Source organism: Ammodytes marinus, assembly GCF_949987685.1.
Source record: "Ammodytes marinus genome assembly, chromosome: 19".
Classification (NCBI taxonomy): Eukaryota; Metazoa; Chordata; class Actinopteri; order Uranoscopiformes; family Ammodytidae; genus Ammodytes; species Ammodytes marinus.
In genome coordinates, this window is record NC_137223.1 from 8,797,284 (window position 1) to 8,853,153 (window position 55,870).

At 40.5% G+C, this 55,870-nt stretch overlaps 3 protein-coding genes across 5 annotated transcripts; 2 read left to right on the forward strand and 1 right to left on the reverse strand.

The window, feature by feature from the left end:
• Window positions 1-5,194: 5,194 nt before the first annotated feature.
• Window positions 5,195-19,938, forward strand: LOC307265810 (apolipoprotein B-100-like; the record flags this gene model as incomplete). The annotated part of the gene is made up of 26 exons (XM_080047619.1): window positions 5,195-5,249; window positions 5,691-5,735; window positions 6,014-6,126; window positions 6,223-6,368; window positions 6,547-6,694; window positions 7,136-7,288; window positions 7,499-7,623; window positions 7,779-7,864; window positions 7,981-8,431; window positions 8,547-8,661; window positions 8,764-8,910; window positions 9,019-9,230; window positions 9,361-9,580; window positions 9,792-9,950; window positions 10,045-10,248; window positions 10,366-10,533; window positions 10,794-10,996; window positions 11,228-11,398; window positions 11,976-12,103; window positions 12,344-12,545; window positions 12,698-12,870; window positions 12,976-13,148; window positions 13,245-13,360; window positions 13,520-13,893; window positions 14,013-18,697; window positions 18,820-19,938. The coding sequence occupies 26 exons, from the start codon at window positions 5,195-5,197 to the stop codon at window positions 19,936-19,938; spliced, it is 9,891 nt and encodes a 3,296-aa protein (XP_079903745.1).
• Window positions 19,939-22,117: 2,179 nt separating this feature from the next.
• On the reverse strand, window positions 22,118-25,133 carry LOC307266170 (rho-related GTP-binding protein RhoB-like). Its single transcript, XM_080048116.1, has one exon. The coding sequence runs from the start codon at window positions 24,995-24,997 to the stop codon at window positions 24,407-24,409; it is 591 nt and encodes a 196-aa protein (XP_079904242.1). The 5' UTR covers window positions 24,998-25,133; the 3' UTR covers window positions 22,118-24,406.
• Window positions 25,134-26,040: 907 nt separating this feature from the next.
• pum2 (pumilio RNA-binding family member 2) lies at window positions 26,041-53,847 on the forward strand. Of its 3 annotated transcripts, none has more exons than XM_080048294.1 (23): window positions 26,041-26,160; window positions 30,946-31,306; window positions 36,496-36,564; window positions 38,121-38,226; window positions 38,422-38,609; window positions 38,726-38,898; window positions 40,285-40,696; window positions 40,796-40,886; window positions 44,747-44,854; window positions 44,996-45,141; window positions 45,698-45,818; window positions 47,659-47,799; window positions 47,940-48,257; window positions 48,355-48,582; window positions 48,729-48,996; window positions 49,160-49,289; window positions 49,410-49,544; window positions 49,688-49,825; window positions 50,003-50,128; window positions 50,411-50,482; window positions 51,227-51,348; window positions 52,016-52,208; window positions 52,598-53,847. In XM_080048294.1, the coding sequence occupies exons 2-23, from the start codon at window positions 30,959-30,961 to the stop codon at window positions 52,727-52,729; spliced, it is 3,765 nt and encodes a 1,254-aa protein (XP_079904420.1). In that variant the 5' UTR covers window positions 26,041-26,160; window positions 30,946-30,958; the 3' UTR covers window positions 52,730-53,847. The 3 variants fall into 3 exon arrangements, with proteins under 3 accessions (XP_079904420.1, XP_079904422.1, XP_079904421.1); XM_080048296.1 differs by having other exon boundaries at window positions 49,410-49,538; XM_080048295.1 differs by having other exon boundaries at window positions 26,131-26,244.
• Window positions 53,848-55,870: the final 2,023 nt, after the last annotated feature.

Sequence of the window (55,870 nt, forward strand, 5' to 3'; positions counted from 1 at the left end):
CTGATAATATAAATGTATTATGAAGTGTGTGATTAATATCTAAGATCCTGCTGTTTGCCAACAGAGAGAGACATGCTTGAGGCAGATGTCTACGATTATAGATTAGCTAACAGCAACAACAAATATGATAACTCAAAATTTCTACCTGGTTCTACTTTGCACACACTGATTCCATGTTGGAGGAACTGCCATCAGTACTACCACATTCTCCTAAACTTAAAACTGCTGCGGCTGCTGCCTTAGGGTGGTAGGGACTCATACTTGAAGTCTTCCTACTTATGACAACATGCAAGCAACAATACCCGTCACTCATTAATCATATACTTTAGACTGCTCATATGCACATTTCTTTAATATTTAAGTTGTGCCTTTATACCTTGAGGAACTCACTTACACCCATAACAACCGGGGAACTCCCTCTATATACACACTGTCACAACAGTGTGCTCAACAACAGTCTTGCATTACCTATGCAGTTCTGAGAATGCAAAGTACAGGTGAGAGGCACACAGGACAAAGCATTAGATATTGGTTCTGTTGTGAAGCACTGCCCTGACTGGGACATACTGTACTGAGGTGGTTGTTTAATGGCTCGTAGGCCCTCTTCATGAAAGACAATGTCACATGATGTCAGACATGTCATAGCAGGAATAGAAACACCCTAATTACAGTAATAACGTTAATAATGGTTGCTTATTGTTGCTTACCACTTCTTTATATATCTTGTAAGGTAACCAAAAGGGTCACCTGACCACATCTTAGGGTGACAACAACAAAACATACACCCTGCCAACATTAAAACTAATTTTGCGGTGAAATTTGAGACACTCCTTTAGGACGAGCTTGCCTGTCTCCTAGACACTACTTTTCCTTGGCATGCCTTTTTTCCCCTCCTCTGAGTTAATCCAAATGGCACACCTTAAAAAGCAGCTGCTTAGCTAACTATAAAAATATCTGCCTTCTTTTAACTGCATCAATTTACATTGTAATGTGTCCATTACTGCTGCGAAAATTTGAATACTTAAATTCATTTTGACGTAAAAATGTAAAGGAGCCTTCTGTTGACATCGTTCTTGTTTTATTTGTTTAGTATTTTCCATAATTTAGGAAGATTGTCACATTACTGGCTGGAATTTGGCTGTATGCCTTCTTTTAGTTTAGTAAAGGTGATGGGGTAAATAAATATAAGAAAAATCAAAAAAGGAAATGTTTTTTTCAAGCTAGGCATTCAAGCTAGGCATTGTGTAGGTGTCCTGCCTTAGTGAAATTCCTCATACAACACTTTATCTAAGTTTATATAAAGCAAGACATTACAATTAGCACAGGAAGTAATCTGGCATTTTTTAAAGCAGGCTTTAGTTTTCACCTTCTTCATAACAGAAATAGTTGACCACGCCGGTTGGAGTCTGACCTTATGGCTCCATGGACACACGACAGCCTATATATCCACTTAATAACAAGTTTCACATAAGACTTAAATTGTGGTTGGTCACAATCAAGACATTAGCATTAATTTACTCTCACTGTCGGCATTAATAGAAAATAAAAAAGAACTCATCAGTAAGACACATGAAAGACACTGTGGTTTAGCTTAGTTTAGCTAACACGACACAATCCAGGAGCAGTATTAGCCTATTGTTTTGTTCACATGGAGTAACTTCTTAATGAACCTGAAATGCACGAAAACACAGAGAAACTATCAGTACAAGTAGCCTAGTGTAACTTAACCTGTTGATATCTTAAGGTGAACACCTCTGACTCCAGCTGTGCAGCTTCTGAAGAACACCAGACAAAGAGATAGAGTTGTCAAATGAGTGGCAGCAAAGTCCAAGATAATTACATAAATACTGAACACAACAATCCCACTGGGTGATATTAGCGGAATTTCCTAATTAACAGCCCTACATCGTAAATTATTTGAATGTCTCTATTTGCCTGGTGTTAAATAAAATAAATATAAAATAAAAAATATTTAAAAAAAATTCTGTTCAGTAGCCTACATACAGTTGTTCTTTCAACCGCCCAAGGGCATGCAAGAGGGGATAAGGGGATAAGGTGATAATCAGAAGTGATTATCCCCTAAGTTTTTTATTAAAAATATAAAGTGAAAACCTAAATTGCTTTAATAAAATAACTTAAAATTCAATGTTTTACTTCTGTTTTTCACAATTGTTATGTTATCTGAATTTATATAAAGTTATGTTTTGTGTTGTAGTCCAAACTCTTGGTTCCTTCTATAGTTGTGTGAAAAGACACGTTGAAAAAAAAGAGGGGTGGTAATTTTTCCATATAATATTTCTCAAGGATCATGACCTCACAAACTACAATCAATCAGTTGCCATTTATTAGGTACACCTAGCTAAAAGTAATCAAGTCTAAACAACAACAACAACCCAGCAATAAACCAACGTGAAGGTCGTAGTGCTCAGCTGAGTGTTGTTGTATTACACTATTGCATTTAACTGAGATTTGCTTCTAATATTTGGCCACCACAAGGACATTATATAAAACTATAATATGAAAATAAAAATTCAACGTAAACGTAAAACTTTAACCTTCAAGAATGGTTGGTTTAACCTCTTCTCCTAACAATTTCTCTGTATTTAAATTTACAACAAATCTTATCTCTAATTTGAACCAAGTCCAGCCGTTAAAGTCTCCCTCGACCTCAACAAAACTGTATTACCACCGTTATCTAGCTGAGCTGATTGTGCCGAGCAGTTTAAAAGCATGCCATGGGTCTGGCTATGTCTTTAAGGGTCCGAAAAAGTGCAAACCCAGATTACAAGCAAGATGCAAATGTGCCCTATTGATTTTGGGTAGCATTGCACATTAAGCAAATCAGGTTTACCTTTCACCCCCTAAACTCTGAGCTTATTTCTGATTTTTTTTTCATTTTGCAAACTACTTTTTGATAAAAGTTATCTTTTGTCTTTTAAATGTCCTTCCTCTACCCTTTCATCTATCCATTCTTTGTATATCTGGTCCAGATGTATAAGTCACACGCATTACATTCACATTGGTTTTGAGGACTGATGTGCCATACATTGACAACACGTCATAAACATTGAGCCATATTGATCTGTTCTCTGTTCTTACTTCTGTCACACAATTGATTGATCAAAGAGCTTGAAGCACAGCAGATGATCTTTGACCGAGACTCAGAGATCATTCAGGCACAGGGTGCGGCAGAAATTAAGTTTTGGATTGATCCATATGTGTGGTTGATATGACAGAAAGGGTCAAATGCAATCAACCTTTCTCTTTGAGAACACACACACACACACACACACACACACACACACACATCACTAGTTAATCACTAGTTAATTTATTGTTACTGGCTTATTTTATATATGATGTATATGTTGTGACTATATTCCTTTATCATCACTAAAGCACACATTTGCAATTACTTTTTAAATGTTCCCACTTTTTTTTATATTAATAGAACTTTTATGTATAGCTATTTGCTCCAGGCCCCAAAGGAATGTATCCTGCATACTGTTATCACACTGCTGAGTGTTTTTGTGAATCTTATGTAATGTCAGACTGTCTTCTTTTGTCTGATTAACTTATCTTGAGTTCACTTCTGTTGTAATCCTGATCAAACAGCTTTACGGGCTTCTCTCAGTAGCTTAAAGGTTATCCAAGTATGTTATGTAATGTATGTATGTTTGTATGTATGACATTGTCCGTTTGTTTTTTTATCAATAAGGGAACTGTTTGTGTTTTTTCAACACATTTTCTAAAAACAACCAATATAAGTTATAAGTTCCCTCTAGTTAACCCTTCCAGTAGAAGAAAACTAAATACTTACATACTAGAAAAAAATTGAAAGTTCTGTGCACTGGTGCCCCCAAGCATGCAGCTGGTGCTGTTTCAAAAATGTTCCACCCCTGCCCCTTACAGCCTGAGTCTGCCACTGTCCATTGTGTTGAATTGGCTTACTGTACTCCCTGTAAATAAAATAAAAAAACTATGAAGACATTTGTGTAGCTTCAGTCAAATAAGATTCAGCCCTGAAGAATACTAGACAAATGTTGAATGGTGTTTAAGTCGTACACATTGTCTTAGACTGTGATTGGGCTTACATTGTCCAAGAGAGAAATATATTATTTGTTGGTTCTAATAATCCTAATAATAATATATATAATTTTAAACTTTAAATGTGTACTTAAGTACAGTACTTGACTAAGTTTCCTTCCACATTCTACCACTGGTCACAGTTGCTGTAATAGGCCTTGGGTCCATTGTTCATAGGAGACATTTTAAATGATTGTAGAAGTTGCCCATGCCGGTTAGACACCCTGCACTAAACCAGGGCTCAGGAACTGGCACACCTAAATGGAACGCAGACATTGTAATGTTATCTGTGACACCCATGCTTAGAACGCTATGAAAAAAAAGACATGCTCTAATATTAGAACACACAACAAGAACTGTAATAAAAGGTGACTTGGGTTTCGCTTCTGAGTCATTATGATTCATATTGTTCAACGGTAATGGAGCAAAGGTTTTTCTCAGCTTTCTGTACGAGGCCTTCATGTACCTTTTTATGCTTAAAGAGACAGTATTGAGTAACCTTTGTGCTACATCACTTCATTGCTTACTTTTTAATTGGTTGAATGGTGTCTATTCTTTTTTTTTCACATGAAATGATAACTCTGAAACAGTCAAATCTACTACTGACACTGATTAGTTTAATAGTGCACTGCCCTTTGAGCACTTGAAAGAAGCAATCAAAGTTAGTTATTCAGGATATATAAATTATTATAGCCTATGACATTGATCTGATTAGAATTTAATTTATTTTTCCTTAAGATAAATGCTATTATGTTATGATTAACATATGTTCATTCCTCCAGTATACTCCTCCAGTATGATCTCGGGAATCAGCCTTTTATTTCAAGAAAACAACCCCAAATAACAGAGAGGTAATTTACCACAATAGCACAGGCCACCCCCACCCAGTGCTGACAGTCTTAGTTTGTAAAACATTAGAACCTTTGGCCTGCCACAAGGACTGCTCAGACTTTGGAACGAGGGCAACACATTTGCAAGTCCTGGTAATCACCTAGTGTAAGACTGTAGAACTATAAAAGCCCATAGACCAGAGCACAGTAATTAGTTCTCACAGAAAGAGGAGAACTCTCCCTCTCTTAAGGTTTCCAAGAGCTTTACTAAGCCCATCATGGGGGGTACCAAGCTCTGCCTTTTGCTGCTGCTGGGCACGTACGCACTAGCCCGTAAGTACTTCATTTTTACTTTGAAGCTAATAGAATTCAAGGACATATTTTGATATATTAAGTGTAACAACATTTGAGGCACAAGCATTTGGACGTTTGTTGCTTGGTATTTAAAACAGCTGATAATTTACTTTAAAATGTTGCTGTTTTGTTTGTGACAAGTGAATAAATGCAGTAATATTTTTTTTAAAGCATTTTCTGTGTTTGAGCATTAATTGTGTGATACTATACTTGTAATGCTATGTAAATCATTTGTAAATAACTGATTAGCTAAATACATCTTGAGCGCAACAAAATTATTCACACTGAATAATGGTCTGATTATACTCTTAAATACTGATATTATAAAATGTTAGAAATTAAAAGTGTTCAGTCTGGAGTTTCAGAGCAGCTTGTGGCTTTTTAAAATGTCAATCAAACAATTGTTTTCATCCTATACAGAGCAAGATGTGGGAAATGTTGAAGAACAATCTTCAGGCTGCCTGTGTGAGTTGCTTTTTGTGATTTTAAGATTGTTTTATAAATAACATAAGTATGAGATTTAACTTTATAAATATGCAACAAAGAAAGTTATTTCCTCCTTTGAATCTTCCCCTTTGATCAAATAAACTAAATTGTTATCCTCTTCCTTAGTATTAAACCATCCATTTGAAGTATTTTAAGGTTCATGAAGTTGGTGTACTTGTTATAAGTGTAAAAAACACAGTGTATTGTATTTGACGTTAACTTTGCAGTGCTCTAAATGAGGTTTAAATCATTTTTAGTGGCCAAACGATTCAAGAACTTCAGGCGGTTTGTGTATGACTACGAAGCTGAGACCTTTAACGGCATTAATGGAGCTACCGACAAGAAGAGCGGCCCCAAAGTCTCCTGCAAAGTATGTCTCACAGCCCTGGCCATTCCTGAAAATACAGCGCGGTGACCCTGAATAGATAACAGTAGAGCTAAACAAACTGTTTAATCTGCTTCACAGGTTGAGGTTGATGTGCCCCAGACCTGTAGCTTCATCCTCCGCACAACAGAGTGCTCCCTGAGTGAGATCTTTGATGTGGATGAACAGGGGAACCCAATGTATCGTCCAGCTGCAGGAGCTGAGGCTTTCAGCGCTGCCATGGCCATGTAAGTTGAATTCTTATGTTTCCAGCAAAGATTTAGCTTTTAGATTTAAATTTAATCATGTTTGTGTTCATCTGGTTACTGTTATTTTTTTTCTTATTAAGTAAATTAAATTCAATTAATCGAAAGCAACAAGGCATAAAATGGCAGGTTGTTAATGATGATGTGCCCTTGTCAACAGGAACCCCTTGAAGATCACAGTTGAAAAACAGAGTGACGTCAAACTCTTCCCCAAGGAAGATGAGCATGTCAACATCCTGAACATCAAGAGGGGAATCGTCTCTGCACTCATGGTGCCCGTAATGGAAGAGGAGAAGAACAAACAGATGGTAGCTCTCCTGTTTTTACATTTCTTTTAGTGTGTTATTTTTGTTGTTGTCAGTATTTATTAGTTACCAATCAGTTCAGAGTCCCCTAAGTAGAGCTTGCTCCTGTTTGTGATGTAGCCTCATGCAATGATAAACAAGTTGCACAATGGGTAGATAAGCTGCCCCAGTAACAGGTGATAAATACACTCTTGTAACATCATGTTCTCACTCATGTTCTGACAAGCTTCAGGGCAAAGTCCTAGATAAGTTTATCTTTGCTAATGTCATCACCTGCTCTTATGATGGGCGGTAATCTTTCAGATCATTATCTATTGATAATCTAATTCAGGGAGATTTCTAAAGCACAAAAAAAGCATGTTTACCACACCAGCTCTTGCGAAATTGTTTCGTTGAATTGCTTCCAACATCCTCAGTATTGATGATGCCTCTCATCACTTTCAGCCCACCGTGCACGGAGTGTGCGCCACCGACTTGACCGTCAACGCCAGAGAGGACATTGCCACTGATGTGACCGTCACCAGGGATCTTTCCAACTGTGACTCGTTCTTTGCCCGCAGGCAGCACACCAGTCCCCTGGCCCTCATCTCTGGCATGGTAAGAGATTTAAGCATCAACCTTGTTCTGTCAAAAATTAAAGCCAGGAGTTGTTTGATTGCGGTCAGAATTTGGAGATCCAAACGTGTACCACTCTCATTAAATAAGAGATACGCATTAGATACAGTTTTTTCACACTTTTCCTGTTGTTTGCTCTTCCTCATACTGTAACACATCAATGACTTATTCTTGTTCTTTTGCTTCAATCAGAACTACCCAATCTCCAAGATGATTAGCAGCACCCAGACTTGCAACTACAAGTTTGACAACCAGAAGAAGCACATGACCAGTGGAACTTGCACAGAGAAACACATCTTCTTGCCCTTCTCTCACCAGTAAGTTTAAAAAAAATTACTAAATAATAGAGTATCCCATTTAGCAATTCTTATAGACTTTTAAAGTGATTTAACCATTTGTAGAGTGGGCAGAGGGTGATGGTTCCGAAAACTTGAGACAATTTTACCTATTGTCTAATGTCTTCTGCAAACAGGAATGAGTATGGAATTTCTGCTCTGGTGAAGCAGACTGTGACTCTCAGAGAGACAGCCAAGATCAACGACAGAATCTTTGAGCTCAGTGAGTGCTTCAGTTTCTTTTTTAAATACTGTGTACAATATCAAAATATGCTCAGTATGTGAAAAGTGTAAAATTATTGTGCATTTTCTTACCATTTGTGCTGTTATTCTGTACAGATGAGGAACAAGTCAAGTTCTTGCCCATGGATGTTTCTGACGACAAGTCCCCCGTGCAGACCAAGGATGCTGTCATGGCCACAATGCAGCAGCTGAACACCCTGTCCCAGACCACTCAGGGAGAGGAGCGTGCCACCCTTTTCTTCAACCTGGTGTCTGAGCTGCGTAGCCTGAAGGTTGACATCCTGGGGTCTGCTGCTGTTGAGATGATGGACATGTCCACCTCTCTGACACTACAAGCTCTTACTCAGTGCGGAACCCCAGAGTGCACCAGCGCCATGCTGAAGGTTCTCAGGACTTTTGACGAAGGTGCTCATGAGGTCGACGCTGCTGTGTACGCACTGGCACTGCTGCCCAACCCCTCTGCTCTCATGGTGAAGGACATGCTGGCAATGGCCCAGTACAAGCAGAGCAAACCCATCATGTATGCCCTGAGCAACGTAGTCAGGAAGTAAGTAAACCTACATCATGTTTTTGAAAGAAGTAAGCCCTCATCAATGCCATAGCAGTGAGTGGTGGTTCCTGGTTTACATGACCTAATCACTAATGTCTACTTTTGTCCTCAGACTGTACCAGGCTGAGGGTCTCACCCCTGAAATCACTGCTGTCTCTGAGTTCATCGCTTCCCTTACTGGCCCAGACTGCGCTGGCGACAAAGATGTTAACTTCTTGACCCTGAGGGTAGGCAACCACTTGTGAACATGGACTGCTTTTGAAAATATAACTTTTTATGCAAACTTCCACTTCCGTGTTTTTTCTAATTGTCTACACTTGTCTACACAGGTTGTTGGTAACATGGGGGAGGCAATGGAGGCTGCTGACCCTGCTATAAAGGCCACCCTACTGAAGTGTATGAGACAGCCTGCAACCACCCTGTCTGTGCAGCTGGCTGCCATCCAGGCTTTCAGACGCATGTCTGTGACAGATGAGGTAACCAACATCCCCATCCAAAACTAAACAGTATTATGTTCCTAATTTTATTGTTTGGAGTTTCCCAAAACACAGTGACAAATAAGTTGTTGTTGCTTTTCTATCCAGGTTCGCTCTAACCTCCAGAGGGTCAGCCAGTACCCCAAGGGTGCCCTGCAGAAGCGCCTGGCAGCTTTCCTGACCCTGATGAGGGATCCCCAGGACAGTGACATTGAGATTGTGAAGAAGTTGCTTAAACAGGAGCAGAACATGCAGATGAAGTCCTTTTTGACCTCATTCGTCTACAATATAATTTCCTCCAATGACCCAGAGACCAAAATGTAAGGACGGATTACCTTTCAACTAGCCGCACCATTTACTGTATGCTTTATTTCATGAAAAAACTGTGCTGATTTAACAAACTCAACTTCTTATATACAGCTGATTAATTTACATTTCATTATTACCCAGGCTCGGTCAGAGGATAATGGATGGCCTGGAGGACACTGACGTCACAACACACAGCGACTACACCACAAAGTCTCGCAACTACAAGCTTGGCATGGCCTATGAGAGCATGCAGGCGGGAGTTCAGGGCAACACAGTCTTTGATCCCAGTAGCCAGCTGCCAAGGGAGGTTATGCTGGCAACTACCCTGAAAGCTTTTGGTTTCAACATGGATATGTGGGAGGTATGAAATGCTAGAGTAATAATATTCAGATACATTTTGCTGATTTAATTAGTACATTTTCACTCACTTAAAACACTTGTTTTTAGGTAATTGTCTTCTGCTTAGTACTACCGATCTGCCACTGAAATTACAGTTTAGAAGCGTTTTCAGGATTATGATTTGTCAATATTCAGACATTAACACACTAAACCCACGCTGTTTTTTCTGATAGGTTGGCATGGAAGGAAAGGGCTTCGAGCCAACCATTGAGGCTTTGTTTGGAAAGAATGGGTTTTTCCCTCACACTGCGTTAAAGGGTCTGTACTGGGCCGTAGACAAAGTACCTGAGCTGGAGAAGTGGGTTACCATCCCAGAATCAGAAGGAAGGAAGGTATGTCTTTAGTGTAATTATTGCCAATAAACAGTCTCAGTCTGCATTATGTTATAATTTCAACCACAACTAACTGAAATAACTTTTTCCTAAGGTTCCCGAAAATCTTGTGAGAGAAATTGTTCGCAACTTCAACAAGCTGGTTAAAGATCTGCAGAATCAAGAGTCCCCTGAGGCCATGGCCTATCTGAGGATCATGGGAGTTGAGCTTGGATACATCAAGGGCAGTGAACTGAAAAATATTGCTGATAACGCAATAATGTATGCAGATATTTTTATGAAGATCATTCCTACCAAGGTACAGTGTTTTACTTCTGTTGTCCATTTAAAATAGTGCCTGTCTGACAAAATACAGCTCTGTTTCTTTCCCACAGTAAAAGAGAATTTTAATAACAGTTTCTGATCCTTTTATTAGGTCTTGGCCAACCTGATGTCCAGTACTGACAATGAGATATTTGCCCATTACATCTTCATGGACAACAAATTCATCATGCCAACAACATCCGGCATGCCCCTGACATTTGCTATGTCTGGTACCTTTACTCCTGGTGCAAAGGGAGGCCTTCGTATGGCTCCAAAGATGGTAATCCTTCAACCTATCCTCAATGCTCTATCAAAAAAGTCAATTATTGCTTTATACTGTTTCTATTTTATTAGTTTTCTAACTCAAATGCCATGAAAAGTCTGATTATAAACAGTTATGCTAATAATTATTCATTCTAACTAGTATAATAGTTCTTATTGTTTGACTGAGTAGTATGTATGATGGTAGCAGTGTTATATATATTTTTCCCTGACCATGCCACCTATCTAATTTTTTTTATCTGTTTTTATTCACTGAAGGAGCTGTTGTTCATGCCCTCTGTTGGAGTTAAGTTTGTGACTCAGATGGGAGTCCACATCCCTGAATTTGTTGTGTCCGCAGTTGAGATGCACACCAACATGTACCATGAGAGCTCGCTCAATGCCAAGATCACCATGGAGGGGAACCAGGTCAAGCTTTCCATCCCTGCCCCACAGGGCACAACAAAGCTATTCAGCATAAGGTAACAAAATAACAAAAATACATTCATAAATTATATATGATAAATCAAATAGTTGTTTCGGTGCTTAAGTACAGATGGCAAATATTTTAATTAATTATGATTTTATTTATCTTTGTTAACTTCAATATATTTCAAATAAAGAAGAAAGGTGTTTCAACATTTGTGGCACCATAGTGTACTGTATACGTTTTGGAATAGAGAAAATTATTTTGCTCTTTATTCATTAAATAGCAATCAATTGCTTATTGTGGGCGCTGGTGAGGCTTCAATGATCCCAAGCACAGAGGGCGACGCAACCTGCAAACCTCTCTTCTCTGGAATCAGCTACTGCACCAAAACACTTCGTGCTACAACTGGTGACAAGACTGCTGTTCCCTACTTCCCACTGAATGGAGAGACTAAGTAAGTTGATATTTGATCAATTTTAATATCACTGACTGCAGCATGCTAAATGATGATCCTTCTTAAACGCCTGCATGCATGAATTACAACAAGCTCCGTCAAGATTTATCTTTTAAATTTGAAAACACATTTTATTTATTTTTTTATTTTTTTTATTAATGTTTTCAATAAAACAATCATATATATTTTGTGAAAACTATTAAATACAATATACAAATATTGTGATAAGAAGATAAATCCACTGTGGTGGCTGATGTGCAACTATATACTAACTACCATAAAAACCCATGCATATAAGAAAACAGCTTTTAAATAGCTGTCCCCTTTAGTGACCACTATGCATGAAAGGATTAAGTCAGGAGGAGATGGTCATTTAATGGTGTCTCTCCTCTGTAATGCTACATATTTGAGTAGTTTGATAGAGGACTTTCTGTACCGACACAAAGTAATGTTTAGTGAATATCGTGAAAGTTTGATACACAAATACTAATTTTGTTGTGATTTTTTTTAGATACACAGTGCAATAGAAGAAACAAGATGTATATGAAGAAACTTAAATGTGTTCTGTTAACCCTAGGTTTGATCTGGAAGTCAATCCATCTAAAGAGGTCTCTGAGTACACCGCCACCATCGCCTATGAACTCCTCAGCCAAGGAGAGGACGACCAATTCTTTGATTCTTTGATGTTTGCACTGAGAGCTGAGGGTAAGAGCATCTTTTATGGAGAGAATATATATATATATATATATATATATATATATATATATATATATATATATATATATATATATATATATATATATATATATATATATATATATATATATATATATATATATATATATTGACCTTTTTACGTGAAAGTTAAGCTATGGGTGTATCACCTTTTTAATTTCATAAGGCTTTATACATCACTCATCATGTTATACTTTTTCTTGGCTTCAGGTGCTCAGCCTACTGAGGCAACAGCCACCATGAAATACAACAGGAACAGGAATGTTTTCACCACCCAAGTCCAGGTACCTGACTTTGATGTCGAGGCCGGCATTAAGATTGGCATGACTGACAGCAATGTCAGAGGCAAATCCATGACACTTGAGATCTCCAGCAAGAACGTGCCTCAGCTGTCTCTGATTGGCCATGCCAAGTGAGTCAACCCTGTGACAAACTTTGTTTAAACACTCTTGTTAATGAATCAAGTATCTTACTTCAAGATTTACACAATTACACAATTAACGAACCTGTATACATGTATAATTGTATTATTATTATTATTATTATTATTATTATTAATTACAGACTTCAGGCCATGACTGATGGCATGCTGCAAGTTCAGCTGTTAGTCCCCTCACTAAAGACTGATGCCACCATCACTGCTACCATGAACAATGCTGCTGGTCTCATCATGGAGATCAAAAGTGATGTCAAGCTCTCAGAGACCTCCTCCATTCAGGCAGTCACATTCAAATATGGTATGTTTGTTAGAAACTAAAAGATAGTATGGTAATGGAGTTCAAAGATTGATAATTTGTCTGAATACTATCTCAAATGTAAAAGTAAAATGCTGTGTTTATCAGGTGAAGACCAGGCTGAGGTTCACATGATGTCCAACATGAATGCTGATACTAAGATCCTGGTGCCTATCACCCAAGACCTCAAGTTTGTGTTGGGGATGTCTTTGTATAGAGTCATGAGCCAAAAGGTTGCCACTGACATGAAACTGCAGGATGTCTTCGATAAGGCTGTTGAGGTGAAAAGAATAATTGTATCATATGAATTTAAGCAGACCTGGATTTATTGAGTTCTTCCATACTAAAACATGAGAACTGTGATGTTTTTTCATCAGGCAAGCAATATTTGGATGGATAAGATCTCTACTGATGTTCCCCAATTAGAGACTCTAAAGAACCAGATATCAAATGTGGAAATACCCTCCATGCCTGAAAACCTATTCATGAACCTGTAAGTTAACTCCACACGTAATCATTTGTGTGTTTTCTTAAGGGTTATGAGAAAATTGCATTTTCATCCGGATCAAATTGTAAAATAAGGACAACAACATTCTGCTCAACACTTGAATGTCTATTTGGAATTTAACAATTTTTTTCATCCTTTCACCAGTGAAAGCACAATCAAATACCAGTTCAACCAGGACCGTTTGACCATCAGTATCCCTCTGCCTTTGGGTGGCAAATCCTCTGAGGAGCTAAGGATTCCTCCAGTGGTCACATCCCCACGCATCTCTGTGCCTCAGCTGGGCATGGAGCTTGCGACGCAGGAGATCCAAATCCCCACTTTTACCATCCCTTCTGAGTATGATCTCATTCTGCCTCTGATGGGAATGGTGGAACTGTCTTCTAAGGTCAACAGCAACTATTATAACTGGGAGGCAACGGTATCTGCTGGTAACAACACTGCAGATTATCCTAGCTACTTGGCCAAGTTCGGTGTCATAGCTGAAAGTCCAGTCAAACTTCTCTCATTCTCAACTGAGGGTAATTCAATCTTTATTATTTTCTTTAATTTAGGGAGTGATCCATTTATTATTGAACACAAGATAAACAACAAACAAATTGATACTAATCAAAATTTCACTGATCTGTTTGTTTTAAAGGAGCCGCAGAGCTAACCGATACAGCAGAGAAAACTTTGAAATTCACAGTTGATGGTTCCCTGAAACACATGCTCCTGGATGCAGGTGTTAATGTACTGGAAACCATTGCTGTCACAGACAATGTAATGTCAACAGGAAGGTACAATGTGTATGCTGTCGCCCCTGCGGGTCTGGAGACTTCTCTGACTATTACCACCCAGGTCGTCCTAGACTCAAAGATGCTCTCCGGAGATATCAACACAGAAGGAAGTGTGTCAGTTGGAACCATGACTGCTAGCACCACCTATCTCCACTCCTTCTCTGTTGAGCCACCGAAGAAAGAAGCAAGGATGGAGAGTACATTGAAGGTTAACTCTGACATCCTGAAGGTTTCTAACACGATCAAGACATCCTATGCAAATGAGGAACTTCTGATTGAGTCAAACACCAACATGCACAGTGACCCCATCAAACACACCACCAAAATGAGCCTTAGCTACAAGGATGTCAAGCTTTCCATGCAGTCAGACTCTGTTACCAAGGCTAGTGAGCGTATGGTGCGTAGCCAGATGGAGTTTTCTGCCTTTGATGGACAGGCCAGCCTTAGACTAGAGAATCAAGCTGATGACACAGAGAACCGTGCCTACTCATTGATCACAGGGTCGTTGAACCCCTCCGGCTTGGAGATCAATGCTGATGCCTCCTTGAACATCTTTTCAAGCCTTGCCTCTCACAAAGCAACCCTTGCCCTGAACACAAATGGCCTGACCACCAGCTGTACAACAACTGCTCAGCACAGTCCAATGACCTTTGAAAACGTTTTCCACGGAGGAGTTGACACAACTGGTGCCACCGTGTCTCTCACCACTAAGGGAGCAATTAAAGAGAACAAAGCTGAGCTCAATGTAGAGGGAAAGATTGCAAGCACAGAAGTGTATATTAATGGCATCCTTGAGGGTAACCTCTTTGACATTAACACTAGGAACAGAGTGAACCTCAGAGTGAATGAAAATGGATTGATCGTCTCCAACAACATCGTTGGATCTCTCAACGAGATGAGGACCGAAAATACCCACTCACTGTCTCTTACTCTGAGATCTTTTACCCTCCAGTCCAAGACCGACAACTTCTTTGACGAGAGTAACTCCTACAAACATGACATCACTGTTAACATGGAGCGTTTAACTGCCTCGGTTAGTGTGAAAAACGACCTGACCATCATGGACATTAACTTTGGTAATGATGCCCAGTTCAAGGCAGAGCCCTACACCATGGAGCTGACTGGAACAGTGATGGGAGACTGCTCACAGGGCGAGCTCAAGCACACTTATGAAATCAAGTTTGTTGACATGATCTTCTCTGCAAAGTGCAACACAAACAGTAAAATCCTGGGAGCTCACATGACACATGCCACTGATATGGAGGTTGCTGGTCTGACCATGAAGTTCAACAATGTGGCTAACTTTAACTCACCATCTCTTCGTCTGGACAGCACAGTCAAAACTGTAGCTGCACCCTTTACTCTGAACATTGATGCCATTCTCAACTCAGATGGCACAGTGAATCTCTATGGAGAGCAGAGTGGTGAATTATACAGCAAATTCCTCCTGAAAGCAGAACCCCTGCTGTTCACACATTCATTTGACTACCGAGCCTCAACCACCCATGCACTTACAGACAGACCCACTATCAACACCAATGTAGACAACAAGTTCAACAGCATGCTGAGCCTTAAAGAGCAAAGCATTTCACTGAAATTGGTATCTAAAGTAAATGAGCACACATTTGATCAAGAAATCAGTGCCTATAACAATGCAGAGAGAATGGGCATTGAGTTGGTGGGAGATGTCTCAACCACCCTATTTGGTGATGAAAGTGAAAATTACGCCATCGCTGGATTTGTGAAATATGACAAGAGCAGTGACAGCCACTTCATTCAGATCCCATTCCTTGAGCACCTGCCTGCAGTCATTGAAAATGTAAAGGCCACAGTGATGAATCTGATGGACCAAAGCATTGATATGCTGAAAGACATCAACACCAAGTATGAGGTCAGTGCCAAGCTCCAGACAAAAATGTCAGAACTGAAGGATGTTATTGACAACTTTGACTTCAACATATTTGTACAAGACCTGGGAAAATTTATCAACTCAATGGAAAACTTTGTGAACAACATGACAACCAAGTTCCCAACTGACAAAGTCATGAGTGTGTTGAGATCAATGAAGGATGCTATCATTGCTTGGATCCAGAAGCATAACATTGCTGAAAAGTTCAATGTGATTTATTCTAAAGTAGAGGAGATCCTTTCAAGCTATAAGATTGAGGATATGATTGCGGCCACCATGGATGAGGTTGTTAAAATTATGAAGCAGTATGAGGTGAGGGAAAAGATGCAGTCTGCATTTGCTGCTCTGAGGTCAATTGACATTCAGCCTCTGCTGAGAAGAGTTATGGTACCTGTTCAGGAGCTTGTCAATGAAATTAATTCCTTTGACTTCAAACAGCTGATTGATGACATGAGTGACTATTTCATGAGAATGGTGCAGAAAATCAAATCGTTTGATTATGAAACATTCACAATGGAGCTGAAAGAAAAAGCAGCAGATATGAGCAAGATCCCCTGCTTTGGAAAACTCTATGGTGAGTTTAGAGTTACTTCCCCTGATTACAAACTCAGGACCACTGCTGACCTGGAGAACACCACAACTACATCAGACACACCAGAGTTCAAAATAAACCTTAAGTCACAGGCTACATCTACTTTGAGAGGGGTACTTAACCATGTTGTGGATGCCTCTGCTCATTTTGCTGCACCCAAGATGAGTCGCCTGGCCATCTCTGAGGACATCAAAGTTGACCACTCAAGTTTTACACTCGACCACAAGGGAACAATGACTCTCTATGGCCTGTCAGCCCAAGCTTCAGCTGAAACTACTGCCAAGGTTGATACTGAGCTCTATGCTGCTGAACTTGTCAATAATGCATTCTTTGCCATGGAAAATGGAGTTTCTGCCACCGTTGAGACTAGCTTCAAACAGGACTTGAACGTCTTCAGTACAACAGTGATTAATCAAAAGACAGTTTTCCTGCTTGAGGATGGCACAGCCCGTCTGACCATTAACAATCTGGCCAATGAAAAATATGCAGTTCAGGACTTCTCAGGTGAGGTTGCCCACAAAAGTGATTTAGAGGTGGTCATGGATCTACACACAGCTAAAGTGACTTTCGCCGGAGACACAGGCAACAGCCACTTTAAATTAAATCAGAATGTGGTCGCAGAAGTGTGCATTTTCCGCCACATAATTATCGATGCCAAGTTTGAGACAGAAACACCCTTCATTAAGAGCAGTGTTGCAGAGGTCAAGTTCCAGGCTAAGGTTGAAGACATGAAAATGGATTTGACTGCCTCTCACAATGCAGAGCTAGCTGGACATCTTAGCGGAACTATCTCAAGCTCTGCACTTGCTTTGGTTACACCTAATGAGCTTATGTTTGACACCAAGAACAAGGGAAATGCCAAAGTTGCCCTTCCATTTAGTCTGTCTGGAAAGATGGATCTCCAGAATGACATCTCTTTCACTCTGAACTCTGAAGTACAGCAGGCTAGCTGGACAGGTCTGGCTAGATTCAACCAGTACAAATACTCCCATTACTTCACAATGGATAATGGTGACAGCGAAATTAATGTATTTTCCCAGATTAATGGAGAAGCAAACCTTGATGTACTCAAGGAGACCATCACCATTCCTGAAATAACTGTGCCATTTGTTGGTATGAAGACACCAAGAGTGGAAGACTACTCCCTGTGGGAAGACACTGGCCTGAGCTACCTCCTGATCACAACTCAGCAGACCTTTGACATGAACTCCAAGCTGAAGTACATGAAGAACCCTGAGATGATCACCATTGACATTAATATGGAACCAATCATCAATGGCATTAACAACAATGTCAAAACTCTGCAAAAGAAAGTGCTCATCGGCAAGGATAAGGCTGCTGCCATGCTTGCTACATCTTTCGACAAAGCCAAGGCAGAATATGAAAAATATAGCAATGAGTTGCCCAAAACCATCACAGTCCCTGCCTACAGAATTCCAGTAATGAATGTCGAGGTGTCCACATTTACAATCCCAGTGCCTGATGTCAGTCTCATCAAAGTACCTGCTCTGCATATTCCATCTGCCCTCAGCAAGCTCACTCTTCCAAAAATCACCCTGCCCAAAATTCAGAGCATTAGGATCCCAGTGATGGGTGATATTACCTATGAGTTCTCCATGAAAACAGCAGTGATCACACTCAAAACTGATGCCAGCATCCAGAACCAGGAGAGCATCATCGTGAAACTTGATGCTTCCTCATCCTCTGAATTTGACTTCTTTAATGGAAAGATCGAGGGTAACACCAACTTCAACAAAGTCGGCGAATTCAAAGTGGCCTCTGTCCTGTCTGTAAAACACTCAATGCTAGAGGGAAACCATGACAGCATCATCATCTTAAGTTATGAAAATGTGGATGTCACCATCACCAATTCAGCTAAGGTAAATGTACATGACCTGGCTATGGAAATCTACCAGGTGATTACTGGAAATCCAGAGGGAGGCCTTGTTGTCTCTATGTCCACTCCATCTGCAGGACTCATTGCCACTCAGTTGCAAACCAAGCGCCCAGCACAAGTAAAAGCAAGACTCTATGGTCGCTACGCGGTAAGAAAACTTATGTAATTGTTTGCATATTAACTACCATTGATTGAGATTTCAATGTTTATTATGGTGTATTTATAGTTTTGTAATATATATTTTTGTCTTGTGTTTACTTTTTCTCACAGTCTGAGCCCACAACAGATATTGATATTTTGGGTCTGAAGATGTCTGTGATGGACTCAGAGAAGCTGAACATTCAGACAACCTGGAACATGGAGATGCCCTATGAGATGATGCTTCGTCTAAAGAAACAGGTTCCCACAATCATGGAAATGGTGTCTGATCCTGCTGTCAAGACATACAATGAGATCTCTAGAAAAGCTAGAAGCCTTGAGAGGGCTTTGAAACAGGCTGGTAACCAGGGTACAGTAATGTTCAAGAACGCTGTTGACAACCTTGCAGCAGTAGATGCTTCCGGTGCTTTAACAACTGTCACAGATAAGACCATTTATATCCTCAAAGCATACCAAAAGAAAGTTCAAATTGTTCTTGATGCTGTTGTAAAATTCCTGAGAGAGACCACGTTCCAGCTCCCTGGATATGAACAGAGACTGTCTGGCCTTGAGGTCTACCAGAAATTCAGTGCTCTTGTTGCTGATGTATTTGAGGAGGCTGTTCAAAAGTTCCCAGAGTACTTTACCACCATGTTTGAGGCAGTCCTTGATTATTTCAAAGCCATTGAATTCACCCTTCCTGGCTCTAACCATGTTGTCAGGGGAAGCGAAATTCTTGATGACTTGTTTGTAGCTTTGGGGAAAATTCAGGACCAAGTGATTGACACTGTGAGGAAATTGAGGGAGATCAAGTTGGAAGATATTATTAACAAATTCTCAGCATTCATGCAGTTTACCATTGAACAGAGTGAGAGGTTTCTCCAAACCCTCAAATCCCAGAATGTAGAGAAGCTCTCCACCTTTGTTAGTGATGTTTACACTGATTTCATCAACTCCCAGATCCTGGCTGATGTTACCACAGAGGTTGAAGAAGCCCGCAGAATTGTTATTGAATGTATTAAAGCTGTGAGAGCTAAACTGGAGAATATGTTGGCTGATATGTCTACAGAACAGCTTCAAGCTGACATCCAGTCCTGGATTGACTTAATGTTAAAACGTGTCAATGCCTTCCAAAACAATGTCATTAAGACACTTAAGGACAAAAGCAAAAGTGTTGAACCATTTGTGACAGTAGGTGACAGAATGATCGAAGTTGACATTCCTTTGCCATTTGTTGCTAAATTGAACTAACTGACCATAGCTAACAGTGTTTGTATTGACTGTATATGTTGTGTAACAATTCAAAACAACAGTATATACAGCATATATTCTACCAAACAATGCAAAACTGCTTACTAACAAGTGTTGTCTGTACCCATGATGCTTGTCCTTCAAATTATTAATTGTGTTTGTTATTTCACAGTGGAATCGCTGTTGTTTTGATCCTATTGTGCTCCTTTTGTGTCTTGTACTATTTAACAAAAAAACATTTTTGACCTTCAATAAAGACAGTTTGTACTGCATACATCTCACGCATGATTTTCTTATAGTTAAACATAAATGTCCCAAAACGTATTGACAGGCTTATAGAAATAAGAGTGTCAGCAAAAGTACTAAGTTATGATTTCCACACACTGGTATACCTTTTTTACTAATATATAATTTTAAATAATTTTGTGTCAAAGTTACTTCCCTTAAACAAATGTATTGTTACTCATTATAAAACCACACACTGAAAACAGTAACAATGTGGTATTACCTTAAAATGTTCAATAAAAACGCTTGTCTTCGGTCTAAATTTAGCAAAGGCACAAATAGATTTTTTGACACACAAGCTCTCTTATCGTGAAATAATGAAAATAAGTAAAGATATAGTCCGTTTGACAGATAGTAAGTTCCTATATTTAATTACCATCTGAAATACATTAAAACAATTATAATAATAGCTATTGGCTATGTGTAATCATAAGCAGTGGTCGAAAAATCATTCAGATTCTTAACTTGCATATACAGTAATACATTATTGAATTATAATTATTTTTGGGTTAATGTATGCAGTATTTTTGGAGCTGTTTCACTACCGTTTCACTACTTATCAAACATAGAATATCTTATTCAATAAGGTCATGTGTTTATTGTGTAAAACATTAATCCGCAAAGTATATACTAGCTATAGAGGTCAGTTACAGATTGTGTACATAGCATATGTAAGTGACATTGCAAAATATGTTTTCTTTCATTATGCACAATTAATAATCAATACTTTAATTTCCTGCAATAAATAAATAGATAATAATTCATGTTGAGTTAAAAGGTTAAAATGTTAATATAATGTAACTGAACCCATGTGTAATATGTAATCTGAATATTAGAATGTGTTAATGTGCTGCAAGCGCACGGAACTAATGTTTTGTTAGTTTCCCTATGTCATTATTGTTCATCGAAATTGATGAAAAAGCATGACCAAGCGTGTGTGAATGTCGCTCGTTAAAGACCTGCTTCACCGGTGGGAATATAAAGGTGTATTGAATTCTGAGATCCTATTTAGTAAAAATGTGCAAAAAAAATTAAAGCGGTTCATCCTAGCCTGAGAAAAGGCAGAAAGAGTGTTTTATGGTCTCACTGTCTAACCCTACATTTTCCTTACTGTGACATCACAGTAAGAGCTGGGATTAACAGGACAGCTGGGCAAGGGAAGACTGAGGGAAGACAGAGGGAAGAAAATTCTCATTCATTATATTATAATAGTGATTTTATAATGATAGAACGCCTGTTCCGTATGGGTGAAGTATTCCTTTAAGAGCAGCGATATTGTAATAAGTTTGTCTCTGAAGCTAAAGCAGACGGCCAAGATATAAGACTGTAACAAGGACAGTTAAAGAACTTTCAACAAACCTCTTTTCACAACAAGCGGCCAGCGAGGTATTTTATTTCATCATTTTAATGCACTTTATTTCCTGTATTGTGCATGTAATTTTCACGTGCCAATTAGTGTCATATTTCTGTGTTTATTTCATGCTTATGTAGCTGCTGTATAGTTCGCTGATTTGCCGTTCTGTATTATGTTTATTTGTGATAGTTTTCACGGCGTAAAGGAGTAAAGAATCACGAGAACCGCGTGATCATTGTGTGGATGCAAAGTACGCCCGTTTCAAAGAAGCCGACCTGTGTCTGTGTGTTGTGACGAGAGCTACAGTATATTTAAATGGAAATGATCAAGTAAAGTAAATGTACTTTATTACTTTCAAGAACTGACCATAAAGCCTCCACTAAAATGAAAAAGAATAACAACACATTTAATGGATGACATAACTCATTAAATGTGGCAATTCACATAATTGTCAATAAATATACTATTTTTCTTCTCAAGTATGTTGTATTTGTCTTAAGAGTGAGAATGTGAGGCGAAATAATGGAAAAGTAGAAGTGGTGACACACACTAACTCTTTTATTGATTTTCGCCAAAACAGTACCTCTTGTTCCCTTACATTCTGTATTGTTTTTTCTCTTAAGGATTTCCGTTGATCCCAATTTACCATTTAAACCTAGAAATTATGCCATTATATCAGTATGGTGATAATTTGATAAACTCATACAAACAAAACACATTTGGCACATTTTCAGCATTTTTCTTGTGCATAACATAATTTGCTCACAAAAAAATATAATGTTAAATAAAGAAAAAGATGAAAATTTCACTGTCTGATTGATGAATATATGTCCTGACAACATTGGAAATCAGAGGCACATGAGGGGGGCCAGTGTCGGAAAATTAACCAGTCCTTCACAATGCATTCCTGTGCTGTAAGTCAGCAAAAAGCCCAGCAACAGAAGGCAGGGAGGAATGTGACTTTTACACCATGGTAACTCTGGTTGGATTTATAAAAGAAACTCTTTTAACTGTGTTAATGTGTCTTCACAATAATCCACCGGAAGATTTTTTTTATATTGAGGGTTTTCTATCTACAGTTATCACTAAAAGCATAATTCACATATAAATCCACCAGGATGTTACCCTGGCCTGGATCCCCACTGTAGCAACATTCCCTGTAATTGATGTCCATAGCTGTCATTTGTGAAACCTCTCCCACCGTTGTGTAAGTGCACAGTAATGCAACCCTTCTCTGTAGGAATAGATCAAATGGAGCTGAATTTATACACAAAGTATGGGGGGGAGCTAAAAGACATTGAGTTCAAATGTTAACTTTAGCAATACTTTTGAAATTTGAGGTACATTCTTGTTCTTAATTATACATTAATTGTGTTATTTGTGTCACTAAAACAATCATTATTCCATGAAATGAACAAACACTTTACAGCCTTAGAAAAAATAACTACTTCACATTTAGGTTTTGTTTAGTTGTTTAGTCAAAGCCTTTTGTTGAAATTGCACAATTATTAAGATTGCATTAATAACATCATATAAGATCCTGTAGGACTGGATGTTACATACAAAATGTATTTCAATCATGTTGAATTTCCATTTATCCCGTATGAGTGTGGTACTAGCTCATAGAGATCTGATAAAACCCACTTTACTTTTAAAGAAAATGTGTTCTGCTGAACAAAGCAATCACATGCCAAACCATATCACATGCTCAATATTCTCTTTCAAATGTCACCCACTGCAAATGAAGTTGTCGCTAAAACAAAACCTCAAGCAGCGCTTCTGAGTATTTGAGACAGCTGGTCCTGCATTTCAGAGTTCGTGGGATAGCCTGTATGTGCTTTAAATGATTTGGTTCTGGTGAGCTGTATGAAAAATGCACTTCCCCTCCTTTGCTGGCTACATACAGTCTTGTGTATCTGCATAACCTTTTCCCTTCTTTGTTTAATAATCCATGTTTAAAAATACATGTATGTCCTCTAAAAACTGATCTCTGTTGGCAACAAACATACCATTTAGGGTAGAAGCATGCCAAGCAAACTTAAAGAAAACACAATAAGATTTATTTTTAAATAAAGAAGATATGTCTGGTTACTGTTTCAGCACTAGACTCAACGTGTGTTTGAAATCTGTGAGACAGTCAAAAACATTGTTGTTGTATGTAGTTCTAACTCACAAACATAAGATCACCAATTTCATACTGTAAACTTAAACTGTCTTTATTCGAAATTGCATAAAAATGCAATAGAACCTACAGAAATCCACTGCCTATAACTACTGCTACTTTTTTAATTAAAAAAAATGTTTTTTGAATAACAGCAGGGTTCAGATGATGTGCAGGTCCCCATACTTAATACAGTCATGTTACAATACAAAAGTGGACATAAATAACAAGTGCAATATTTTTTACTGCTTTGCTTATCACAAAGTATAGCCGTGGCAGTGAGGCCTATGCAAACACTTTGTAACACAAAAAGTGAGCAGTTGAAAATCTTGGTTTGAAAGCAGTCATTTTGAAAGCCTCGTCCACGTTATAGTGGGACAAACAAGGCGCGCACTTAAATGTAGTAGCGGTTTGTCCTTTGTCCATTCCACTTGTCAGACTGGAATCATGTGACCCACCAAGAAACATGCTGTGACGATAGAGCATTTCACACATCGATATCCGATGATCATAGAGTGCAGTCATTATGGTTTCAACAAGGGCCGTCTGACTGCATTACAAGGGAGTATCCAAACCATGGTCACTGCCCATACACGTTCAGACACGGATCCAGGCGGTGGAAACGTCACGTCTGCGGGTCGCTATTCTCCGTAGCCTACAGCATCGACTCACATCAAAACACAGCATTTAAGACAACTGTTCGATGGCGTTTTTCGTTTTTGTAAGGCTGCTCGCGTTGCGGTTTCGAAGACCTCCCAGATCCCCTCCTTGGTTTTAGCAGAGCATTCCAAATAGTCATATGCGCCAATGCGCATGGCCATGGCCCGGCCATCCTCTGCTTTCACTGGCTCCAGCTTCAACCGGGACAGCTCGTTCTTTACGTTCTCGTCGTTGCGCAGATCTTTCTTGTTGGCCACTAATAGAATGGGCACATTGGGACAAAAGTGCTTGACTTCAGGGACCCACTTTTCGGGGATGTTTTCCAACGAATCCGGGCTATCCACGGAGTAACAAATCAAAATGACATCGGTGTCCGGATAGGAGAGGGGGCGCAGCCGGTCGTAGTCCTCCTGTCCTGCTGTGTCCCACAAAGCAAGCTGGACTTGTTTATTGTCCACTTCTATGTCGGCCACGTATGTCTCAAACACAGTCGGAACATACACCTCGGGAAACTCATCTTTGCTGAACACTATCAGTAGACATGTCTTTCCGCATGCGCCGTCCCCCACCACGACAAGTTTCTTACGTATGTCTGCCATTCCTGCCTTCTTCCGAGCTCTCGGTTTAACTTTGCATCCAAAACACAGACGTCTCTGTTCGCATTCGCTGCTTTTAAACTCTGAATGAGACCAGACAGACCTGTCCCGTAAGGCCAACCCCGTCTCACCAACTCCAGAACATTTACCAGCAACCACTGCGATCTCTTTATAAAGCACAGGGTGGTTTCCTAAATATAGCAATCCAATCGGAAATGGGGAGGTGAGATCACAGTTCGTGAAGGAAGAGGTGATTGGATCTCATCGGTTTCCCCAATGTAAGGGAGGGTCATGGACCACGAGGACCCATCCGACCCAGGATCAGCAAAAATACACCAAACTGCATGATGATGTAGCTTAATTGCCGACCCTTTTTTCCCTTATTTTTTCTTTTTTTTTACATAGCCTAGACTAGAGGCTTGTTATCATTTAGGCTACATCTCTTCCTATTATAGACCTATTAAAACACACATTCACAACCGAAGCATTGTTTAGACCTCCGCTGTTACTGAATCAACCCTGTCTTCAAAGTTATATTCCAATAAGCATTCACTCAAACTAAGACATATTTCACAGCTCATCCTGCATCATATGAAATAACATCTTTGGAGATAGTGATACAGGTCTAGGCTATGTGTTGGACAGGAGGTTAATGAGCACACAAATAGGCTAACACATTGTTTATCTGTAATATATTTCAAGTGTATTTATTAGGCACAACAAATACATTAAAAATTAAATGGATGTACAATATATATATATATATATATATATATATATATATATATATATATATATATATATATATATATATATATATATATATAGGCTACTATCATAATTCAAACTGCATGTAAAATGAAATTGAATGTAATAAAGTATAAATTCTAGCCTCAAGATCATATTTCTATATAGCCTACCCTACCTCACATGGTGTAGCCTACAAAAAGTAGTCAGGGGAATAGCACACATTTACATTGACAATGTTTTACGCATGTCTACGTAGTTCACGTTATTTACAGGGAGGGGGCACCAGCGTAGGCAAACTCCTAGCTTTGACTATCAAGCCTTGCTAAAAATCACCGCTCTCTCCTAGGAAACAAAACAATATAGAATCGGGACTACGGCGTGCAGCGAGTATAGACTCTCTCTCGAGACGACAGCGCGTGAGTATCTCCGATTTTAATTGTTCGTATCGAATGCAAAACAGTGTGCAAATCGTCTGATTTGGACGAGACTACTCCGGCGGTGTGAGTATTTCCCCTTTTGTTTAGCGGCTAAGGCCCCTGTGTTTGGGACTTGAAGGGGGGCCATGTTGTTCAGCCGCTGAGTGGTTTTGGTTGATGTTTTAGCTCAAACAACACCAACTTGGCAATTAGCGTCTGCTAGCCCTTACGTTAGCTCTTTATTCGGCGTGTTGCATACAGCCAAGAGTAGGCCTACTGTTTCGGGACCAAAAGAAACCCCCGTTTCCCGTCCGTATACGAGAGCCTCCTTTGCTTAGCGTAAAACAATGGTAAATCCATAAATTTAACTTGGATGTCTAGCATCGGCCACCCAATAATAAACAGTGCAGGCCCATTGCGGTTAGCATTAGCTGCTAAGCTACGGTGGCTGCTAATGCTAACTCCGGTGAGGTAATAATTGTTGGCTAACTTGAATTGCGCTCAATTTCCACTAGTGCCAGTAAAATCATTGGTTTGATAAACAAAGAACAATCGGCAATACACTACGAACTGCTTGCCGCTGACCATTTGAAAACATAATTAGTGTGAATGCCCAGTGAACGTCGCTAAATTAGCTCGCTTATTAGCAGGGGCTAAGTTAGCTAGCAGGTCTGCTGAAAGGATGCACGTCGGTTTGCAATAACGAGCAGTGTAGCTAGATACTTCTTTATAAAAGACAACGGCAGCTCCCACTGTGGCAAACTAATAATCAGTATGGTTATTTAATGTGCCCCGGGTGTCTCATTGTTCACATTTGTAGTGTTACTACTAATAGTCGTAGTAGCGTTAGTTGTTATCACCAGCTAACAGCAACGTTACCTAACAGCTAGCACTCTGTGTACTGAGAGCCAGCCACATTCCTGTCGGCCACAGTTTTGTTCTTACCTCTGCCCATTCATTATCGAGCAAAACAATATTAATAAGGTTCCTGCAAATAATTTAAAAGTCTTAAAAGGCATGGAATTAGTTGACCTTTTAAAGCAGACCTTAATTGGTATCAAAATTTCTTAAATCAAGCTTTTAAAACGCCAAGACATGGGGAGTAGTATTTCATCAATCAGGTTTATCTGACATTTCAATTTAAAAACTCAACCAATTGCTGGCATCTATTTTTAAAATAATTTACAAATACCTCTTACATTAACAGCACACATATCAGTATGGTATGAATGATCCACTATGGTCACATTGCGACTTTAAAGTGACACATAGAATATGTTTTTGCGATTTTGTTGTGTACTTTTATTGACCTGAAATATAACAACGATTTACAAAAAGTGAAGTATGTATATTTTCATTAGATGAAAGAAGTCATGTTTTATTCAAAATTGTGGGGGCATAGTTTGCTCATCCGGGTTAGCTTAGCTCCAGCGCTGGTAGCTAAGGGGAGCAATAGCCTGCCTCTGCTGGCAGCAAGAAGATAACATTTACAACAATACAAAACAACCCTGTGTGCTTGTTGTGACTCGTTTATTTACCACATTATGTTGTGCTTGTTATTTTTGGCACATTGTGTCATTTTTAGAGTCAAATACCGGTAGAGAGAGACTTGACGCGACTCTCTTTACATCGCCCTGCATACCGGCAGGAAACGGATCATTGCACATGCGCAAACTACCACAGATCGGTTTCAAGTCAACAACTTAGATGACTATGAGGAGCACAACAGAGATTGCTACGAAGATCCAGAACTGTATGGATTTGAGCCAGAATAAACAGGAGAACTACATGTGTTGGAAGGCGAGCGGGCTGAAGCAGGTGAACAGCCTGGCGACAAGGGGGAGAGTCACAACTGCCGTGATGGAGTGGGGCTTGTCAACCTACCGACAGAAAACGAGTGTCTTTGCTGCAGCCTCTCTTCGCCTGCTCCCCTTCCAAAAAAAAATGTTGCTCCTCAGTTCATTCTTTTTCAAATCGGTACGGTTCTGGATCTTTACAGCCATCTCTCTTCTGCTTTGTATACTCACGAACATCTTGTTTACATAGGCTACTGAGAAGCCCATCTGCAGTTTCCTACCGGTATGTAGGCCTATTTGATTCTAAAAGGACTAACGTTGTAAAAATAGCAAGCGCAAATAAACAAGTCACAACAAGCACACAGGAGTGTTGAGTGATGTTGTAGCAGGCTATTGCTCCCCTTAGCTGGTGGAGCTAAGCTAACCCGGATAAGCAACCTAACCTAACATAACTATCGTAATGTAACGGGTGCTATATTGACTTTATAGACTTACAAAAACTAAATTAATCCATATACAGTGTAGTGTGAAAGTTTGTGAACCCCTTGAGCCTTTTGGAATTTTATTTATTTTAACCATTATTAATTAATTTTTTTCAATACCAGTATTTTTATATGAAATAACAGATGTTTATCAATTCAACATTTTTCTTTTCCAGAAATCAATTGTTAAAATAGATAAAACAAATTATTTGACAAATGTTGTATGTGCAAAGGTTTGTGAACCCTAAGCTGCATTGCTTAAATCGAGCAAGGTAAACACAATCAGGTGGGCCAAACTGATTGATGAAATAGACCAATGTAATGAGAGATCTTTAGCGAAGAAATTGGGTGCCACTAGATAAAACAAAGATAAAACCAGGTCAGTTTAGGCCCACCAAACTGAACCCATACAGGTCAGACATGCTCAAAGGGGAAAACATCTCAGAGCATCTCAGGAATAGAGTTTTGATGTTGCACATTTGTCTGGGGACAGCTATAAATTTGTATAAAAAAAGTTTGAGCTCCATCGGCCCACCGTGAGGCAAATCATCTACAAATGGAGAGCTTTAAGAGTGACTTAACATCTGCCTAGAAGTGGACTTCCTTCAAAAATATCCTCAATCTGTCACTCGTAAAGCTCTCCATTTGTAGATGATTTGCCTCACGGTGGGCCGATGGAGCTCAAACTTTTTTTGAATTAATTTATAGCTGTCCCCAGACAAATGTGCAGCATCACAACTCTATTCCTAAGATCCTCTGAGATTGTTTTCCCTTTTAGCATGTCTGACCTGTCACCTGTATGGGTTCAGTTTGGTGGACCTAAACTGACCTGGTTTTATCTTTGTTTTATCTAGTGGCGCCCAATTTCTTCCCTAAAGATCTCTCATTACATTGGTCTATTTCATCAATCAATTTGGCCCACCTGATTGTGTTGTTTACCTTGCTCGATTTAAGCAATGCAGCTTAGGGTTCACAAACTTTTGCACATACATTTGTCAAATGATTTCTTTTATCTGTTTTAACGATTGATTTCTGGAAAAGAAAAATGTTGAATTGATAAACAAACATCTGTTATTTCATATAAAAATACTGGTATTAAAAAAAATGAATTAATAATGGTTAAAATAAATACAACTCCAAAAGGCTCAAGAGGTTCACAAACTTTCACACAGCACTGTATCTTTGTTAAGAATCACCGTCATGCGGGTAGACTACTAATTTATTTTGCAGAGAAGCTCACAAACGCACCTCTACTTTCTGAAACTAACAGCGAAACCATTGACTAGTGGAATGCAGGGAGGACCTAATAATACTCGGTGAGGATGACATTCCATCGCGCGAAACATAAAGGAAGAAGTAGTAATAGCAGCTTTTTAGCGTTGTATTGTTTAGTGTGCGCTATCCTGATGGGCCACGCTAATGCCTTGCCGTCCGCTGCGTATTCTCTAGCCGGAGTTCTGTCTTTGGTTATTGTATTGGTCTTGAGCCCCCCCAGCTGCAGAATATAACCTATTGTGCATTTAATGCTCATATTTGTGTATCTCCAAACTAGGGATGGGCATAATTAATCGATCATTGATCGTTAAGAATTGTCGATCAAGTGAAATTGTTATCGATCATATAGCCGTTGTGTTGCGCAGTGTGAGTCCCGCAGCACAGCAATGAATTTCACTATGTGGCAGCACCATAGACTGTATGGGCAGCAATTAAACATCCTACCAGCAGGGGGAGATACTTAACTAGTAGTAGGAGACAACAGAACATACTCAGGCAGCAGCCTGCGAGCTGCCGTAGATGTCAAAACATAAACATGAATAAGTCAAGGCAAAGTTTGGCATCGGACAGCTTTAGAACCGAAAATAACTAAATTCATTAAACATTATGAAGCCTTGTATAAGTGCAAAACCTCAACAAACCGAATTATGTACCACTTGTACATTGAAGCCTACATCCGACCCTGTTTAACGTGTCACATTAGCGCTGCTAGCATTAGCGGCTAACTTTAGCGTCTATGCTTTCCTACTTCACCTTCATCAGGGAACTAATTTGCACATTTTGTTTATTAGATGAAGTAACGTTAGGTCCTTTAGCACTCAGGGAAACGTGCCGTGCCCTTATGCAGTCTTTGGCAGCATCTTAGGAGCCGCATATGTGTTTTAAAGGTATCGTAGCATTGGCTCCTTGTTGGCTCATAGCCTCGGGCTTTAACCAGCGCCGCATTTTATTATTATTTTATTTTTAAAAGTTGCCTTGTCTTTATGGATTGTTGTTTGCCTAGAAGATCTTGGAATAAAGATGTAATTGAGTAAAAACCTCTTGTATACAGTCTATAGTAAAAATGCTGTATTTTGGATGTTCTGTTGGCATTTTTTAATATGTAAAAAGATAACGATTAATCAATAATTAATCGTTAATTTTCAATTAATCAATGAAATTTCTTAAAATGCCCATCCCTACTCCAAACTTAATACTGGTAAAGTTAAATCCCAATGTTATGTTTTGTCCAGGCTTTTCCGTGGAATGAGCGTTCCATGCAGCATCCTAGGAATGAATGAAGTGGCCTGGCAGGAGACAAGAGGTGGGATGCTGCATGCAAATGGTGCTCCTGAGACTGGAGGTGTCAGAGTTCACAGCGGTGTGCCCCTAACCACAGTTGGAGCTGGACAGGTGCCTGGAGTTCCACATTTACAAGGCATGGACAGGGTTCCTAACCCTACCCCAGGTACCCCGCAGCCTCCGTTGAGCGGACGATCCCAGGATGACGCCACAGTTGGATATTTCTTTCAGAGGCAGCCTGGAGAGCAGCTCGGAGGCTGCACACCCAGCAAGCATCGCTGGCCAACTGGAGATGCCAATCACGTTGATCAGGTAAAGTGAACTCATTCAATGACCAGTCATTGTGATGTTATTTAGTTTATCATAGTATTTTTTTGTGTCAGCTGAGGTTTTAAGTTTCAATTAATATTTTATCCATTAGGAATTGACGTGAGTAATCGATTCCTCGAGAAGCCCTTTTTTCAAATGAGCTCCACTGGTTAACAGTTGTCTTTTTTTAAGGTATCCGTCTGTCCACCAGCCCTACATGTTGTCTTGATTTCAATAACCCCCTGTCTAGACCGCAAGTGTCAAAGTGGGTTTTTTAGTTTTTAGTTTAGTTAGTCATTTTATGCTATGCAGCTGTTTGCATCAGCTCTGTGTGGCTACAGCCTGAGCTGTGTCTGATGTAGGGCTGGCCTGAATTATTTGAATGGTCGAAGTTAGTATTCCAAGCTCAATTCGGTATTCCAAAGCTTAGTTTTTTTTATTTTATTTTTCTCAACCAAAAATATTTGTAAACGTAACTTAAACTGCAATGTATCTTTTCAGCTAATACTATCTTGAAATACAAGTTAATATACATAAACATTATAAAATACAACTTAAACGCTTATTTTAAATTTTTACTTGGTTTACCGGTGACCTTTCAAAGCGCAACTGATTAGATACCAGCAGTAGGCTATGTGACTTTGCCAGAGGCAAACTAAAACCGACACCAAGCAGGTATAGGGAAAGAGAGATGGAGGAAAAATAGAGATTTTTTTTTTCCCTTAGCACTATAACGCAACATTAGCACGATCTCGGAAGGAAAAGCAATGCTTGGCGAAATGCTAACGTTAGCTTGGCGTTTTTGCACATTTGCTTTATTCTGCAATTGATTAGCAACAGTGACTGGCTTGCTGCAGAGCATCATGGGAATACCCAGTTGTTTGCATTGTTAGCATCAAAGCTCCCGACAATAACCGGTTTATAATGCATATAATATGGACACAAAAGAATATCAATCTTGGATCTTTGTATGGATTTATTGTACCAAGTACCCCAAAAAGATGCACATGTTCCAAGATGAATTGAAAAGTTCCTGTAAGGGCTACAAAAGCACAGCTGCTTTGGGGAAAAAGTAAGGAACTTCTCTGACGGGCATAAACGCGACCTGAAGCTAAAATGAGCTACAGCTAAGCACAGCAAAGTCTGGAAGTAGTTTCGGAAATTGGAGGAAATCCAGTCGAGTTTGAAATATGCTAAGCAAAGTTAAGCTACCATAGCACTAGTAGTACAATGGGTCATCATATGTTATAAAAATCTGAGGAAAGGAACTGAAGTGAGTCGACTGTTTTCTCACTACTAGACGCATCTTTGATCCGGACCGTGGAGAGAAAATCACCAAGCTAATAACAATGACTATTACTCTAGAGGTGCTGCCTCTGATCTTAGAGTACAGTATTTGTGCCAATCCCTTATATCAATAATTAAACCTATTGCATTTTCTCATGTATGATCAAGGGTTGGAGGGTTTGCCATTTTCACCCTATGCTGCACTATTTATGAACCAAACATGCTGTGCTCGCTCTTATTTTCTCAATTCAGAAAAGTGACAATCAGATTTATGTTTTTAGATGTTCTAACCCCAGAAGCAACCAAATTAAGAAACTCTGAATAAAGTTTAGTTCAAGAACCTTCTTGCTAAACATGTAGACTCCGCTGGATTTCTTGTCAGTGAGCTTATAACTGCTCTGTAGCGTCTTGCTGACTCGGAGTCAGCGCAGACAAAAAGACGTTGTTGGGTCACCACAGATACCAGGTCATGTATTTCACATGCTCTGTTCATCTGTTATGATTTACCCAAGGGGCCAGCCTTTCACCAATTACCATTTCCTTTAGGCATGTTTTATTGAAGATTAACCCTTTTTAAGGTGCGATTTAATAGTTTTACTGACTGTCTGTCTGTAAACATAATGTCACATTCATCTTTCAAAAATGGGATTATGTAAGATTTCCTGATTTTAAATCTAAGGACTAATATAAGGTGAAAATGTTTGTTTATTAGCACTTTCTGGCATTTGTATTGAGAAAATAACATATTAAGCTATCCAATAACCGTGCAAAGGTCACTCTTTAGTTTGTGTGTTGGGTCCCCTTTTCCTATACACATGGGAGATCTTTTTCCAACAGGCCCTCGTGTTTACAAACCGTAGATTAGGCGTGGGTTTATCACTAAGCCTGATGAGAACAAATAGCATTTGTGGGCTTCCTTCTTTCTTGTATTTGTTTTTGTTTTGCTGCAGTTACTATGCAAGTTAATTATTTATGGCATCATCTCCATTTGTCATGACAAATGTTAAACGGTTTCACCAATTAACAGCATTAAGATCTGTATTTTGTAGACATACACACCTACTTTACATAAAAACAGAAACTGGGTGCAGCAATACTGTTTTGTCCTTTGATATAATAATAGGGCTACTATTCTACTCTTTTATGTTTTCCTAACCGTTTAAACATCCAAATAAATTAGATCCTGTGTTATTGGCCTCAATGCAATCCAACCTGCACAATGAATCATTGGTTGTATTTAAAGCTCACATATTATGCACTTTGCTGTCAATTTTATATGGTCTAAGTAGTCCCTAATACTTATTTTTTTAAATGTTTGCTGAAAAACCCGTTCGGATCATTTATTGTAGCAAGCCTCTATACCCTGACGTTCCTCTGGTCTCCGGATGACCTATATTGGTGTCTGCTGCCTGCAATCTGGCTGGCCCCTCCCACCTCTCTGCCGGGCCCTCCCACCGTCTCTGCCGTGCTTACGTGATACTAGAGAGACACTGCGTGACTGCGAACACAGTGTTTACCTGGAGCAAAGCCATACTTTGACATAAGTTTGACATGACCTGACATGATTAAAACCAGTGAAAAGAGTAGCCTCACATTTGGTTTCTACAGGAATAACGTCCCACCCTTTGTGGTGTTCAAAACAAGGCATTATTAAACTCCAATGGGAAAGCTAAGTTAGTGTAATAGAAGAAAACGTTGGGTGCTACATCCGAAGCTACATGTGCGCTAACGGTAGTTCCCTAAGCCTTGTCTCGTTATAAACGCGGCATTATTAAGACTGCTGTTATTAAGATAAATTAGTGGATTATGAGCAGAATGCTTCTGTGTTGGTTTATGCAACACTCTGCATGGTTTGCTGTACTATGGGCATCTTGTCGCTTAGCGGGGAAAACAACATGGCTGTTGCTTGGAAAAATTTTCAGAGGATCTCAGGCCGTGGACCAATAAGAAATGGGGGGAGGGGAGTTATCATAGAACACTGCACGGTGGAAGTTTCTGGTTACTAATGTGGGGGGGAAGCATGGACATATAAAGAAAATATGCGGATGTGGCTGTGCAGTTTATGACGTCATAAACGGCGAGAATTCTGACTCGAGTATATTGGGGGCGAGGGGTGGGGGTTTCAGAAAGGGGGAGAGTGAGAAAAGGAGAGATTGTTATTTTTTTTTATATTTTGGCAGTCTCTAGGCACACCGTGGACCCATGGATATGTTAGAACACATTTAAAAAGTGCATTTAGCATAATATGTGACCTTTAAATCATTGTTGACAGATTTGTATTTTAGACGATGTTGGATAACTAGTTGTCGGAAGAATAAGAGTTACATATTTCAAAGCAAAAACTGATTTCCAATGCTTCCGTTTAAAAAAAATAAAAAATTGTCTGTTGGCTTAAGGAAATTCCCAGGTTATATGTTACAGTGACTTCTTTATTTCACAGGACAAAAAAAATGTTGTGGTTAAACTGAATCAAATAACAACATGGGCTGGATAATTGTACTCTGCAATGACCATTACCACTGTAAAAAAAATTGACGGTCTCCTTTTTGGAGAGGCACCTATTTGCAGACCCATGGGGAAGCGGAGCTCCACCGGAACACAACATTTCTTCTTCGTTTTGTTTTACTGGCGGCGATCACTTAGCGTTTCTTCTTTTTGTTTTACTGCCGGCGTTCACCTAGCGGTGAATAATAACAAGACACAGTTTCCACCGGTTATGGTGCTAGTAGACAGTAAAATAAGTCAGTTTGTTAAGGGTCCCAAGTGGCCAGGATGGTGGTAAAAAGTAGATGTTGAGGTAGAAGATGAATGAAGCAACAAAGCTTTGTGTACATCTTCCGAAATCCGTCTCTTTAATTCACAATTATCACAAGTAGGTCAATCACATACAAATATAAACTCTTATAAATAAAACACAAAAAGTGCCACCACATTAAAATAAACAGCTCATTTTAAAAAGTGGGGTCAAAGACATTAACGCAAGTGAACAGTAACGATCGCGTGCAGCCGCAAAATTGCATTTCAACCAGACATAAATAGCCTATGTTCAGTGGCACAGACGTTAAAAAACTCCTGTTAATAAATAAATAAATAATGAGATACATACAATAGGTTTATTAATCTGAATGTAGAGCATGCTCACGATGTGTAAGGTGACCGCATATGAACGGCACGAGGGCTGAGAACTATGCTACTGATCAGATAAATGATCGATCAAACGTAAAATCATCAGGAAATTATAAAAACATCCCGATGGAGATTTCTATGGAGTGATTTTGCTTTAAACTGTACAGGGTCGCGTTGTGGCAGGGACACTCTTTCTTCAGTCGGAGCTGCAGCGTAAAGTGAAAACAAACTCAGAGTAGGTTACAATTCTGACCAATGAAATTAGTTTGGGGCGTGGCCCCATCATGTTTCCGGTGGAGGTCCGTTTCTCCATGGGTCTGCAAATAGGTACTCTTGCCTTTTTGTGGCCTTCCATTGAGTGTTTTCAGCTTTCTGTTCAGATTCAGATTTCTTTATTTAGAAGGAACAGCGCACATTGATAAACATGAGCACCAAAGTTCAACATGTAAATGTGCCAGATTTAGCCATGCAGGCTCATTTTCACCTGTAGTCCCTGTAGGTAGATAGCTTAAAAAAAACATTAAGAAAAATACAACACAAAAACTAAAACAAAATGACACAAGCACAGACAAGTAAAATGATACAATCATTTTTCCAACACATAACAGGTTGGTGACGTGTGAAAAATATGAAACAAGTAGCATACAGACAGATAAAAGTGCATGAACATATGGCACGATTAAAATAAATAAGCATTTAAAGAAAGACAAAAAGCACAGACAAGGAGCATACAAGTGGCATGAATTACAGTGTAGTTTTTCCTTCCCTTTTTATCTCAGGTCCGTGCTGCGGATGAAATGAACTATGAGTTCCAAGCTCTCGCCTTGGAGTCGAGGGGCATGGGAGAGGTAAGAGGATTTAGGTCCCGACATCTGTTCATTTCCTCATTACAGTACAGCAATAAATGAATTTGTATGAAACACTTGCCCTGTCTAGGCCTGAATGGTATTAGACATAGTTTTCTGTTTTATTTAGATCAGAGAGCTAGAACAGAGCAGTTTTTGTGACTAATGCGGAGACGGCCCCACTAACAGCTCTAACTCACATTCACGCTTTCTAGCTAGGCAGGGTTCTGTATTAGGATGTGGATGAAGTTGTGCTTGTACCGCATTTTGCATTTGAGCATATATTTGAGAAGTGGATTGTACTGGTTTTAGTTGATGTTGAGAAGGCACTCTTAACTCTGCACTGAAGAAGTTGCTATCACAGAGAAGGAGCACACTACAATCTCTAAAGCCATTCTAAGTCTAGGAATGGGTGTTTCTTTCTACTAAAAGATAGATTGTTGGTGGAAAGTGACAAATTCAGCTGACCAAAGCTACATTAACAACTGAAATACAACCAACTTATCATTGCATATCAATTATAAATCAGTGATTCTTGAGAACCGGGACAAAAGGCCGTCTTACATATGTAACTGCTGTTATGTTTAAAACTAAAAATATTAAAAATTGTAGATGTTATTAGGGATTAAGAATAGAATGTCTGGAGCACAATTATCCCCTTAAATTTAATTTTATCATTATTATGTCAAATATATGACAATTGTTATCTTCTCATGACGTCCAAAACAGAGTGTCCTCAGAGAAGGTTTCAATCTTTCATATGCAATAAAACCTATTGAAAATGTACTTTAATGATTAAAGAGCTTTTTTCATCAAAAGCAACACTAAATAATCTCTCATATCAATAAAAAAAAATTCTACAACACATTCATGTTTTATAAGGATTTTAAGTGGTGGGACAACTTTATTGTAAGTCAACACTGTCAGACTAATAAAATCAGGCGAAATAAGGGGCAACTGTCACTTTTAAGGACCTCTTGTCAAATTCTACCTCTGCAAAGTACATTAGAGTCAGACGGGCTCTGATAAGTGTTGTAGTTTTAGAATATTTTACATTCCAAATCTTTAAAGTCCTGCGTCACAACCATGATACGTCAACACCGACTTACAATTTCTGAAGTTATTTGAAATGTTTTGATAATTTTATTTTCCTGAAGTAGTTCATACTAGCACCTAACATCAACAGAAAAACCAAATGGCTACTAGATAAATTACATTTGTTATGTTTAAGAAACTTTAAATATGTCAACACCGTCGGACAGGAAATCTGACGGAGTTGACATCTGACGGCGGTGATAGGCCAATGACGGTAAAAAGCTGGGAGGTTGTGTCAAAGCTTAGCTCAGTAGCTTAGTACATGTTGGATACATACATGTAACTTAATTTGCCAAAACATAGGGTTTGTATTTTTTCAACATTGCACTCTGTTTTCTCCCACTTCTCAAGAATCACTGAAATAAGCTTTAGTTGTGGATAATTGCGTGTTTAAAATATTACATTGTACATTAACATTTGGTAATCTTACAGATACTTAGAAAATGTGTATAATTTATTTGCAGCTTCTGCCAGCAAAAAAACTCTGGGATTCTGATGAGTTGGCTAAGGATGGGAGGAAAGGGATGCTTCTTGGCGAGGAGTGGAGGGACAATGCGTGGGGATCACCGCGTGAGTGAAACCTACATGTTTTTGTATAGTATTTCTGTCGTTTCTTTTCATTTATAACATTGATTGATTGTACAAATTTTTTTTTTCCAAGTCACATTTCATTGGATTCAACATCTACTCCTGACCGTTGTTTTCAGTGTAACCTGAGTTTATACACACAACTATTTAGATGTTTGAACACTGCTTTTCATTTAGATCATTCAGTGTCTCAGCCAATCATGGTGCAGCGGAGACCAGGCCAGAGTTTCCATGGGAATGGTGATGCCAATTCTGTGCTTTCACCTCGCTCAGAAGGTGGAGGCCTGGGGGTGAGCATGGTGGAGTACGTTCTCAGCTCCTCCCCTGGTGACAAGATGGACGGTCGCTACAGGAACGGCGGCTATGTAAGTCAAGTGTCTGTCTCACTTCTAACAAAAAAAAACTGTCTCTCTCTTGCTTACTAAACGCATATCCTCAGGCGGTGGTGCATAGTCTTACCTAATATTTTTTAATAATACAGGGTGGAGGAGATGTTGACCAGGATGGGAGAGAGAAGATTGATGCCCAAGAGAAAGTGTCCCCCTTTGAAGAGGACCAGAGCCCAGAGATGAAGGTGGGAGAGGAGAGTGATCCCGCTAAAGCCAACGGAAGAGGTCTCTTAAACGGGATGGACAGAGACTGCAAAGATTTCAAGTAGGCTTTTTATCTTTTACACTAACACAGTGAACAGTTACTTACCATGAGCTGTTTTTGACCCGTGTTTTAATTTGCACATTTCACAATGTCCAAAGCTACTTTAGCAAAGTGTAACATTGCAATTCAAAATAGAAAGTTCAAAATGTAATAACAATGTCTGAACATAAATGGCATCTGTATGATGCATGCGTTCTAATTAGGGATGCACCGAATATTCGGCCACCGAAAAAGTTCGGCCGAAAATGGCAAAATAAGTCATTTTCGGTTTCGGCCCGAAACAGTTAAAAAGCCGAACAACATTACCGAAAATTGGCGAACTAAATGACACTAAGGAAATATGTTTTTAAAAGAGCTGCGCGCTTGTAAACCAGGAAATGGCAGTAAAGAGAGACGTAACCGTGTATGTGAGTCCACGTCTCTTTGTGAGTGCGCAGCAGGAGCAGTTTGGAGCGTGCATGAAAATGTCAGAGTCCAGTGTGGGAGCAACTGGATGAAACACGGCGCAGACAGTGCAATGCTTTATGCAGCATAAAGTTAAAACGCTCGTCCAAGACTGATGTTTAATCACCTTAGAAACACCAAAGCCTTGCGCGAGCGAAGCAGCGATTCACCCGGTGCAACTCTGTGACAGTTGGTAACGGTGTCATTCACATTGACACCTCGCCGGTGAGGGCCGCCGCGCAAAAAAAAACTTTAGTTTGACAGCTAAAATGATAACCGGAGATATCCTGTCCGTTAGCGCTGTTGGGGAAAAAGGCTCCTACGGTCTGATTGCATTTCTCGAGCCCGAATACACAGCCATGTCGGCAAACTGACAGCGCGACTACATGTCCAGTGAGCCGCCTCCCCCCGTTAGTTTCAGTCTACAGACGAAAAAGTTACAATCACCTCCTAAGCATGGACATCGTTTAAAGCCTCTCATTGTTATGATCAGGGCTTTGATGCAAATTCTGAAGTCTGGACATTACGGTGGTGCAGTTTTTTTTAGAGCAACTCAACCTGCACTGCACTGCAAAAAAAATAAGAAAGGCAATAAGTCGATCTTTTTATTCATCCTCATAAGTCAAGGTAAAAATCAGTGAGTGGTTCACAAATTAATTCCTAGTAAAATATTAATTTTACTCTTAGATTTGAAGGTTTTACTGTTTATTTATTTATTTAGGGTTGCTTTTTAGTTGTAGGCTATGTTTGAGGAGAACATTTGGGAGTTCATGTATGCAATGTTGAAATAATTGACTAAATAATAAACAAAACTGCAAAAGCCTCTTTCGGGTTTCGGCCTTTCGGCCAACTGTTTAATTTTATTCTGTTTCGGCCAAGAATTTTCATTTCGGTGCATCCCTAGTTCTAATGTGTGAATATTAACTTCTTTTTTTCCCCCAGTCCAACCTCTGGAAGCCGTCAAGCTTCCCCCACTGAGGCAGTGGAGAGGATGGGTCCCGGTCAGGCAGGTTTGGAGATTATTGGGCAGCATCACCACCACCACCACCATCATCACCACCACCCACATGCCCTCCAACAACAACAACAACAACAACAACAACAACAACAACAACAACAACAACAACAACAGCAGCAGCAGCAGCAGCAGCAGCAACAACAACAACAACACCACAACCCCGCCCAAAACAAGCCCCAAGCTGATGACTTCCAGAACCAGGAGGCCCAGAATATGGGGGGTATGGAGCAGCAAGCCAACGTGGAGTCCCTACAGTTTGACTATGCAGGGAACCAGATTCAGGTGGACTCCTCTGGGACTCCAGTTGGAATGTTTGACTACAACTCTCAACAGCAGGTATGTATGAAAAGCAAAAACCTGTCTGTCCAGAGATCTAACTGTAGGTTCGTTTAACATATTGTCATCCTTTTTAATGTTTTATTTTTTTCCTCACAGTTGTTCCAGAGATCTAATCTGACTGTTCAACAGCTCACTGCAGCTCAGCAACAACAATATGCTCTGGCTGCAGCCCAGCAGCAGCATCTCGGTAAGTTGCACTGTTTATTTTACTCAGTGTTTTGTTTAAAGAGGACCTATTATACTACTTTTCTGGTCTTAATTTCTTGTTTTACACTGCTATAGAGCAACCTGACACGAATCACATCACAAAAAACTTTTCTGGTCTTAATTTCTTGTTTTACACTGCTATAGAGCAACCTGACACGAATCACATCACAAAAAACTATGTAGATTTTCGGGAAGCTCTTTCTCTTATTTTGGCGATCCAGCACGTCCTGTCAACACTTGAGTGTGTGTGCCTCGGCAATCTCCGCTCCCTCCGCCTGTGCATCGGCCATCTCCGCTACCCCCCCCCCCCCCCACACCCCCCCTCCTGCAAACCCCACTCCGTTGTGATTGGTTACCTTCCTTCCGGAAAACTTTCAGTGGCGGGAAGCGCGAGCATGGACCTATAAGGGCGCGAGGCAGACGCGAACAGGGAAGTGACATTACCATACATGGAAACATCCGCGTGGTGACGTCACAAATTTTTATGCAACGTCACAAATTATGAAAGGGTAGACCGCTTTGAAGACGTGACTTCTCGACTGGCTAGAATAGTGTTTAGTGCTCTGCACAGACACCCCAGACGGTCAGCAGAGAATACGTCGAAATGCATGTAAGTCATTATTTGATAATTTAGTATGGTTACATGGAGTGGATTATAACCTGCGCGGAGTGGATTTTAAGGCTCTGCGACCTGTACAGAGAATAACCCCACAGTCACTGGTCAAATTTGAACTTTTCAACACTCAATCCATTAATAATAAATCCAGCTTGATTGAAGAACATATAAGGGAAAAAGGACTTGACTTCATGTGCCTAACAGAAACCTGGCACCAGCCAGAGGTTTACTCTGCCCTAAATGAAGCCTGTCCCCCAGGCTACTGCTACTTGGAGGCAGCCCGCAGAACTGGTCGCGGTGGTGGCCTAGCTGTCATCCACAAACAGGACCTGGAGTTGTCCCTCATGCCGCTGCCTACAACTTCCTCCTGTGAGTGTCTCGCATTCACATGTAAGCCCCCCCATCCCATGACTGTTCTCCTCATATATAGGCCCCCAAAACCCAACTCTGCTTTCATCCCGGAAATGTCTGATCTCCTCACAACACTCTGTACTACCTCTGCCAATACCATCATCCTGGGTGATTTAAATATTCATGTTGACACTCCCTCATGCCAGCCCGCTGCTGATTTTCTTCAGCTGCTAGACTCCCTCAACCTACAACAACATGTTGTTGTCCCCACACACTCCAGAGGACACACACTTGACTTGGTCATCTCTAACTCCGCCCCCATCAGCAACCTACAGGTTTATGATCTCGGCGTCTCGGATCACAAAGCTGTGTCAATGGAGCTCCCTTTTCTTTCCCCCCACACCAAACCAAAGCGGCAGATCCACTTCAGGAATTTGAAAAATATCAACATGGACGCACTGGCCCTGGACCTTCAACATCTCTCCTCTGGCTCAACTGACTCCCTCTCTATTGCTGACTCAGTGGACTTATACAACCAGTCCCTGAGCAGTCTCCTGGATCTCCACGCCCCCTTAACATCGAGGTCAGTCTCCTTCTCGCGCTCCGCACCCTGGTACACCAGTGAGCTACGTACAATGAAGGCGGCTGGGCGTGTCCTTGAGCGGCGCCTCAAGGCCTCCGGTCTGACTGTCTACAAACAGGCATACAGGGAACACAGGAGGGCATATGCTGATGCCCTGAAGAATGCACGGTCCAGGTTCTATTCCACAATCATTAACAATAGCCCGGGTAACTCCAAACAACTCTTTTCAACAATAAATCACCTTCTTAAACCCCCTTCACCATCCCAATCTGAGGCCACTGAGGAGAGGTGCAACATGCACATCAACTTTTTTAAACAAAAAGTAAATAACATCCGCTCAAAACTCTCCTCCACTGCTGTCCTGCCCCTTCCAACTGCTGACCCACCGATTGACTCTGTCCAGACCCTTTGCTCCTTCTCCAGCATCACACAGGAAGAGGTGGAGGACGTCATCAGGAAAATGAAGCCATCCACCTGTGCACTAGACCCCTTCCCTACAGCTCTGCTGAAGGCCAACATCTCTGCCGTCTCTCCGCTCATCACCAAAATTATAAACCACTCCCTCCTCGCCGGCCATATCCCATCTGCGTTAAAAACTGCTGTCATCAGACCAACATTAAAAAAACCTACCCTTGATCCAGAAGTCCTCTCCAACTACAGGCCCATCTCAAATCTCCCATTTCTGTCAAAAGTTCTGGAAAAAACAGTTGCAGCACAACTTCAGGATCACCTCATACAACATCACCTGTTTGAAAAATTCCAGTCTGGTTTCCGCCATGGCCACAGTACAGAAACAGCCTTGGTAAGGGTCACAAATGACCTCCTGATGGCAGCAGACACCGGCTCCCCATCTCTCCTCATCCTCCTGGACTTAACAGCTGCTTTTGATACGGTTGACCACAATATTCTCCTCCACCGCTTGCAATACACCATTGGACTATCAGGAAACGTACAAAACTGGTTCACCTCGTACCTCACTGACAGAACTGAGCACGTCGCCCTGGGCAAAGCAAAATCTCACACCAACAACGTCACCTGCGGTGTCCCCCAGGGCTCGGTGTTGGGCCCCACCCTTTTCTCACTGTACATGCTCCCCCTGGGCAGTGTCATTAGCAGGCATGGGTTATCATACCACTGCTATGCCGATGACACACAGCTCTACATCAGGACAACCCCCACTTCTTCTGCCCCTCTGCCAACATCCACACTGACCACCTGCCTGGAGGAGATAGAGGCGTGGATGAAGCTCAACTTCCTACAACTAAACAGCTCCAAAACAGAAGCCATCCTTGTTGGCACGCCACATCAGCTCCGCTCCCCCACCATCACCAATATCACCTTCTCTGGCCAAAACATCCCCCTTTCCACATCTGTCACCAACCTTGGTGTTAAAATGGACCCTCAACTCAATTTTGACACCCACATCAAACACCTCTGTAAGACAGCATTCTACCACCTCAAGAACATCGCCAAACTCCGTCAAACACTCACCCTGGCAGATGCAGAAAAGCTCGTCCATGCCTTTGTTTCCTCAAGGTTGGACTACTGCAATGCACTCCTCATCGGGATCCCTGGCAAGAGCATCCAGAGGCTCCAGTACATTCAGAACAGTGCTGCCAGGATCCTGATGAGGGTGCGCAAGCACGACCACATCACCCCCATCCTGAAATCACTGCACTGGCTCCCTGTCTCACTCAGAATTGAGTACAAGGTCTCCCTCCTCACCCACCAGTGCCTTCACGGACATGCCCCCCTTTACCTTCAGGAACTCCTCACCCCCCCGACAACCTCACGTACACTCCGTTCAGGATCCACTCACACCCTCCAAACCCGACATACAAAGCTGTGCACCATGGGTGATCGGGCCTTTTCTGCTGCAGCCCCTAGACTATGGAACGCTCTCCCTGACCAACTGAGGGCCCCACAGACTACAGCTCTTTTTAAACGGAACCTCAAAACTCATCTCTTTAAAAGAGCATTTGGCTAAACTTTCTTTGAGGTTCCCCCCTTTTTAAGCACTTTGAGATTCTTGAATATAAAGTGCATTATAAATAAAATGTATTATTATTATTATTATTATGGTTAAGCATGACTATGAATCATCATAACAACGTTTATAGGTCATAAAAGTCAAAAAGCATCATAGGTCCTCTTTAACATGATTAACTACTTTCTTTCTTACGTTGTCTATATCTTCTTGTTTGTTTGTTTGTTTGTTTGTTTTGCATAGTAATTTTGAAGAGATTTGATATGGAATATGAATCACATTACTGTTCCTTATTTTATCCAGCTGGCCTTGCTCCTGCATTTGTGCCAAACCCTTACATCATTAATGCTGGCCCCCCTGGCACTGATCCCTACACTGCCGCTGGGCTGGCAGCAGCAGCATCACTTGGAGGTTAATACAGCACATTTTTCTCCCTTGTGTTCTTGTCAGTTAAAAGTCGATGCTGTTGATACTAAATGATGTTGTGCCAAGCTCATCTTAAAAAGATGTGTTGTAGAGAATGTGTATGTAACTTCCAAATGTTTCCCTCAGGCCCCACAGTGGTTCCTCCACAGTACTACGGTGTTCCTTGGGGTGTTTACCCGGCCAATCTTTTTCAACAACAGGCTGCATCAAATGCCAATCACTCAGCTAATCAGCAAGCATCTAATCAGGGACCAGGGCCAGGCCAACAACAGGTAAAGACTCATGTGTGATATGACATGTTTCATGAAGGTGGCTATAAAAAAAAGTAGGCTTTGTTGTGATAAGCTTTCCTTGAATGAGCCCTACAAACTGAACTGGGATTAAACTATATCCAAGGAATGAAAAATGTGACCTCAGATGTTAATCACACAATAATAAATGTAATTTATATAGCGTTTTTCTCGCACTCAAAGCCCTGAAAACCCTTTTCCTCTTTCAGCTTATTGCTCTGAATAATTAGCCTACATGTCCTTGGGTTTTAGTGGGTCTGGCTCAGTTTGAAAAATAGGTGATGTCACCTGCTTCTGTTAAACAATTGGAGTTTAGCAACATTTGAATCAATATGTGATTGTGCAATTGTTTGTTTATGTTGCTATGCAACTGTCAATCCAATCTGATCAAACCATCCCACACATTACAGATGAAGCAGATAACCTGAGCATTAACCTGTTCCTCAGTCGGTCCTATATTTTGATGTAATATAATCGGATTTGAAACTTAGACTCCAGAGGTTTTGCTGGTGTGACAGTATCTTTACCTTTCTTCCAGGTGATGCGAGCAGGAAATAACCAGCGACCTCTTACACCTGGACAAGGCCAACAGAGTCAACAGGAATCTCTAGCTGCAGCAGCTGCTGCAAACCCTGCATTGGCTTACGCAGGAATGTCTGGTTGGTAGACCACTTCATACAAACATCATTTAGCAGGGCTCAGCAATAAGGAGTGCCCGACGTCCCGGGGCAAGTAAAACGCCAAGTCGGGCCAGTAACTATGACAACCCACTTTCCCGAACGGGCAACCGGGAGTTTTTCCGAAAAAATAATAAGAATTATTATTTTATTTTTTATAGTGCCAAATAAAAGTCATCTATCTACGTATTTTTTTCATATAAAACTGGTGCTCATTTTTAAATAAACGCTTAGGCCTATGTTACTTATCTAATTTATGTGCGAGTAGTTGTGTCTGCTTCGTTGCATCTCTCTCCTCTGCTCCGTTTTGTGAAGGGGGACGGGGCTCCACCGCCGAAACACACACACACACACACACGCAGATCTCGGCAAAAAACTGGTGCGCGTGAGCGCGTCTCACACACACACACACAGTCAGAGAGATAGGAAAGAGAACTACACGCGTTACGTTGGTGTGACAGAAAGTACAAAAGCCAACGAGTAGGCCTAAATAAGTAGACCCCAGCCGTCTGAAAAGCAGCGAAAATATCTGTGTTTTTTAAATGCATCCAAAGTGAATCTAGTAGTAGTTTAGCTAGGATGCTAACGTTAGGTCTGCTGCTAGTAGCCTACTACCAGTTTAATGTGTGCAGGTCAACACAAACATCAGCAACAGTTAGCAGAGGAACATCTTAACAGCCTGCATGAGGACCTTAATAAATGGACCAGAGGTGTCACTTCACATACCAGGAGGCAGTGGAAGCTTGAAACTAGGCTACTGGAAAAGTGTTCAAAACAGCCTGTCCTTAGCCAAAAGTTGAGATTTTGAATAATAATAAAAAATAAAAAAAACGTTTAAAGGTGCAGTGTGTAATGTGACATCATCAAGAAAGTTCTAGAATGCAACGCTCCCTGGGTAACCCCACCCCTTTTGAATAATAACAGAAGCTACAGTGGCCTTCAAGGACAAGAATAATTCTAAATTTTAAACAATGCACCTGATGACATTCCAACTGACACTTCCAAAATGGCGGTGACTAGGCCTTGGTCCAAGGTATGGAGAAATATGGACATATATGAGACCCTTTCTAAGGGGACAAAAAATTATTCAAAAAAATGTTCAGCTATTATGCACTAAATAAACGTACTTATGGATATTATAATTATTTTCTACAAAATCTGCTAGGAAATAAAACCCCAAATTCTACACACTGCAGGTTTAAAACAGGCCTAGGCCTAAACAAATGTCTTACAGAAAAAAGTTTTAAAGAATTGCTGTTGTAAAAAGAATAAGGTACAAGAAAAAAACATTTGTGTGACCAATGCTTTTTTTGCATAAAACACGTCTCATTTGCAGTTATTGTCGGTTTAGAAACTAGAAAATTACAAATGTTCCAACTCAAATAATATTTGAATAATAGCCTCCACTTTGAGTATGATCCTTAACTCATCTATAACACTGTCCATGATGTGTTTATACATTGTAAATAAAGAGCGACTATAACAAATATTTGTACACCACTAATAAAAACATTTTTATATAGGGGCCTGTAAAAATTGACTTCGGGCAAGTAGAATTCAGACCCACTTGCCCGACCGGGCAAGTGAAAAAAAACCTTAGCGTTGAGCCCTGTTTAGCCAAAGACACTAACGGCCAAACCCTTTCGTATTTGGTGTTGTCAGTCAATCTGCTCTGAAAGTATATTCTGTACTAGTATACTAGATTTAGACATTTTTCAACACTAGAAACATCTCACTTGTTATTGAGTGATGTTTGCAATTGTTTTATATGTACTTAGCCATAATTGCAGGCTAATTTTTGTAATGTTTTTCATCTTTTCAGGTTATCAGGTGTTGGCGCCTGCAGCTTATTACGACCAGAACGGGGCCTTAGTGATGGGCCCTGGTGCCCGGGCTGGTCTAGGTGGTCCAGTTCGTCTAGTCCAGACACCTCTCCTCATCAATCCTGCCGCAGCACAAGCTGGTAAATGATACTCCATATGTTCATATTTTAGTAAGGTGGATCCAGTCCTCCCTGTTCTTACTTAAATGGTTCATCTCTGGTCCAAAATGACCTCAACTCTCCTTTCATGCCTCATGTTCCCCCTTTCCCTCCATCTAAAGCTGCTGCAGCATCTGGTTCCGGTAACAACATGTCTGGTCCAGCCAACGGGATGTACCGCTCCATGGCTCAACATCAACATCAACATCAGCAGCAGCAGCAGCAACAGCAGCAGCAGGCCCCCCCACCCAGCAGTGGCCTGCCCTCCAGCTCATTCTACGGGTCTGGATCAGTCCCAAACACATCTCAGAGCAGCTCCCTTTTCTCACACACCTCTGCTGCCCAGCAACAACAACAAAGCTCCTCCCTGGGCTTCAGCAGTGCCGGTGGCTCCCTCGGTGTAGGCCTGGGCTCTGCCCTCGGAGGCTTCGGCTCTTCTGGTCAGTGACTCGGCCATAAATTACATTAGGATTAAAGATGGTTTGTTTTTGGGAGTCTGTTTTCTTACGCTGGTTCTTCGTTTATTTCCCCTTGCAGTATCTAGCTCTACCAGCAGCAGTGTATCTCGCAGGGACTCCCTTTTGGCAAGTTCTGATCTCTACAAACGTGGCGGCAGTAGTTTAACTCCCATCGGCCAGCCCTTCTACAACAGCCTGGGTTACTCTTCTTCCCCCAGCCCCATTGGGCTCACACCAGGTCACTCCCCACTCACTCCTCCACCCTCTCTGCCCTCTTCTCATGGATCCTCTTCCAGCCTTCACCTCGGTAAGCCTCATATTTATCCGGACGGCTGCTGTAGTGTTTTGTATTGTTTTATTTGACTGTTAGCAGATTTATTCTTAATTTTTTTAATTTGTCTTGAGTCCTAAGAACCATCACTTCAACAGTACCCGATCCATCTGTAATCTTAGGTGGCCTGACGAATGGCAGCGGGCGCTACATATCTGCAGCGCCTGGTGCTGAGGCTAAATACCGGAGCGCCGGTGGGACGTCCAGTCTCTTCAATTCCAGCAGCCAGCTGTTCCCTCCCGCTCGGCCCCGCTACAGTCGCTCTGACGTCATGCCGTCCGGACGCAGCCGCCTACTGGAAGACTTCAGGAACAACCGCTTCCCCAACCTCCAACTCCGTGACCTGCCGGGACACATGGTGGAGTTCTCTCAAGACCAGCATGGATCCAGGTGGAGAAGATAATAATAGATTTGTACTTTCTGGCTTTAAAATGCTGCTTTATTCTGCAATTTAACTGTAAACCTTAACACGGGAAGTACACTGCATTTGTGAAGCAATTTGACTGATCTGTATTTTCCATCTCTACTCTTTGTTCCAATCTCATCTGTCTAGATTTATCCAGCAGAAGCTAGAGAGGGCCACTCCAGCTGAGAGGCAGATGGTGTTTGGAGAGATTCTGCAAGCAGCATACCAACTGATGACTGATGTATTTGGGAACTATGTCATCCAAAAGTTCTTTGAGGTAGGGACTGTTTTTAATTTATCTCGTCGTCAACTCGGTAAACAAACAATATTAACTAAATCAGAGACTCTAGTTTTCTGCAGAATGTGTACAGTAGTGTGTGTGTTTTGTGTCCTGCAGTTTGGAAGTGCAGACCAGAAGCTGGCTTTGGCAACACGTATCCGTGGACACGTCCTTCCCCTGGCTCTGCAGATGTATGGTTGCAGGGTCATTCAGAAAGCCCTGGAGTCCATATCCTCAGACCAGCAGGTAATTGTAAGTCAGATTTCCCTGCTTTCACAACATTTTTGCCAAGTTTGTTTTTTTAATTAATTAATTAATGTTTTAAGGCTATTCTTTTAATTTTCTTTATCGATCCAACATATTAAATGTTTAAATGTTACAAATTGTCACTTCAGAGTGACATTGTCCGTGAGCTGGATGGCCACGTGTTGAAGTGTGTCAAGGACCAGAATGGCAACCATGTGGTGCAGAAGTGTATCGAGTGTGTCCAGCCCCAGGCTCTACAGTTCATTATTGATGCCTTCCAGGGACAGGTGGGTTTATGAATCCAAATGTCCCTATTTCCTTTGACCAACAGTGTAGTTTATATAAATGCATGTATGTAATATGAAGAAGACACAAACGTATAAGTGAAAGATATTGCAACTACACAGTTCACAAGTTCAGTTTAGCTTTCCTACTGTATGCTTATTTCTTTCTACCTTTTGCAGGTGTTTGTTCTCTCCACACATCCATATGGCTGCAGAGTTATCCAAAGGATTTTGGAGCACTGCACCCAGGAGCAGACTCTGCCCATCCTGGAAGAGCTGCATCAGCACTCTGAACAGCTGGGCCAGGTGAGAACATCTGGCTCCAATCTGGCTCACATTGTTTGCAGATGTGACTGATCATTGTTGAGATGTGTGCGTGTCTTGTGTTACTTGCATGTGTCCTTCATGTTTTGAGCATTTCATATTTTGTGAGCCTGTCATTGTTCCTGTGTACAGTAGTCGTGCTCTGCTAAGTGTGAAAGTGAAAGGATGAATGTATTTGTACTGTTAGCTGTCATTACATCTGACGTGTGTGATTATTTAAACATCCACCCTGCCCCCCCCCTCCTCCTCACCTATTCCATCTAGAAATATCAAGGCGTATCATTGGAGATGACACCTAAAACATATTATACAGTGTCCCGCGATGCACTGTTCAAGGTCAGAGCAATTTGCCTCATTCTCGCGGATGTCCCTGTGCTCCCTCCCTTCCCCCCCTTTTTTTTTATCATTTCTCGTCAAAAATCTAATTAACATTTTAGATAGTTATCCAACTCATACAGGCCTTTTCCTAACCCACTGAGCCGCCTTTTTCTCTTCCCTTTCTTCCCCGCTGTCTGATCCCCTTTTTGCCTACACCATCTCCTGATTAATCTGTTTTTCTGTTTTTATCTCGATCTCACCATAATTGCCTGATACATGCTGCCAGAGAGTTAAACCTCTACTTAAAACACAAGTAGTGTTTAAATCACTGAACCTTTAGTACGTGGCTTGAAGTCAAGTCCAAGGTTCTTGTTAAAACAGATTGACAGGAAATGGATTTAAAGGCAAATATTTCAAAATTAAAGGTGGAGATCCAATTTCCCACCCAACAAATGTACTACTTTAATCAGATCAAGTCCGAGTGGTGTTATTTGTGTTGCTTGGTCAGGTGAGTTCTTGGCTCCATCTTCTCACACTAAAATGATACCCATTTTCTAAATACTTTCAAATGGGGCTGTCACTCATTTCGTCTATCTCTCATTGTAGAGCTGCATGATTATCTCTCACACCGATTTAAGGACCAGTGGTGAATACTAGTGCATGAGTATCAATCGGAGTATAGGGTGTCACACAGATTCTATGTGATTATTTCATATTGAATGGCTGTTTGCCTCGAGCTCACGCCTCCATTGCCTCCTGCAGGATCAGTACGGTAACTACGTCATTCAGCACGTGTTGGAGCATGGCAGGCCAGAAGATAAGAGCAAGATAGTGGCAGAGGTTCGCGGAAAGGTTCTCATCCTCAGCCAGCACAAATTTGCAAGGTAAGCTTTTAATGTAGCTGCAGAGGGCCAAGAGTCTTACTGAGATTCACATGTCGCTGGCAATGTTGACTGCTGTCCTTGTCGGACCTTAAATATTTCATCAGCCAATTGTATTTAAATTAAAAGTGACCACGAGCACAGTTCAGCAAATAGCTACAAATAACCAAGGCGCAAACTATTATCAGTGATAGATCTGGAAAACAAAACTTGAATCAATATTAAATGTGTTTTATTTTCATCCATAATGGGAAATGGACTTAGATTTGACTATTCTATAGATCAGTCAGGCCTTTTTGATCCAAATCACCACATGCAAGGGCACACTTGAGAAAATGTAATGCCGCCTTCCCTAAGGTCCGTACAGAGAGATAAATAAAAGTACCATAAACTTGATTCCAGCCACACATAGGAAAGGTTAAGTTGGGCAGAATCTCAATATTGGTAGTGGCATTTACAATACACAACCTACTGTTGCAACAAAAAGAAAAAAACATCAGTCCAGTGCATAATGATGTGTCACAAATACAATATGGACATTAAAACAAGCTGGAACATTCAGCCTTCCTAATGGAGAAATAAATTGTCCATGCCTAGCCAGTGCTGTAACGCCTTCAGCTCCGTTATAAGTGTAATAGAAGCTCTTCTGTCTTTGTCTTTCCTTCCTCAGTAATGTTGTTGAGAAATGCGTGATCCACTCCTCACGTGCAGAGAGAGCATTGCTCATAGATGAAGTGTGCTGCCAGAAAGACGGGCCACACAGCGCCCTGTACACAATGATGAAGGACCAGTACGCCAACTACGTTGTCCAAAGAATGATCGACATGGCAGAACCTGCTCAGCGCAAAATCATCATGCACAAGGTTGGTCCACTACAACACTCTTGTGATCAGGCAGATGTGAAACGAGGCAGTGTATATGGACACAAGGCTTCCTCGTGTCCAAATTGAATACCACCTTGATTTAGAGATAATTCATTTGCTCTTTGATATTCGGACAATTTTTTTCTTGAACGATAAATTAAGTGTTAATGTGCATCAGTTTCAAGATTCTTGTTCAAACAGTGGAAAACCTAAATATATTGAATTAAAAATCACCCAGTAAATCACATTTTAGATGGTGAAACTAATGAACATCCGGGAGATTTTTCCTTGGAAAAATGACTTCCATTGATTATGAATCGTTTTGATTGCATAATCATTTCAACCAAACTTTTAATTTGTTCACATTTTGCTTGCCCTTCCTTTTTCAGATACGGCCTCACATTGCCACTTTACGCAAGTACACCTACGGGAAGCACATTCTGGCCAAGCTAGAAAAGTACTACATGAAAAGCGGACCTGAACTGGGTCCCATCGGCGGCCCTCCGAATGGCCTCATGTAGTCAACGTCGACGTCCTTGTTCCCCCTGAAGAAGAAGAGGAGTTGGAGCCCCAAACCCCCTGTTCTGTGAGAGACACTCCTTAGCCATAGGGGTTAGCCTTTAACACCCTCCCTCCTCCCAATTTTGGGGGGAATTACCAAAAACAAAAAAGAAAAGACAAGTCAACTTCACCTAAGAACGCTGTGACAACTGACCCCTGCCACTCTGCCGCCCCTGGTGCACAGCCCCCAGGGGACGCACAGTCAGCAGGCCAATTCTTTGTTTTTTCTTTTTTTCTTTCATATTTTCATTTTTTTCCCTGGGTAAAGCACAAGCCCATTGTTAATTATGTAATTGATGTATTTGACTGGTTTTCATATTATCTTGTACATTTAGTTTTTTACCTTGTAAATTCTCTGTAGAAAAAACGTATACACATTTGCTGAAATTTACAATTCCTACAATTAACACCAGCAAGTGATTTTATAAGGCTAAACTGAGATGATCCTTTTAAAAAGCAAAAAAAAAAAGAAAACAATTCCATTTGTTTTTTGTAATAGGACTTATTATGTCAGCTGTCCTAATTAAGTCTAGGCAATTGAATATATTTGTAAATGATCAAATGCACAGTAAAATTGTTTTCCCATGCCAAAGCAGCTGCTGGATTAGTTTTCAAATAGCACTACATAGTATGGATGGATAGAAACCCTTCCGTCCACAGGTGAGTACTATGTGCCAAGTGCCACAGTCACCCAAAGGTCTTCAAGACCGGTTTGCCAGCTTGGCTTTGGGGATTGGTGCTTTAGTCTAGGGGGCAGTGTTTTCTAGTGGTGGCTTTTTTCTTGCCTCCTTTTCCAGGATAAATTGCGAGGGGGGGGGCGGGGGGCGTGTTTGTGTTTACCCCAGCAGCTTGTAGTCTGCCTGACGTTTCGGTACTACATATGAACAACTGACCAACCTGAGCTGCTTCTACTGCATCCACTGCTGCTGCCCCATTTGAGCCGTCTTTCCCTCATCCAGGTGATCACTCGTGGGGCGGGGGTTTTGCAAGCTAGAAAGCTACCATTAACTTATAGAAGCAGAGCATGACGTTTGGTTGTACAGCGGTTGTGTAACCTGGTATAATGTTAACATGAGATGACCGTAGTGGGGGGGGGGGGGTACTTTTTGTGGGGATCGTGGGGTGGGAGTGGGCTATGTGTTGGCATGCTGTGATTTTAATGCTTGGAATGATTTTTTTTTCTTATGTTTTGTGTAACATCTGTCTTGTAGTTTTGAGATGATCACTGCCCTAGAAAACAGTATATTTTATGTACTGAATAATCATCTCTTGCGTAGAAGTAGTTTAGCAATGTATAGCATCTTTATGTATGAGTAAATTGTTGCTTTTGGGTAGGGGGCTTGCAGCAATGATGGGACCCCCACCGCCTGAAGGTCAGAGTAGTGTTCAAAAAAACATTGGTGTGAAGTGGAGTTTATCCCAGCTTTGGTACATCTGAGGTGGTATGAACTAGAACTAGTGGGATACGTTGAAGAAAGGGATGCTTAAAGAACCTCTTTTTTAATGGTTCTGTTTTTGTTTTTTTAAAGTTCTTTTTTTTTCATTTGGTTGGGTATGCAAGTGCATTGATGGAGGCCGGTGGGGCCATCGAATGCTATACAATTCACCTGCAACGCTCGTAGTGATGGCTTCTTTGCTTCATATGAATAATTGTAGATTACATGTAGTATATGTGCAGTTAATAAGTGTAAGATTATTAGTTTAATTGAAAAAAAAAAATGTCTAGTCGTGGTGTTTGACAGGCCTTGCTCTAAATTTGTAGTGATGCTTTTATTTCGTCTGTACAGTTGTACATTTGTAAACGTTTATGCTGTAAATGTCTTTTACACTTTTTGGGGAGAAAGGCAAAATGTGCATTTTGATGTGTGTATATTCATCACTCCTTTCCCCTTGAATATAATGTATACAGTTTTATTTGATCCAGTGTTATTTTAAAGAAAAAAATAACTTTATGGCTTCACAATCTGGCATGGTTTTTGTTTTTAATCCATAATGGGAATAGGCCAGCCTCTATTTGTATGGGAGCTGTAAGATCCCCTGTTGATAGTCTTTCTGAAGTGACAGTTTAAAAATGAAAGGAAAAAAAACACTCTACTTAAACCGAGGCTGCATTTAGTCCTCTCTGCTACCATGGAAACTTCACAGGACATGACAAGAATTATTTTTGTACAGAAGAGTGCTGTATTTTGGAACAGCTTCTACCTTGTAAGCAAAAGCAATGTAAAATATTGTCAATTATATAAATATGAACATATGAGTTTTGTCACACTGTCAAAGTCATGTACATTTTCAGGTGGCCTTATGTACATTTCCAGATGTTAGATGAAGTAAACACTCATTTTTGGAAGCAGAATTGTGACTATGTATGATTAAACTGTTCTTCTAACATTTGATCAGCATTGTTGTGTTTTTTTTTTTAAATCTGTTTTGAAAGGTTCATATTCAGAAGCATGGGTTGATCCTAATAATCTTTCCCACAACTGATGGATTATGTAAACCAAAATTATCTGAATGTAATTTAGATGTATCATTCATAAACTTAACCTTTTTCTGCTAAATGAAATAAACTTAACTCACCAGGCCTTCTTTAAAGGTGCAGTGTGTAATATGACATCAAGAAAGTTCTAGAAAATTCTACAAAGTTCTAGAATGCAACGCTCCCTGGGTAACCCCACCCCTTTCGAATTATAACAGAAGCTACAGTGGCCTTCAAGGACAAGAAAAATTCTAAATTCTAAACAATGCACCTGATGACATTCCAACCATGACGCTTCCAACATGGCGGCGCCAATGCCTTGGTCCAAGGTATGGAGAAATATGGACATATGAGACCCTTTCTAAGGGTAAAAATAATTATTATTAAAAAAAAAAATCAGCTATGATGTGTGAAGGAAGTTCTGTTAAGGTTGGAGGTCAACTCAGGTGGAAGAATATTTCAGGAGACTTGGATGAATTATGAAGCAATATTTATTACAGACTTGGCCAAGGAGAACCGGACTGCAACTCTCCTGACTTGCACTTCAATTCTGCCAGATACATATGCTTAGAGCTGTGTATTAACCTCGCGCTATCTCTAACACCTCCCCGGCTCGGGCACCAAG

Coding starts and splice junctions, on each gene's coding strand:
- LOC307266170 (XM_080048116.1), bottom strand. CDS start 24,997: ATGGCAGACATACGTAAGAAACTTGTCGTGGTGGGGGACGGCGCATGC.
- pum2 (XM_080048294.1), top strand. CDS start 30,959: ATGAGCGTTCCATGCAGCATCCTAGGAATGAATGAAGTGGCCTGGCAG. Junction 45,142..45,697: donor CAGGGCCAGGCCAACAACAG/GTAAAGACTCAT, acceptor CCTTTCTTCCAG/GTGATGCGAGCAGGAAATAA. Junction 51,349..52,015: donor AGCCAGCACAAATTTGCAAG/GTAAGCTTTTAA, acceptor TTCCTTCCTCAG/TAATGTTGTTGAGAAATGCG.